This window comes from Chiloscyllium punctatum, chromosome 20, assembly GCF_047496795.1.
Source record: "Chiloscyllium punctatum isolate Juve2018m chromosome 20, sChiPun1.3, whole genome shotgun sequence".
Taxonomy (NCBI): Eukaryota; Metazoa; Chordata; class Chondrichthyes; order Orectolobiformes; family Hemiscylliidae; genus Chiloscyllium; species Chiloscyllium punctatum.
Genome location: NC_092758.1, coordinates 9,519,834 through 9,590,387, shown reverse-complemented (window position 1 = coordinate 9,590,387; position 70,554 = coordinate 9,519,834).

Genomic DNA, 70,554 nt, shown 5'->3' with positions numbered 1-70,554 from the left:
AGCAGTGAGCTGTGGTGAAGAGTGATGAAGACTGGAGAGTTTAGCTTGGTGTTTGAGGATGGATGGCGCGCGAGCGGCTGTGATGTGCAGCATTTGTGGTTTTGACTTGGAGGTAAGGACTTAGGAAGGAAGGCAGAAGGGAGAGAGTGAGTTTGAATGTGAAACTCCTCAAAGTGTGAAAAAAAAAACAGGGCGCATATCCAGAAAGAAATGACTCTTGGTGTCAGCAGTGAAATAGCTTTTGCTGGGCGCCACTTGCCGGCGCCGGCTTTAGCTCAGTAGCTACTTCGATTTCACTCTAATCCGTCTGGTCGCGAGTTCGCGTTCAGTTAACTACGGGCGCTGCCCGGCGTTTTATTCCTTCGGTAACTTGGCTTGTTACCCCACCGGCAAATCTACACACTTTTCGGATCAATTTTATCCTGTCATTTCTCTCTTCGTGCAATCTATAAACATAGATTGCGTATAAGAAGCGCTGCTTTTCAAGTGGAACTGCGCAACAACAGCAAAGAGAGACTGTTCACAACTTGGACGGGTCTTTTGGATGAAAGTTTCAGAAATTTAATACGCTCCAAAAGTAACACTATTTTCATACATGAAACCACCTTGCTACAGTTCACGCCAGAGTTGCCGAGAAGGGGAGCTGCCTCCTCTCTCCCGTCTCAAAGCCGTCACTCTGTCTCACTGGGGTCACTCACCCTTACATTTCACAGACACCGTCGCGATGGGATTATCGGCAGCGCAAAGACGCGCTGGAAATGCCAATTGGCAAAGAATGGGATTTAAAAAAAACGGCATTTTCGCAGAAGCAGGCTTTTCGGCCGACCGTTTTAGTGGCTGCTCTGTGAGCGTTTGGAGTCAGGATCAAACTCCCGCCTTTTCCCCATCATCCTGCGCGCTGCTGCTATTTAAACCTGATGTGGAGGTGCCATAGCGACCTGAAGAAGGAGCAGCACAATTGGGTCAATGGGCTGAGGAGTGGCAGATGGAGTTTAACTTGGATGTATGCGGGGAATTGCATTTTGGTCAAACAAACAAAGGCAAGACTTATACAAAGAAAAGTAGGGCGTTGGGCCCTCTTGTAGGCCAGAGAGACCTTCGGGTTCAGGTGCATACTTTTTCTTGTAATTTGCATCACATCTAGACAAGGAGGTTAAGAAGTTGTTTAGCACGCTTGCTGTCTTTTGGTCAGACTTTGAGTTTAGGAGTTGTAATGTTCTGTTGAGGTCGTGCGGGATTTGAAGGTATTGAACTCATTATAGATCCGAGCAGGTTGTAAAGTGCCGAGTTTGAAGACGAGGTATTGCTCTCCAGTTTGCACTGCCATTCACTGGGACTTGCCCAGGACAGACAAATGGGCATGTGAGCAGGACACTGTGTTAAAATGACCGGCTTCGGGTAGGTCAGGGTCAAGCTTGCAGACAGAATGGAGGCGTTCTGCAAAGCGGTCACCCAGTCTGCGTTTGGATACTCCAGTGCCGATGAGGCCACATTGCGTGCAGCCCAGCTGATACACAAGAATGGAGGAGGTAGTGGCGAAACAGTGCTTCAGCTGGAAAGAGTGTTTAGGCCCTTGGAAGGTGAGCAGGCAGGAGGTAAAGGGGCCGGTGTTGCATCTTCTGCAGTTATGTGGGAAATTGAGGTGGGAAGGGGAGTGGTGTTGGTGTCAAGAAGTGTAGTAGGCTGTCCTGGAGGGAAGGATCCCTGTGAAATGCGGACGGGAGGGTGTGTGGGGGGAAGGGGGAGATGTGTTTGGTGGTGGCATTGTGCTGGAGTTGAATGTGGAGGCTGGTGCGAGGAAAAGTGAGAAGTATGGGGACTCTGGTGTTTTGAGTGGGTGTTGCATTGTGTGTGAGTCTCTGTTCCCCACTCCAATTGGAGAGTGTGTTGTTTGCAGTGTGGCAGTTAGACACACCAGAGTTGTGGCAGTTCCAGATTGCGATGAATTCTTGTGAAGTATGAAGAGCCCTTCTCCCCCCAGAGTCCTCGCTGGTCGAGCCCACTATTGCATAAATGCTGGCTTGTCCACAGCAGTGAGCTGTGGTGAAGAGTGATGAAGACTGGAGAGTTTAGCTTGGTGTTTGAGGATGGATGGCGCGCGAGCGGCTGTGATGTGCAGCATTTGTGGTTTTGACTTGGAGGTAAGGACTTAGGAAGGAAGGCAGAAGGGAGAGAGTGAGTTTGAATGTGAAACTCCTCAAAGTGTGAAAAAAAAAACAGGGCGCATATCCAGAAAGAAATGACTCTTGGTGTCAGCAGTGAAATAGCTTTTGCTGGGCGCCACTTGCCGGCGCCGGCTTTAGCTCAGTAGCTACTTCGATTTCACTCTAATCCGTCTGGTCGCGAGTTCGCGTTCAGTTAACTACGGGCGCTGCCCGGCGTTTTATTCCTTCGGTAACTTGGCTTGTTACCCCACCGGCAAATCTACACACTTTTCGGATCAATTTTATCCTGTCATTTCTCTCTTCGTGCAATCTATAAACATAGATTGCGTATAAGAAGCGCTGCTTTTCAAGTGGAACTGCGCAACAACAGCAAAGAGAGACTGTTCACAACTTGGACGGGTCTTTTGGATGAAAGTTTCAGAAATTTAATACGCTCCAAAAGTAACACTATTTTCATACATGAAACCACCTTGCTACAGTTCACGCCAGAGTTGCCGAGAAGGGGAGCTGCCTCCTCTCTCCCGTCTCAAAGCCGTCACTCTGTCTCACTGGGGTCACTCACCCTTACATTTCACAGACACCGTCGCGATGGGATTATCGGCAGCGCAAAGACGCGCTGGAAATGCCAATTGGCAAAGAATGGGATTTAAAAAAAACGGCATTTTCGCAGAAGCAGGCTTTTCGGCCGACCGTTTTAGTGGCTGCTCTGTGAGCGTTTGGAGTCAGGATCAAACTCCCGCCTTTTCCCCATCATCCTGCGCGCTGCTGCTATTTAAACCTGATGTGGAGGTGCCATAGCGACCTGAAGAAGGAGCAGCACAATTGGGTCAATGGGCTGAGGAGTGGCAGATGGAGTTTAACTTGGATGTATGCGGGGAATTGCATTTTGGTCAAACAAACAAAGGCAAGACTTATACAAAGAAAAGTAGGGCGTTGGGCCCTCTTGTAGGCCAGAGAGACCTTCGGGTTCAGGTGCATACTTTTTCTTGTAATTTGCATCACATCTAGACAAGGAGGTTAAGAAGTTGTTTAGCACGCTTGCTGTCTTTTGGTCAGACTTTGAGTTTAGGAGTTGTAATGTTCTGTTGAGGTCGTGCGGGATTTGAAGGTATTGAACTCATTATAGATCCGAGCAGGTTGTAAAGTGCCGAGTTTGAAGACGAGGTATTGCTCTCCAGTTTGCACTGCCATTCACTGGGACTTGCCCAGGACAGACAAATGGGCATGTGAGCAGGACACTGTGTTAAAATGACCGGCTTCGGGTAGGTCAGGGTCAAGCTTGCAGACAGAATGGAGGCGTTCTGCAAAGCGGTCACCCAGTCTGCGTTTGGATACTCCAGTGCCGATGAGGCCACATTGCGTGCAGCCCAGCTGATACACAAGAATGGAGGAGGTAGTGGCGAAACAGTGCTTCAGCTGGAAAGAGTGTTTAGGCCCTTGGAAGGTGAGCAGGCAGGAGGTAAAGGGGCCGGTGTTGCATCTTCTGCAGTTATGTGGGAAATTGAGGTGGGAAGGGGAGTGGTGTTGGTGTCAAGAAGTGTAGTAGGCTGTCCTGGAGGGAAGGATCCCTGTGAAATGCGGACGGGAGGGTGTGTGGGGGGAAGGGGGAGATGTGTTTGGTGGTGGCATTGTGCTGGAGTTGAATGTGGAGGCTGGTGCGAGGAAAAGTGAGAAGTATGGGGACTCTGGTGTTTTGAGTGGGTGTTGCATTGTGTGTGAGTCTCTGTTCCCCACTCCAATTGGAGAGTGTGTTGTTTGCAGTGTGGCAGTTAGACACACCAGAGTTGTGGCAGTTCCAGATTGCGATGAATTCTTGTGAAGTATGAAGAGCCCTTCTCCCCCCAGAGTCCTCGCTGGTCGAGCCCACTATTGCATAAATGCTGGCTTGTCCACAGCAGTGAGCTGTGGTGAAGAGTGATGAAGACTGGAGAGTTTAGCTTGGTGTTTGAGGATGGATGGCGCGCGAGCGGCTGTGATGTGCAGCATTTGTGGTTTTGACTTGGAGGTAAGGACTTAGGAAGGAAGGCAGAAGGGAGAGAGTGAGTTTGAATGTGAAACTCCTCAAAGTGTGAAAAAAAAAACAGGGCGCATATCCAGAAAGAAATGACTCTTGGTGTCAGCAGTGAAATAGCTTTTGCTGGGCGCCACTTGCCGGCGCCGGCTTTAGCTCAGTAGCTACTTCGATTTCACTCTAATCCGTCTGGTCGCGAGTTCGCGTTCAGTTAACTACGGGCGCTGCCCGGCGTTTTATTCCTTCGGTAACTTGGCTTGTTACCCCACCGGCAAATCTACACACTTTTCGGATCAATTTTATCCTGTCATTTCTCTCTTCGTGCAATCTATAAACATAGATTGCGTATAAGAAGCGCTGCTTTTCAAGTGGAACTGCGCAACAACAGCAAAGAGAGACTGTTCACAACTTGGACGGGTCTTTTGGATGAAAGTTTCAGAAATTTAATACGCTCCAAAAGTAACACTATTTTCATACATGAAACCACCTTGCTACAGTTCACGCCAGAGTTGCCGAGAAGGGGAGCTGCCTCCTCTCTCCCGTCTCAAAGCCGTCACTCTGTCTCACTGGGGTCACTCACCCTTACATTTCACAGACACCGTCGCGATGGGATTATCGGCAGCGCAAAGACGCGCTGGAAATGCCAATTGGCAAAGAATGGGATTTAAAAAAAACGGCATTTTCGCAGAAGCAGGCTTTTCGGCCGACCGTTTTAGTGGCTGCTCTGTGAGCGTTTGGAGTCAGGATCAAACTCCCGCCTTTTCCCCATCATCCTGCGCGCTGCTGCTATTTAAACCTGATGTGGAGGTGCCATAGCGACCTGAAGAAGGAGCAGCACAATTGGGTCAATGGGCTGAGGAGTGGCAGATGGAGTTTAACTTGGATGTATGCGGGGAATTGCATTTTGGTCAAACAAACAAAGGCAAGACTTATACAAAGAAAAGTAGGGCGTTGGGCCCTCTTGTAGGCCAGAGAGACCTTCGGGTTCAGGTGCATACTTTTTCTTGTAATTTGCATCACATCTAGACAAGGAGGTTAAGAAGTTGTTTAGCACGCTTGCTGTCTTTTGGTCAGACTTTGAGTTTAGGAGTTGTAATGTTCTGTTGAGGTCGTGCGGGATTTGAAGGTATTGAACTCATTATAGATCCGAGCAGGTTGTAAAGTACCGAGTTTGAAGACGAGGTATTGCTCTCCAGTTTGCACTGCCATTCACTGGGACTTGCCCAGGACAGACAAATGGGCATGTGAGCAGGACACTGTGTTAAAATGACCGGCTTCGGGTAGGTCAGGGTCAAGCTTGCAGACAGAATGGAGGCGTTCTGCAAAGCGGTCACCCAGTCTGCGTTTGGATACTCCAGTGCCGATGAGGCCACATTGCGTGCAGCCCAGCTGATACACAAGAGTGGAGGAGGTAGTGGCGAAACAGTGCTTCAGCTGGAAAGAGTGTTTAGGCCCTTGGAAGGTGAGCAGGCAGGAGGTAAAGGGGCCGGTGTTGCATCTTCTGCAGTTATGTGGGAAATTGAGGTGGGAAGGGGAGTGGTGTTGGTGTCAAGAAGTGTAGTAGGCTGTCCTGGAGGGAAGGATCCCTGTGAAATGCGGACGGGGGGGGGTGTGGGGGGAAGGGGGAGATGTGTTTGGTGGTGGCATTGTGCTGGAGTTGAATGTGGAGGCTGGTGCGAGGAAAAGTGAGAAGTATGGGGACTCTGGTGTTTTGAGTGGGTGTTGCATTGTGTGTGAGTCTCTGTTCCCCACTCCAATGGGAGAGTGTGTTGTTTGCAGTGTGGCAGTTAGACACACCAGAGTTGTGGCAGTTCCAGATTGCGATGAATTCTTGTGAAGTATGAAGAGCCCTTCTCCCCCCAGAGTCCTCGCTGGTCGAGCCCACTATTGCATAAATGCTGGCTTGTCCACAGCAGTGAGCTGTGGTGAAGAGTGATGAAGACTGGAGAGTTTAGCTTGGTGTTTGAGGATGGATGGCGCGCGAGCGGCGGTGATGTGCAGCATTTGTGGTTTTGACTTGGAGGTAAGGACTTAGGAAGGAAGGCAGAAGGGAGAGAGTGAGTTTGAATGTGAAACTCCTCAAAGTGTGAAAAAAAAAACAGGGCGCATATCCAGAAAGAAATGACTCTTGGTGTCAGCAGTGAAATAGCTTTTGCTGGGCGCCACTTGCCGGCGCCGGCTTTAGCTCAGTAGCTACTTCGATTTCACTCAAATCCGTCTGGCCGCGAGTTCGCGTTCAGTTAACTACGGGCGCTGCCCGGCGTTTTATTCCTTCGGTAACTTGGCTTGTTACCCCACCGGCAAATCTACACACTTTTCGGATCAATTTTATCCTGTCATTTCTCTCTTCGTGCAATCTATAAACATAGATTGCGTATAAGAAGCGCTGCTTTTCAAGTGGAACTGCGCAACAACAGCAAAGAGAGACTGTTCACAACTTGGACGGGTCTTTTGGATGAAAGTTTCAGAAATTTAATACGCTCCAAAAGTAACACTATTTTCATACATGAAACCACCTTGCTACAGTTCACGCCAGAGTTGCCGAGAAGGGGAGCTGCCTCCTCTCTCCCGTCTCAAAGCCGTCACTCTGTCTCACTGGGGTCACTCACCCTTACATTTCACAGACACCGTCGCGATGGGATTATCGGCAGCGCAAAGACGCGCTGGAAATGCCAATTGGCAAAGAATGGGATTTAAAAAAAACGGCATTTTCGCAGAAGCAGGCTTTTCGGCCGACCGTTTTAGTGGCTGCTCTGTGAGCGTTTGGAGTCAGGATCAAACTCCCGCCTTTTCCCCATCATCCTGCGCGCTGCTGCTATTTAAACCTGATGTGGAGGTGCCATAGCGACCTGAAGAAGGAGCAGCACAATTGGGTCAATGGGCTGAGGAGTGGCAGATGGAGTTTAACTTGGATGTATGCGGGGAATTGCATTTTGGTCAAACAAACAAAGGCAAGACTTATACAAAGAAAAGTAGGGCGTTGGGCCCTCTTGTAGGCCAGAGAGACCTTCGGGTTCAGGTGCATACTTTTTCTTGTAATTTGCATCACATCTAGACAAGGAGGTTAAGAAGTTGTTTAGCACGCTTGCTGTCTTTTGGTCAGACTTTGAGTTTAGGAGTTGTAATGTTCTGTTGAGGTCGTGCGGGATTTGAAGGTATTGAACTCATTATAGATCCGAGCAGGTTGTAAAGTGCCGAGTTTGAAGACGAGGTATTGCTCTCCAGTTTGCACTGCCATTCACTGGGACTTGCCCAGGACAGACAAATGGGCATGTGAGCAGGACACTGTGTTAAAATGACCGGCTTCGGGTAGGTCAGGGTCAAGCTTGCAGACAGAATGGAGGCGTTCTGCAAAGCGGTCACCCAGTCTGCGTTTGGATACTCCAGTGCCGATGAGGCCACATTGCGTGCAGCCCAGCTGATACACAAGAGTGGAGGAGGTAGTGGCGAAACAGTGCTTCAGCTGGAAAGAGTGTTTAGGCCCTTGGAAGGTGAGCAGGCAGGAGGTAAAGGGGCCGGTGTTGCATCTTCTGCAGTTATGTGGGAAATTGAGGTGGGAAGGGGAGTGGTGTTGGTGTCAAGAAGTGTAGTAGGCTGTCCTGGAGGGAAGGATCCCTGTGAAATGCGGACGGGGGGGGGGTGTGGGGGGAAGGGGGAGATGTGTTTGGTGGTGGCATTGTGCTGGAGTTGAATGTGGAGGCTGGTGCGAGGAAAAGTGAGAAGTATGGGGACTCTGGTGTTTTGAGTGGGTGTTGCATTGTGTGTGAGTCTCTGTTCCCCACTCCAATGGGAGAGTGTGTTGTTTGCAGTGTGGCAGTTAGACACACCAGAGTTGTGGCAGTTCCAGATTGCGATGAATTTTTGTGAAGTATGAAGAGCCCTTCTCCCCCCAGAGTCCTCGCTGGTCGAGCCCACTATTGCATAAATGCTGGCTTGTCCACAGCAGTGAGCTGTGGTGAAGAGTGATGAAGACTGGAGAGTTTAGCTTGGTGTTTGAGGATGGATGGCGCGCGAGCGGCTGTGATGTGCAGCATTTGTGGTTTTGACTTGGAGGTAAGGACTTAGGAAGGAAGGCAGAAGGGAGAGAGTGAGTTTGAATGTGAAACTCCTCAAAGTGTGAAAAAAAAACAGGGCGCATATCCAGAAAGAAATGACTCTTGGTGTCAGCAGTGAAATAGCTTTTGCTGGGCGCCACTTGCCGGCGCCGGCTTTAGCTCAGTAGCTACTTCGATTTCACTCAAATCCGTCTGGCCGCGAGTTCGCGTTCAGTTAACTACGGGCGCTGCCCGGCGTTTTATTCCTTCGGTAACTTGGCTTGTTACCCCACCGGCAAATCTACACACTTTTCGGATCAATTTTATCCTGTCATTTCTCTCTTCGTGCAATCTATAAACATAGATTGCGTATAAGAAGCGCTGCTTTTCAAGTGGAACTGCGCAACAACAGCAAAGAGAGACTGTTCACAACTTGGACGGGTCTTTTGGATGAAAGTTTCAGAAATTTAATACGCTCCAAAAGTAACACTATTTTCATACATGAAACCACCTTGCTACAGTTCACGCCAGAGTTGCCGAGAAGGGGAGCTGCCTCCTCTCTCCCGTCTCAAAGCCGTCACTCTGTCTCACTGGGGTCACTCACCCTTACATTTCACAGACACAGTCGCGATGGGATTATCGGCAGCGCAAAGACGCGCTGGAAATGCCAATTGGCAAAGAATGGGATTAAAAAAAAACGGCATTTTCGCAGAAGCAGGCTTTTCGGCCGACCGTTTTAGTGGCTGCTCTGTGAGCGTTTGGAGTCAGGATCAAACTCCCGCCTTTTCCCCATCATCCTGCGCGCTGCTGCTATTTAAACCTGATGTGGAGGTGCCATAGCGACCTGAAGAAGGAGCAGCACAATTGGGTCAATGGGCTGAGGAGTGGCAGATGGAGTTTAACTTGGATGTATGCGGGGAATTGCATTTTGGTCAAACAAACAAAGGCAAGACTTATACAAAGAAAAGTAGGGCGTTGGGGCCTCTTGTAGGCCAGAGAGACCTTCGGGTTCAGGTGCATACTTTTTCTTGTAATTTGCATCACATCTAGACAAGGAGGTTAAGAAGTTGTTTAGCACGCTTGCTGTCTTTTGGTCAGACTTTGAGTTTAGGAGTTGTAATGTTCTGTTGAGGTCGTGCGGGATTTGAAGGTATTGAACTCATTATAGATCCGAGCAGGTTGTAAAGTGCCGAGTTTGAAGACGAGGTATTGCTCTCCAGTTTGCACTGCCATTCACTGGGACTTGCCCAGGACAGACAAATGGGCATGTGAGCAGGACACTGTGTTAAAATGACCGGCTTCGGGTAGGTCAGGGTCAAGCTTGCAGACAGAATGGAGGCGTTCTGCAAAGCGGTCACCCAGTCTGCGTTTGGATACTCCAGTGCCGATGAGGCCACATTGCGTGCAGCCCAGCTGATACACAAGAGTGGAGGAGGTAGTGGCGAAACAGTGCTTCAGCTGGAAAGAGTGTTTAGGCCCTTGGAAGGTGAGCAGGCAGGAGGTAAAGGGGCCGGTGTTGCATCTTCTGCAGTTATGTGGGAAATTGAGGTGGGAAGGGGAGTGGTGTTGGTGTCAAGAAGTGTAGTAGGCTGTCCTGGAGGGAAGGATCCCTGTGAAATGCGGACGGGGGGGGGGGTGTGGGGGGAAGGGGGAGATGTGTTTGGTGGTGGCATTGTGCTGGAGTTGAATGTGGAGGCTGGTGCGAGGAAAAGTGAGAAGTATGGGGACTCTGGTGTTTTGAGTGGGTGTTGCATTGTGTGTGAGTCTCTGTTCCCCACTCCAATGGGAGAGTGTGTTGTTTGCAGTGTGGCAGTTAGACACACCAGAGTTGTGGCAGTTCCAGATTGCGATGAATTCTTGTGAAGTATGAAGAGCCCTTCTCCCCCCAGAGTCCTCGCTGGTCGAGCCCACTATTGCATAAATGCTGGCTTGTCCACAGCAGTGAGCTGTGGTGAAGAGTGATGAAGACTGGAGAGTTTAGCTTGGTGTTTGAGGATGGATGGCGCGCGAGCGGCGGTGATGTGCAGCATTTGTGGTTTTGACTTGGAGGTAAGGACTTAGGAAGGAAGGCAGAAGGGAGAGAGTGAGTTTGAATGTGAAACTCCTCAAAGTGTGAAAAAAAAACAGGGCGCATATCCAGAAAGAAATGACTCTTGGTGTCAGCAGTGAAATAGCTGTTGCTGGGCGCCACTTGCCGGCGCCGGCTTTAGCTCAGTAGCTACTTCGATTTCACTCAAATCCGTCTGGCCGCGAGTTCGCGTTCAGTTAACTACGGGCGCTGCCCGGCGTTTTATTCCTTCGGTAACTTGGCTTGTTACCCCACCGGCAAATCTACACACTTTTCGGATCAATTTTATCCTGTCATTTCTCTCTTCGTGCAATCTATAAACATAGATTGCGTATAAGAAGCGCTGCTTTTCAAGTGGAACTGCGCAACAACAGCAAAGAGAGACTGTTCACAACTTGGACGGGTCTTTTGGATGAAAGTTTCAGAAATTTAATACGCTCCAAAAGTAACACTATTTTCATACATGAAACCACCTTGCTACAGTTCACGCCAGAGTTGCCGAGAAGGGGAGCTGCCTCCTCTCTCCCGTCTCAAAGCCGTCACTCTGTCTCACTGGGGTCACTCACCCTTACATTTCACAGACACCGTCGCGATGGGATTATCGGCAGCGCAAAGACGCGCTGGAAATGCCAATTGGCAAAGAATGGGATTTAAAAAAAACGGCATTTTCGCAGAAGCAGGCTTTTCGGCCGACCGTTTTAGTGGCTGCTCTGTGAGCGTTTGGAGTCAGGATCAAACTCCCGCCTTTTCCCCATCATCCTGCGCGCTGCTGCTATTTAAACCTGATGTGGAGGTGCCATAGCGACCTGAAGAAGGAGCAGCACAATTGGGTCAATGGGCTGAGGAGTGGCAGATGGAGTTTAACTTGGATGTATGCGGGGAATTGCATTTTGGTCAAACAAACAAAGGCAAGACTTATACAAAGAAAAGTAGGGCGTTGGGCCCTCTTGTAGGCCAGAGAGACCTTCGGGTTCAGGTGCATACTTTTTCTTGTAATTTGCATCACATCTAGACAAGGAGGTTAAGAAGTTGTTTAGCACGCTTGCTGTCTTTTGGTCAGATTTTGAGTTTAGGAGTTGTAATGTTCTGTTGAGGTCGTGCGGGATTTGAAGGTATTGAACTCATTATAGATCCGAGCAGGTTGTAAAGTGCCGAGTTTGAAGACGAGGTATTGCTCTCCAGTTTGCACTGCCATTCACTGGGACTTGCCCAGGACAGACAAATGGGCATGTGAGCAGGACACTGTGTTAAAATGACCGGCTTCGGGTAGGTCAGGGTCAAGCTTGCAGACAGAATGGAGGCGTTCTGCAAAGCGGTCACCCAGTCTGCGTTTGGATACTCCAGTGCCGATGAGGCCACATTGCGTGCAGCCCAGCTGATACACAAGAGTGGAGGAGGTAGTGGCGAAACAGTGCTTCAGCTGGAAAGAGTGTTTAGGCCCTTGGAAGGTGAGCAGGCAGGAGGTAAAGGGGCCGGTGTTGCATCTTCTGCAGTTATGTGGGAAATTGAGGTGGGAAGGGGAGTGGTGTTGGTGTCAAGAAGTGTAGTAGGCTGTCCTGGAGGGAAGGATCCCTGTGAAATGCGGACGGGGGGGGGGGTGTGGGGGGAAGGGGGAGATGTGTTTGGTGGTGGCATTGTGCTGGAGTTGAATGTGGAGGCTGGTGCGAGGAAAAGTGAGAAGTATGGGGACTCTGGTGTTTTGAGTGGGTGTTGCATTGTGTGTGAGTCTCTGTTCCCCACTCCAATGGGAGAGTGTGTTGTTTGCAGTGTGGCAGTTAGACACACCAGAGTTGTGGCAGTTCCAGATTGCGATGAATTCTTGTGAAGTATGAAGAGCCCTTCTCCCCCCAGAGTCCTCGCTGGTCGAGCCCACTATTGCATAAATGCTGGCTTGTCCACAGCAGTGAGCTGTGGTGAAGAGTGATGAAGACTGGAGAGTTTAGCTTGGTGTTTGAGGATGGATGGCGCGCGAGCGGCTGTGATGTGCAGCATTTGTGGTTTTGACTTGGAGGTAAGGACTTAGGAAGGAAGGCAGAAGGGAGAGAGTGAGTTTGAATGTGAAACTCCTCAAAGTGTGAAAAAAAAACAGGGCGCATATCCAGAAAGAAATGACTCTTGGTTTCAGCAGTGAAATAGCTTTTGCTGGGCGCCACTGGCCGGCGCCGGCTTTAGCTCAGTAGCTACTTCGATTTCACTCAAATCCGTCTGGCCGCGAGTTCGCGTTCAGTTAACTACGGGCGCTGCCCGGCGTTTTATTCCTTCGGTAACTTGGCTTGTTACCCCACCGGCAAATCTACACACTTTTCGGATCAATTTTATCCTGTCATTTCTCTCTTCGTGCAATCTATAAACATAGATTGCGTATAAGAAGCGCTGCTTTTCAAGTGGAACTGCGCAACAACAGCAAAGAGAGACTGTTCACAACTTGGACGGGTCTTTTGGATGAAAGTTTCAGAAATTTAATACGCTCCAAAAGTAACACTATTTTCATACATGAAACCACCTTGCTACAGTTCACGCCAGAGTTGCCGAGAAGGGGAGCTGCCTCCTCTCTCCCGTCTCAAAGCCGTCACTCTGTCTCACTGGGGTCACTCACCCTTACATTTCACAGATACCGTCGCGATGGGATTATCGGCAGCGCAAAGACGCGCTGGAAATGCCAATTGGCAAAGAATGGGATTTAAAAAAAACGGCATTTTCGCAGAAGCAGGCTTTTCGGCCGACCGTTTTAGTGGCTGCTCTGTGAGCGTTTGGAGTCAGGATCAAACTCCCGCCTTTTCCCCATCATCCTGCGCGCTGCTGCTATTTAAACCTGATGTGGAGGTGCCATAGCGACCTGAAGAAGGAGCAGCACAATTGGGTCAATGGGCTGAGGAGTGGCAGATGGAGTTTAACTTGGATGTATGCGGGGAATTGCATTTTGGTCAAACAAACAAAGGCAAGACTTATACAAAGAAAAGTAGGGCGTTGGGCCCTCTTGTAGGCCAGAGAGACCTTCGGGTTCAGGTGCATACTTTTTCTTGTAATTTGCATCACATCTAGACAAGGAGGTTAAGAAGTTGTTTAGCACGCTTGCTGTCTTTTGGTCAGACTTTGAGTTTAGGAGTTGTAATGTTCTGTTGAGGTCGTGCGGGATTTGAAGGTATTGAACTCATTATAGATCCGAGCAGGTTGTAAAGTGCCGAGTTTGAAGACGAGGTATTGCTCTCCAGTTTGCACTGCCATTCACTGGGACTTGCCCAGGGCAGACAAATGGGCATGTGAGCAGGACACTGTGTTAAAATGACCGGCTTCGGGTAGGTCAGGGTCAAGCTTGCAGACAGAATGGAGGCGTTCTGCAAAGCGGTCACCCAGTCTGCGTTTGGATACTCCAGTGCCGATGAGGCCACATTGCGTGCAGCCCAGCTGATACACAAGAGTGGAGGAGGTAGTGGCGAAACAGTGCTTCAGCTGGAAAGAGTGTTTAGGCCCTTGGAAGGTGAGCAGGCAGGAGGTAAAGGGGCCGGTGTTGCATCTTCTGCAGTTATGTGGGAAATTGAGGTGGGAAGGGGAGTGGTGTTGGTGTCAAGAAGTGTAGTAGGCTGTCCTGGAGGGAAGGATCCCTGTGAAATGCGGACGGGGGGGGGGGGTGTGGGGGGAAGGGGGAGATGTGTTTGGTGGTGGCATTGTGCTGGAGTTGAATGTGGAGGCTGGTGCGAGGAAAAGTGAGAAGTATGGGGACTCTGGTGTTTTGAGTGGGTGTTGCATTGTGTGTGAGTCTCTGTTCCCCACTCCAATGGGAGAGTGTGTTGTTTGCAGTGTGGCAGTTAGACACACCAGAGTTGTGGCAGTTCCAGATTGCGATGAATTCTTGTGAAGTATGAAGAGCCCTTCTCCCCCCAGAGTCCTCGCTGGTCGAGCCCACTATTGCATAAATGCTGGCTTGTCCACAGCAGTGAGCTGTGGTGAAGAGTGATGAAGACTGGAGAGTTTAGCTTGGTGTTTGAGGATGGATGGCGCGCGAGCGGCTGTGATGTGCAGCATTTGTGGTTTTGACTTGGAGGTAAGGACTTAGGAAGGAAGGCAGAAGGGAGAGAGTGAGTTTGAATGTGAAACTCCTCAAAGTGTGAAAAAAAAAACAGGGCGCATATCCAGAAAGAAATGACTCTTGGTGTCAGCAGTGAAATAGCTTTTGCTGGGCGCCACTTGCCGGCGCCGGCTTTAGCTCAGTAGCTACTTCGATTTCACTCAAATCCGTCTGGCCGCGAGTTCGCGTCCAGTTAACTACGGGCGCTGCCCGGCGTTTTATTCCTTCGGTAACTTGGCTTGTTACCCCACCGGCAAATCTACACACTTTTCGGATCAATTTTATCCTGTCATTTCTCTCTTCGTGCAATCTATAAACATAGATTGCGTATAAGAAGCGCTGCTTTTCAAGTGGAACTGCGCAACAACAGCAAAGAGAGACTGTTCACAACTTGGACGGGTCTTTTGGATGAAAGTTTCAGAAATTTAATACGCTCCAAAAGTAACACTATTTTCATACATGAAACCACCTTGCTACAGTTCACGCCAGAGTTGCCGAGAAGGGGAGCTGCCTCCTCTCTCCCGTCTCAAAGCCGTCACTCTGTCTCACTGGGGTCACTCACCCTTACATTTCACAGACACCGTCGCGATGGGATTATCGGCAGCGCAAAGACGCGCTGGAAATGCCAATTGGCAAAGAATGGGATTTAAAAAAAACGGCATTTTCGCAGAAGCAGGCTTTTCGGCCGACCGTTTTAGTGGCTGTTCTGTGAGCGTTTGGAGTCAGGATCAAACTCCCGCCTTTTCCCCATCATCCTGCGCGCTGCTGCTATTTAAACCTGATGTGGAGGTGCCATAGCGACCTGAAGAAGGAGCAGCACAATTGGGTCAATGGGCTGAGGAGTGGCAGATGGAGTTTAACTTGGATGTATGCGGGGAATTGCATTTTGGTCAAACAAACAAAGGCAAGACTTATACAAAGAAAAGTAGGGCGTTGGGCCCTCTTGTAGGCCAGAGAGACCTTCGGGTTCAGGTGCATACTTTTTCTTGTAATTTGCATCACATCTAGACAAGGAGGTTAAGAAGTTGTTTAGCACGCTTGCTGTCTTTTGGTCAGACTTTGAGTTTAGGAGTTGTAATGTTCTGTTGAGGTCGTGCGGGATTTGAAGGTATTGAACTCATTATAGATCCGAGCAGGTTGTAAAGTACCGAGTTTGAAGACGAGGTATTGCTCTCCAGTTTGCACTGCCATTCACTGGGACTTGCCCAGGACAGACAAATGGGCATGTGAGCAGGACACTGTGTTAAAATGACCGGCTTCGGGTAGGTCAGGGTCAAGCTTGCAGACAGAATGGAGGCGTTCTGCAAAGCGGTCACCCAGTCTGCGTTTGGATACTCCAGTGCCGATGAGGCCACATTGCGTGCAGCCCAGCTGATACACAAGAGTGGAGGAGGTAGTGGCGAAACAGTGCTTCAGCTGGAAAGAGTGTTTAGGCCCTTGGAAGGTGAGCAGGCAGGAGGTAAAGGGGCCGGTGTTGCATCTTCTGCAGTTATGTGGGAAATTGAGGTGGGAAGGGGAGTGGTGTTGGTGTCAAGAAGTGTAGTAGGCTGTCCTGGAGGGAAGGATCCCTGTGAAATGCGGACGGGGGGGGGGGTGTGGGGGGAAGGGGGAGATGTGTTTGGTGGTGGCATTGTGCTGGAGTTGAATGTGGAGGCTGGTGCGAGGAAAAGTGAGAAGTATGGGGACTCTGGTGTTTTGAGTGGGTGTTGCATTGTGTGTGAGTCTCTGTTCCCCACTCCAATGGGAGAGTGTGTTGTTTGCAGTGTGGCAGTTAGACACACCAGAGTTGTGGCAGTTCCAGATTGCGATGAATTCTTGTGAAGTATGAAGAGCCCTTCTCCCCCCAGAGTCCTCGCTGGTCGAGCCCACTATTGCATAAATGCTGGCTTGTCCACAGCAGTGAGCTGTGGTGAAGAGTGATGAAGACTGGAGAGTTTAGCTTGGTGTTTGAGGATGGATGGCGCGCGAGCGGCTGTGATGTGCAGCATTTGTGGTTTTGACTTGGAGGTAAGGACTTAGGAAGGAAGGCAGAAGGGAGAGAGTGAGTTTGAATGTGAAACTCCTCAAAGTGTGAAAAAAAAAACAGGGCGCATATCCAGAAAGAAATGACTCTTGGTGTCAGCAGTGAAATAGCTTTTGCTGGGCGCCACTTGCCGGCGCCGGCTTTAGCTCAGTAGCTACTTCGATTTCACTCAAATCCGTCTGGCCGCGAGTTCGCGTTCAGTTAACTACGGGCGCTGCCCGGCGTTTTATTCCTTCGGTAACTTGGCTTGTTACCCCACCGGCAAATCTACACACTTTTCGGATCAATTTTATCCTGTCATTTCTCTCTTCGTGCAATCTATAAACATAGATTGCGTATAAGAAGCGCTGCTTTTCAAGTGGAACTGCGCAACAACAGCAAAGAGAGACTGTTCACAACTTGGACGGGTCTTTTGGATGAAAGTTTCAGAAATTTAATACGCTCCAAAAGTAACACTATTTTCATACATGAAACCACCTTGCTACAGTTCACGCCAGAGTTGCCGAGAAGGGGAGCTGCCTCCTCTCTCCCGTCTCAAAGCCGTCACTCTGTCTCACTGGGGTCACTCACCCTTACATTTCACAGACACCGTCGCGATGGGATTATCGGCAGCGCAAAGACGCGCTGGAAATGCCAATTGGCAAAGAATGGGATTTAAAAAAAACGGCATTTTCGCAGAAGCAGGCTTTTCGGCCGACCGTTTTAGTGGCTGCTCTGTGAGCGTTTGGAGTCAGGATCAAACTCCCGCCTTTTCCCCATCATCCTGCGCGCTGCTGCTATTTAAACCTGATGTGGAGGTGCCATAGCGACCTGAAGAAGGAGCAGCACAATTGGGTCAATGGGCTGAGGAGTGGCAGATGGAGTTTAACTTGGATGTATGCGGGGAATTGCATTTTGGTCAAACAAACAAAGGCAAGACTTATACAAAGAAAAGTAGGGCGTTGGGCCCTCTTGTAGGCCAGAGAGACCTTCGGGTTCAGGTGCATACTTTTTCTTGTAATTTGCATCACATCTAGACAAGGAGGTTAAGAAGTTGTTTAGCACGCTTGCTGTCTTTTGGTCAGACTTTGAGTTTAGGAGTTGTAATGTTCTGTTGAGGTCGTGCGGGATTTGAAGGTATTGAACTCATTATAGATCCGAGCAGGTTGTAAAGTGCCGAGTTTGAAGACGAGGTATTGCTCTCCAGTTTGCACTGCCATTCACTGGGACTTGCCCAGGACAGACAAATGGGCATGTGAGCAGGACACTGTGTTAAAATGACCGGCTTCGGGTAGGTCAGGGTCAAGCTTGCAGACAGAATGGAGGCGTTCTGCAAAGCGGTCACCCAGTCTGCGTTTGGATACTCCAGTGCCGATGAGGCCACATTGCGTGCAGCCCAGCTGATACACAAGAGTGGAGGAGGTAGTGGCGAAACAGTGCTTCAGCTGGAAAGAGTGTTTAGGCCCTTGGAAGGTGAGCAGGCAGGAGGTAAAGGGGCCGGTGTTGCATCTTCTGCAGTTATGTGGGAAATTGAGGTGGGAAGGGGAGTGGTGTTGGTGTCAAGAAGTGTAGTAGGCTGTCCTGGAGGGAAGGATCCCTGTGAAATGCGGACGGGGGGGGGGGGTGTGGGGGGAAGGGGGAGATGTGTTTGGTGGTGGCATTGTGCTGGAGTTGAATGTGGAGGCTGGTGCGAGGAAAAGTGAGAAGTATGGGGACTCTGGTGTTTTGAGTGGGTGTTGCATTGTGTGTGAGTCTCTGTTCCCCACTCCAATGGGAGAGTGTGTTGTTTGCAGTGTGGCAGTTAGACACACCAGAGTTGTGGCAGTTCCAGATTGCGATGAATTTTTGTGAAGTATGAAGAGCCCTTCTCCCCCCAGAGTCCTCGCTGGTCGAGCCCACTATTGCATAAATGCTGGCTTGTCCACAGCAGTGAGCTGTGGTGAAGAGTGATGAAGACTGGAGAGTTTAGCTTGGTGTTTGAGGATGGATGGCGCGCGAGCGGCTGTGATGTGCAGCATTTGTGGTTTTGACTTGGAGGTAAGGACTTAGGAAGGAAGGCAGAAGGGAGAGAGTGAGTTTGAATGTGAAACTCCTCAAAGTGTGAAAAAAAAACAGGGCGCATATCCAGAAAGAAATGACTCTTGGTGTCAGCAGTGAAATAGCTTTTGCTGGGCGCCACTTGCCGGCGCCGGCTTTAGCTCAGTAGCTACTTCGATTTCACTCAAATCCGTCTGGCCGCGAGTTCGCGTTCAGTTAACTACGGGCGCTGCCCGGCGTTTTATTCCTTCGGTAACTTGGCTTGTTACCCCACCGGCAAATCTACACACTTTTCGGATCAATTTTATCCTGTCATTTCTCTCTTCGTGCAATCTATAAACATAGATTGCGTATAAGAAGCGCTGCTTTTCAAGTGGAACTGCGCAACAACAGCAAAGAGAGACTGTTCACAACTTGGACGGGTCTTTTGGATGAAAGTTTCAGAAATTTAATACGCTCCAAAAGTAACACTATTTTCATACATGAAACCACCTTGCTACAGTTCACGCCAGAGTTGCCGAGAAGGGGAGCTGCCTCCTCTCTCCCGTCTCAAAGCCGTCACTCTGTCTCACTGGGGTCACTCACCCTTACATTTCACAGACACAGTCGCGATGGGATTATCGGCAGCGCAAAGACGCGCTGGAAATGCCAATTGGCAAAGAATGGGATTAAAAAAAAACGGCATTTTCGCAGAAGCAGGCTTTTCGGCCGACCGTTTTAGTGGCTGCTCTGTGAGCGTTTGGAGTCAGGATCAAACTCCCGCCTTTTCCCCATCATCCTGCGCGCTGCTGCTATTTAAACCTGATGTGGAGGTGCCATAGCGACCTGAAGAAGGAGCAGCACAATTGGGTCAATGGGCTGAGGAGTGGCAGATGGAGTTTAACTTGGATGTATGCGGGGAATTGCATTTTGGTCAAACAAACAAAGGCAAGACTTATACAAAGAAAAGTAGGGCGTTGGGGCCTCTTGTAGGCCAGAGAGACCTTCGGGTTCAGGTGCATACTTTTTCTTGTAATTTGCATCACATCTAGACAAGGAGGTTAAGAAGTTGTTTAGCACGCTTGCTGTCTTTTGGTCAGACTTTGAGTTTAGGAGTTGTAATGTTCTGTTGAGGTCGTGCGGGATTTGAAGGTATTGAACTCATTATAGATCCGAGCAGGTTGTAAAGTGCCGAGTTTGAAGACGAGGTATTGCTCTCCAGTTTGCACTGCCATTCACTGGGACTTGCCCAGGACAGACAAATGGGCATGTGAGCAGGACACTGTGTTAAAATGACCGGCTTCGGGTAGGTCAGGGTCAAGCTTGCAGACAGAATGGAGGCGTTCTGCAAAGCGGTCACCCAGTCTGCGTTTGGATACTCCAGTGCCGATGAGGCCACATTGCGTGCAGCCCAGCTGATACACAAGAGTGGAGGAGGTAGTGGCGAAACAGTGCTTCAGCTGGAAAGAGTGTTTAGGCCCTTGGAAGGTGAGCAGGCAGGAGGTAAAGGGGCCGGTGTTGCATCTTCTGCAGTTATGTGGGAAATTGAGGTGGGAAGGGGAGTGGTGTTGGTGTCAAGAAGTGTAGTAGGCTGTCCTGGAGGGAAGGATCCCTGTGAAATGCGGACGGGGGGGGGGGTGTGGGGGGAAGGGGGAGATGTGTTTGGTGGTGGCATTGTGCTGGAGTTGAATGTGGAGGCTGGTGCGAGGAAAAGTGAGAAGTATGGGGACTCTGGTGTTTTGAGTGGGTGTTGCATTGTGTGTGAGTCTCTGTTCCCCACTCCAATGGGAGAGTGTGTTGTTTGCAGTGTGGCAGTTAGACACACCAGAGTTGTGGCAGTTCCAGATTGCGATGAATTCTTGTGAAGTATGAAGAGCCCTTCTCCCCCCAGAGTCCTCGCTGGTCGAGCCCACTATTGCATAAATGCTGGCTTGTCCACAGCAGTGAGCTGTGGTGAAGAGTGATGAAGACTGGAGAGTTTAGCTTGGTGTTTGAGGATGGATGGCGCGCGAGCGGCGGTGATGTGCAGCATTTGTGGTTTTGACTTGGAGGTAAGGACTTAGGAAGGAAGGCAGAAGGGAGAGAGTGAGTTTGAATGTGAAACTCCTCAAAGTGTGAAAAAAAAACAGGGCGCATATCCAGAAAGAAATGACTCTTGGTGTCAGCAGTGAAATAGCTGTTGCTGGGCGCCACTTGCCGGCGCCGGCTTTAGCTCAGTAGCTACTTCGATTTCACTCAAATCCGTCTGGCCGCGAGTTCGCGTTCAGTTAACTACGGGCGCTGCCCGGCGTTTTATTCCTTCGGTAACTTGGCTTGTTACCCCACCGGCAAATCTACACACTTTTCGGATCAATTTTATCCTGTCATTTCTCTCTTCGTGCAATCTATAAACATAGATTGCGTATAAGAAGCGCTGCTTTTCAAGTGGAACTGCGCAACAACAGCAAAGAGAGACTGTTCACAACTTGGACGGGTCTTTTGGATGAAAGTTTCAGAAATTTAATACGCTCCAAAAGTAACACTATTTTCATACATGAAACCACCTTGCTACAGTTCACGCCAGAGTTGCCGAGAAGGGGAGCTGCCTCCTCTCTCCCGTCTCAAAGCCGTCACTCTGTCTCACTGGGGTCACTCACCCTTACATTTCACAGACACCGTCGCGATGGGATTATCGGCAGCGCAAAGACGCGCTGGAAATGCCAATTGGCAAAGAATGGGATTTAAAAAAAACGGCATTTTCGCAGAAGCAGGCTTTTCGGCCGACCGTTTTAGTGGCTGCTCTGTGAGCGTTTGGAGTCAGGATCAAACTCCCGCCTTTTCCCCATCATCCTGCGCGCTGCTGCTATTTAAACCTGATGTGGAGGTGCCATAGCGACCTGAAGAAGGAGCAGCACAATTGGGTCAATGGGCTGAGGAGTGGCAGATGGAGTTTAACTTGGATGTATGCGGGGAATTGCATTTTGGTCAAACAAACAAAGGCAAGACTTATACAAAGAAAAGTAGGGCGTTGGGCCCTCTTGTAGGCCAGAGAGACCTTCGGGTTCAGGTGCATACTTTTTCTTGTAATTTGCATCACATCTAGACAAGGAGGTTAAGAAGTTGTTTAGCACGCTTGCTGTCTTTTGGTCAGATTTTGAGTTTAGGAGTTGTAATGTTCTGTTGAGGTCGTGCGGGATTTGAAGGTATTGAACTCATTATAGATCCGAGCAGGTTGTAAAGTGCCGAGTTTGAAGACGAGGTATTGCTCTCCAGTTTGCACTGCCATTCACTGGGACTTGCCCAGGACAGACAAATGGGCATGTGAGCAGGACACTGTGTTAAAATGACCGGCTTCGGGTAGGTCAGGGTCAAGCTTGCAGACAGAATGGAGGCGTTCTGCAAAGCGGTCACCCAGTCTGCGTTTGGATACTCCAGTGCCGATGAGGCCACATTGCGTGCAGCCCAGCTGATACACAAGAGTGGAGGAGGTAGTGGCGAAACAGTGCTTCAGCTGGAAAGAGTGTTTAGGCCCTTGGAAGGTGAGCAGGCAGGAGGTAAAGGGGCCGGTGTTGCATCTTCTGCAGTTATGTGGGAAATTGAGGTGGGAAGGGGAGTGGTGTTGGTGTCAAGAAGTGTAGTAGGCTGTCCTGGAGGGAAGGATCCCTGTGAAATGCGGACGGGGGGGGGGTGTGGGGGGAAGGGGGAGATGTGTTTGGTGGTGGCATTGTGCTGGAGTTGAATGTGGAGGCTGGTGCGAGGAAAAGTGAGAAGTATGGGGACTCTGGTGTTTTGAGTGGGTGTTGCATTGTGTGTGAGTCTCTGTTCCCCACTCCAATGGGAGAGTGTGTTGTTTGCAGTGTGGCAGTTAGACACACCAGAGTTGTGGCAGTTCCAGATTGCGATGAATTCTTGTGAAGTATGAAGAGCCCTTCTCCCCCCAGAGTCCTCGCTGGTCGAGCCCACTATTGCATAAATGCTGGCTTGTCCACAGCAGTGAGCTGTGGTGAAGAGTGATGAAGACTGGAGAGTTTAGCTTGGTGTTTGAGGATGGATGGCGCGCGAGCGGCTGTGATGTGCAGCATTTGTGGTTTTGACTTGGAGGTAAGGACTTAGGAAGGAAGGCAGAAGGGAGAGAGTGAGTTTGAATGTGAAACTCCTCAAAGTGTGAAAAAAAAAACAGGGCGCATATCCAGAAAGAAATGACTCTTGGTGTCAGCAGTGAAATAGCTTTTGCTGGGCGCCACTGGCCGGCGCCGGCTTTAGCTCAGTAGCTACTTCGATTTCACTCAAATCCGTCTGGCCGCGAGTTCGCGTTCAGTTAACTACGGGCGCTGCCCGGCGTTTTATTCCTTCGGTAACTTGGCTTGTTACCCCACCGGCAAATCTACACACTTTTCGGATCAATTTTATCCTGTCATTTCTCTCTTCGTGCAATCTATAAACATAGATTGCGTATAAGAAGCGCTGCTTTTCAAGTGGAACTGCGCAACAACAGCAAAGAGAGACTGTTCACAACTTGGACGGGTCTTTTGGATGAAAGTTTCAGAAATTTAATACGCTCCAAAAGTAACACTATTTTCATACATGAAACCACCTTGCTACAGTTCACGCCAGAGTTGCCGAGAAGGGGAGCTGCCTCCTCTCTCCCGTCTCAAAGCCGTCACTCTGTCTCACTGGGGTCACTCACCCTTACATTTCACAGATACCGTCGCGATGGGATTATCGGCAGCGCAAAGACGCGCTGGAAATGCCAATTGGCAAAGAATGGGATTTAAAAAAAACGGCATTTTCGCAGAAGCAGGCTTTTCGGCCGACCGTTTTAGTGGCTGCTCTGTGAGCGTTTGGAGTCAGGATCAAACTCCCGCCTTTTCCCCATCATCCTGCGCGCTGCTGCTATTTAAACCTGATGTGGAGGTGCCATAGCGACCTGAAGAAGGAGCAGCACAATTGGGTCAATGGGCTGAGGAGTGGCAGATGGAGTTTAACTTGGATGTATGCGGGGAATTGCATTTTGGTCAAACAAACAAAGGCAAGACTTATACAAAGAAAAGTAGGGCGTTGGGCCCTCTTGTAGGCCAGAGAGACCTTCGGGTTCAGGTGCATACTTTTTCTTGTAATTTGCATCACATCTAGACAAGGAGGTTAAGAAGTTGTTTAGCACGCTTGCTGTCTTTTGGTCAGACTTTGAGTTTAGGAGTTGTAATGTTCTGTTGAGGTCGTGCGGGATTTGAAGGTATTGAACTCATTATAGATCCGAGCAGGTTGTAAAGTGCCGAGTTTGAAGACGAGGTATTGCTCTCCAGTTTGCACTGCCATTCACTGGGACTTGCCCAGGGCAGACAAATGGGCATGTGAGCAGGACACTGTGTTAAAATGACCGGCTTCGGGTAGGTCAGGGTCAAGCTTGCAGACAGAATGGAGGCGTTCTGCAAAGCGGTCACCCAGTCTGCGTTTGGATACTCCAGTGCCGATGAGGCCACATTGCGTGCAGCCCAGCTGATACACAAGAGTGGAGGAGGTAGTGGCGAAACAGTGCTTCAGCTGGAAAGAGTGTTTAGGCCCTTGGAAGGTGAGCAGGCAGGAGGTAAAGGGGCCGGTGTTGCATCTTCTGCAGTTATGTGGGAAATTGAGGTGGGAAGGGGAGTGGTGTTGGTGTCAAGAAGTGTAGTAGGCTGTCCTGGAGGGAAGGATCCCTGTGAAATGCGGACGGGGGGGGGGGGGGTGTGGGGGGAAGGGGGAGATGTGTTTGGTGGTGGCATTGTGCTGGAGTTGAATGTGGAGGCTGGTGCGAGGAAAAGTGAGAAGTATGGGGACTCTGGTGTTTTGAGTGGGTGTTGCATTGTGTGTGAGTCTCTGTTCCCCACTCCAATGGGAGAGTGTGTTGTTTGCAGTGTGGCAGTTAGACACACCAGAGTTGTGGCAGTTCCAGATTGCGATGAATTCTTGTGAAGTATGAAGAGCCCTTCTCCCCCCAGAGTCCTCGCTGGTCGAGCCCACTATTGCATAAATGCTGGCTTGTCCACAGCAGTGAGCTGTGGTGAAGAGTGATGAAGACTGGAGAGTTTAGCTTGGTGTTTGAGGATGGATGGCGCGCGAGCGGCTGTGATGTGCAGCATTTGTGGTTTTGACTTGGAGGTAAGGACTTAGGAAGGAAGGCAGAAGGGAGAGAGTGAGTTTGAATGTGAAACTCCTCAAAGTGTGAAAAAAAAAACAGGGCGCATATCCAGAAAGAAATGACTCTTGGTGTCAGCAGTGAAATAGCTTTTGCTGGGCGCCACTTGCCGGCGCCGGCTTTAGCTCAGTAGCTACTTCGATTTCACTCAAATCCGTCTGGCCGCGAGTTCGCGTTCAGTTAACTACGGGCGCTGCCCGGCGTTTTATTCCTTCGGTAACTTGGCTTGTTACCCCACCGGCAAATCTACACACTTTTCGGATCAATTTTATCCTGTCATTTCTCTCTTCGTGCAATCTATAAACATAGATTGCGTATAAGAAGCGCTGCTTTTCAAGTGGAACTGCGCAACAACAGCAAAGAGAGACTGTTCACAACTTGGACGGGTCTTTTGGATGAAAGTTTCAGAAATTTAATACGCTCCAAAAGTAACACTATTTTCATACATGAAACCACCTTGCTACAGTTCACGCCAGAGTTGCCGAGAAGGGGAGCTGCCTCCTCTCTCCCGTCTCAAAGCCGTCACTCTGTCTCACTGGGGTCACTCACCCTTACATTTCACAGACACCGTCGCGATGGGATTATCGGCAGCGCAAAGACGCGCTGGAAATGCCAATTGGCAAAGAATGGGATTTAAAAAAAACGGCATTTTCGCAGAAGCAGGCTTTTCGGCCGACCGTTTTAGTGGCTGCTCTGTGAGCGTTTGGAGTCAGGATCAAACTCCCGCCTTTTCCCCATCATCCTGCGCGCTGCTGCTATTTAAACCTGATGTGGAGGTGCCATAGCGACCTGAAGAAGGAGCAGCACAATTGGGTCAATGGGCTGAGGAGTGGCAGATGGAGTTTAACTTGGATGTATGCGGGGAATTGCATTTTGGTCAAACAAACAAAGGCAAGACTTATACAAAGAAAAGTAGGGCGTTGGGGCCTCTTGTAGGCCAGAGAGACCTTCGGGTTCAGGTGCATACTTTTTCTTGTAATTTGCATCACATCTAGACAAGGAGGTTAAGAAGTTGTTTAGCACGCTTGCTGTCTTTTGGTCAGACTTTGAGTTTAGGAGTTGTAATGTTCTGTTGAGGTCGTGCGGGATTTGAAGGTATTGAACTCATTATAGATCCGAGCAGGTTGTAAAGTGCCGAGTTTGAAGACGAGGTATTGCTCTCCAGTTTGCACTGCCATTCACTGGGACTTGCCCAGGACAGACAAATGGGCATGTGAGCAGGACACTGTGTTAAAATGACCGGCTTCGGGTAGGTCAGGGTCAAGCTTGCAGACAGAATGGAGGCGTTCTGCAAAGCGGTCACCCAGTCTGCGTTTGGATACTCCAGTGCCGATGAGGCCACATTGCGTGCAGCCCAGCTGATACACAAGAATGGAGGAGGTAGTGGCGAAACAGTGCTTCAGCTGGAAAGAGTGTTTAGGCCCTTGGAAGGTGAGCAGGCAGGAGGTAAAGGGGCCGGTGTTGCATCTTCTGCAGTTATGTGGGAAATTGAGGTGGGAAGGGGAGTGGTGTTGGTGTCAAGAAGTGTAGTAGGCTGTCCTGGAGGGAAGGATCCCTGTGAAATGCGGACGGGAGGGTGTGTGGGGGGAAGGGGGAGATGTGTTTGGTGGTGGCATTGTGCTGGAGTTGAATGTGGAGGCTGGTGCGAGGAAAAGTGAGAAGTATGGGGACTCTGGTGTTTTGAGTGGGTGTTGCATTGTGTGTGAGTCTCTGTTCCCCACTCCAATTGGAGAGTGTGTTGTTTGCAGTGTGGCAGTTAGACACACCAGAGTTGTGGCAGTTCCAGATTGCGATGAATTCTTGTGAAGTATGAAGAGCCCTTCTCCCCCCAGAGTCCTCGCTGGTCGAGCCCACTATTGCATAAATGCTGGCTTGTCCACAGCAGTGAGCTGTGGTGAAGAGTGATGAAGACTGGAGAGTTTAGCTTGGTGTTTGAGGATGGATGGCGCGCGAGCGGCTGTGATGTGCAGCATTTGTGGTTTTGACTTGGAGGTAAGGACTTAGGAAGGAAGGCAGAAGGGAGAGAGTGAGTTTGAATGTGAAACTCCTCAAAGTGTGAAAAAAAAAACAGGGCGCATATCCAGAAAGAAATGACTCTTGGTGTCAGCAGTGAAATAGCTTTTGCTGGGCGCCACTTGCCGGCGCCGGCTTTAGCTCAGTAGCTACTTCGATTTCACTCTAATCCGTCTGGTCGCGAGTTCGCGTTCAGTTAACTACGGGCGCTGCCCGGCGTTTTATTCCTTCGGTAACTTGGCTTGTTACCCCACCGGCAAATCTACACACTTTTCGGATCAATTTTATCCTGTCATTTCTCTCTTCGTGCAATCTATAAACATAGATTGCGTATAAGAAGCGCTGCTTTTCAAGTGGAACTGCGCAACAACAGCAAAGAGAGACTGTTCACAACTTGGACGGGTCTTTTGGATGAAAGTTTCAGAAATTTAATACGCTCCAAAAGTAACACTATTTTCATACATGAAACCACCTTGCTACAGTTCACGCCAGAGTTGCCGAGAAGGGGAGCTGCCTCCTCTCTCCCGTCTCAAAGCCGTCACTCTGTCTCACTGGGGTCACTCACCCTTACATTTCACAGACACCGTCGCGATGGGATTATCGGCAGCGCAAAGACGCGCTGGAAATGCCAATTGGCAAAGAATGGGATTTAAAAAAAACGGCATTTTCGCAGAAGCAGGCTTTTCGGCCGACCGTTTTAGTGGCTGCTCTGTGAGCGTTTGGAGTCAGGATCAAACTCCCGCCTTTTCCCCATCATCCTGCGCGCTGCTGCTATTTAAACCTGATGTGGAGGTGCCATAGCGACCTGAAGAAGGAGCAGCACAATTGGGTCAATGGGCTGAGGAGTGGCAGATGGAGTTTAACTTGGATGTATGCGGGGAATTGCATTTTGGTCAAACAAACAAAGGCAAGACTTATACAAAGAAAAGTAGGGCGTTGGGCCCTCTTGTAGGCCAGAGAGACCTTCGGGTTCAGGTGCATACTTTTTCTTGTAATTTGCATCACATCCAGACAAGGAGGTTAAGAAGTTGTTTAGCACGCTTGCTGTCTTTTGGTCAGACTTTGAGTTTAGGAGTTGTAATGTTCTGTTGAGGTCGTGCGGGATTTGAAGGTATTGAACTCATTATAGATCCGAGCAGGTTGTAAAGTGCCGAGTTTGAAGACGAGGTATTGCTCTCCAGTTTGCACTGCCATTCACTGGGACTTGCCCAGGACAGACAAATGGGCATGTGAGCAGGACACTGTGTTAAAATGACCGGCTTCGGGTAGGTCAGGGTCAAGCTTGCAGACAGAATGGAGGCGTTCTGCAAAGCGGTCACCCAGTCTGCGTTTGGATACTCCAGTGCCGATGAGGCCACATTGCGTGCAGCCCAGCTGATACACAAGAATGGAGGAGGTAGTGGCGAAACAGTGCTTCAGCTGGAAAGAGTGTTTAGGCCCTTGGAAGGTGAGCAGGCAGGAGGTAAAGGGGCCGGTGTTGCATCTTCTGCAGTTATGTGGGAAATTGAGGTGGGAAGGGGAGTGGTGTTGGTGTCAAGAAGTGTAGTAGGCTGTCCTGGAGGGAAGGATCCCTGTGAAATGCGGACGGGAGGGTGTGTGGGGGGAAGGGGGAGATGTGTTTGGTGGTGGCATTGTGCTGGAGTTGAATGTGGAGGCTGGTGCGAGGAAAAGTGAGAAGTATGGGGACTCTGGTGTTTTGAGTGGGTGTTGCATTGTGTGTGAGTCTCTGTTCCCCACTCCAATTGGAGAGTGTGTTGTTTGCAGTGTGGCAGTTAGACACACCAGAGTTGTGGCAGTTCCAGATTGCGATGAATTCTTGTGAAGTATGAAGAGCCCTTCTCCCCCCAGAGTCCTCGCTGGTCGAGCCCACTATTGCATAAATGCTGGCTTGTCCACAGCAGTGAGCTGTGGTGAAGAGTGATGAAGACTGGAGAGTTTAGCTTGGTGTTTGAGGATGGATGGCGCGCGAGCGGCTGTGATGTGCAGCATTTGTGGTTTTGACTTGGAGGTAAGGACTTAGGAAGGAAGGCAGAAGGGAGAGAGTGAGTTTGAATGTGAAACTCCTCAAAGTGTGAAAAAAAAAACAGGGCGCATATCCAGAAAGAAATGACTCTTGGTGTCAGCAGTGAAATAGCTTTTGCTGGGCGCCACTTGCCGGCGCCGGCTTTAGCTCAGTAGCTACTTCGATTTCACTCAAATCCGTCTGGCCGCGAGTTCGCGTTCAGTTAACTACGGGCGCTGCCCGGCGTTTTATTCCTTCGGTAACTTGGCTTGTTACCCCACCGGCAAATCTACACACTTTTCGGATCAATTTTATCCTGTCATTTCTCTCTTCGTGCAATCTATAAACATAGATTGCGTATAAGAAGCGCTGCTTTTCAAGTGGAACTGCGCAACAACAGCAAAGAGAGACTGTTCACAACTTGGACGGGTCTTTTGGATGAAAGTTTCAGAAATTTAATACGCTCCAAAAGTAACACTATTTTCATACATGAAACCACCTTGCTACAGTTCACGCCAGAGTTGCCGAGAAGGGGAGCTGCCTCCTCTCTCCCGTCTCAAAGCCGTCACTCTGTCTCACTGGGGTCACTCACCCTTACATTTCACAGACACCGTCGCGATGGGATTATCGGCAGCGCAAAGACGCGCTGGAAATGCCAATTGGCAAAGAATGGGATTTAAAAAAAACGGCATTTTCGCAGAAGCAGGCTTTTCGGCCGACCGTTTTAGTGGCTGCTCTGTGAGCGTTTTGAGTCAGGATCAAACTCCCGCCTTTTCCCCATCATCCTGCGCGCTGCTGCTATTTAAACCTGATGTGGAGGTGCCATAGCGACCTGAAGAAGGAGCAGCACAATTGGGTCAATGGGCTGAGGAGTGGCAGATGGAGTTTAACTTGGATGTATGCGGGGAATTGCATTTTGGTCAAACAAACAAAGGCAAGACTTATACAAAGAAAAGTAGGGCGTTGGGCCCTCTTGTAGGCCAGAGAGACCTTCGGGTTCAGGTGCATACTTTTTCTTGTAATTTGCATCACATCTAGACAAGGAGGTTAAGAAGTTGTTTAGCACGCTTGCTGTCTTTTGGTCAGACTTTGAGTTTAGGAGTTGTAATGTTCTGTTGAGGTCGTGCGGGATTTGAAGGTATTGAACTCATTATAGATCCGAGCAGGTTGTAAAGTGCCGAGTTTGAAGACGAGGTATTGCTCTCCAGTTTGCACTGCCATTCACTGGGACTTGCCCAGGACAGACAAATGGGCATGTGAGCAGGACACTGTGTTAAAATGACCGGCTTCGGGTAGGTCAGGGTCAAGCTTGCAGACAGAATGGAGGCGTTCTGCAAAGCGGTCACCCAGTCTGCGTTTGGATACTCCAGTGCCGATGAGGCCACATTGCGTGCAGCCCAGCTGATACACAAGAGTGGAGGAGGTAGTGGCGAAACAGTGCTTCAGCTGGAAAGAGTGTTTAGGCCCTTGGAAGGTGAGCAGGCAGGAGGTAAAGGGGCCGGTGTTGCATCTTCTGCAGTTATGTGGGAAATTGAGGTGGGAAGGGGAGTGGTGTTGGTGTCAAGAAGTGTAGTAGGCTGTCCTGGAGGGAAGGATCCCTGTGAAATGCGGACGGGAGGGTGTGTGGGGGGAAGGGGGAGATGTGTTTGGTGGTGGCATTGTGCTGGAGTTGAATGTGGAGGCTGGTGCGAGGAAAAGTGAGAAGTATGGGGACTCTGGTGTTTTGAGTGGGTGTTGCATTGTGTGTGAGTCTCTGTTCCCCACTCCAATTGGAGAGTGTGTTGTTTGCAGTGTGGCAGTTAGACACACCAGAGTTGTGGCAGTTCCAGATTGCGATGAATTCTTGTGAAGTATGAAGAGCCCTTCTCCCCCCAGAGTCCTCGCTGGTCGAGCCCACTATTGCATAAATGCTGGCTTGTCCACAGCAGTGAGCTGTGGTGAAGAGTGATGAAGACTGGAGAGTTTAGCTTGGTGTTTGAGGATGGATGGCGCGCGAGCGGCTGTGATGTGCAGCATTTGTGGTTTTGACTTGGAGGTAAGGACTTAGGAAGGAAGGCAGAAGGGAGAGAGTGAGTTTGAATGTGAAACTCCTCAAAGTGTGAAAAAAAAAACAGGGCGCATATCCAGAAAGAAATGACTCTTGGTGTCAGCAGTGAAATAGCTTTTGCTGGGCGCCACTTGCCGGCGCCGGCTTTAGCTCAGTAGCTACTTCGATTTCACTCTAATCCGTCTGGTCGCGAGTTCGCGTTCAGTTAACTACGGGCGCTGCCCGGCGTTTTATTCCTTCGGTAACTTGGCTTGTTACCCCACCGGCAAATCTACACACTTTTCGGATCAATTTTATCCTGTCATTTCTCTCTTCGTGCAATCTATAAACATAGATTGCGTATAAGAAGCGCTGCTTTTCAAGTGGAACTGCGCAACAACAGCAAAGAGAGACTGTTCACAACTTGGACGGGTCTTTTGGATGAAAGTTTCAGAAATTTAATACGCTCCAAAAGTAACACTATTTTCATACATGAAACCACCTTGCTACAGTTCACGCCAGAGTTGCCGAGAAGGGGAGCTGCCTCCTCTCTCCCGTCTCAAAGCCGTCACTCTGTCTCACTGGGGTCACTCACCCTTACATTTCACAGACACCGTCGCGATGGGATTATCGGCAGCGCAAAGACGCGCTGGAAATGCCAATTGGCAAAGAATGGGATTTAAAAAAAACGGCATTTTCGCAGAAGCAGGCTTTTCGGCCGACCGTTTTAGTGGCTGCTCTGTGAGCGTTTGGAGTCAGGATCAAACTCCCGCCTTTTCCCCATCATCCTGCGCGCTGCTGCTATTTAAACCTGATGTGGAGGTGCCATAGCGACCTGAAGAAGGAGCAGCACAATTGGGTCAATGGGCTGAGGAGTGGCAGATGGAGTTTAACTTGGATGTATGCGGGGAATTGCATTTTGGTCAAACAAACAAAGGCAAGACTTATACAAAGAAAAGTAGGGCGTTGGGCCCTCTTGTAGGCCAGAGAGACCTTCGGGTTCAGGTGCATACTTTTTCTTGTAATTTGCATCACATCTAGACAAGGAGGTTAAGAAGTTGTTTAGCACGCTTGCTGTCTTTTGGTCAGACTTTGAGTTTAGGAGTTGTAATGTTCTGTTGAGGTCGTGCGGGATTTGAAGGTATTGAACTCATTATAGATCCGAGCAGGTTGTAAAGTACCGAGTTTGAAGACGAGGTATTGCTCTCCAGTTTGCACTGCCATTCACTGGGACTTGCCCAGGACAGACAAATGGGCATGTGAGCAGGACACTGTGTTAAAATGACCGGCTTCGGGTAGGTCAGGGTCAAGCTTGCAGACAGAATGGAGGCGTTCTGCAAAGCGGTCACCCAGTCTGCGTTTGGATACTCCAGTGCCGATGAGGCCACATTGCGTGCAGCCCAGCTGATACACAAGAGTGGAGGAGGTAGTGGCGAAACAGTGCTTCAGCTGGAAAGAGTGTTTAGGCCCTTGGAAGGTGAGCAGGCAGGAGGTAAAGGGGCCGGTGTTGCATCTTCTGCAGTTATGTGGGAAATTGAGGTGGGAAGGGGAGTGGTGTTGGTGTCAAGAAGTGTAGTAGGCTGTCCTGGAGGGAAGGATCCCTGTGAAATGCGGACGGGGGGGGGTGTGGGGGGAAGGGGGAGATGTGTTTGGTGGTGGCATTGTGCTGGAGTTGAATGTGGAGGCTGGTGCGAGGAAAAGTGAGAAGTATGGGGACTCTGGTGTTTTGAGTGGGTGTTGCATTGTGTGTGAGTCTCTGTTCCCCACTCCAATGGGAGAGTGTGTTGTTTGCAGTGTGGCAGTTAGACACACCAGAGTTGTGGCAGTTCCAGATTGCGATGAATTCTTGTGAAGTATGAAGAGCCCTTCTCCCCCCAGAGTCCTCGCTGGTCGAGCCCACTATTGCATAAATGCTGGCTTGTCCACAGCAGTGAGCTGTGGTGAAGAGTGATGAAGACTGGAGAGTTTAGCTTGGTGTTTGAGGATGGATGGCGCGCGAGCGGCGGTGATGTGCAGCATTTGTGGTTTTGACTTGGAGGTAAGGACTTAGGAAGGAAGGCAGAAGGGAGAGAGTGAGTTTGAATGTGAAACTCCTCAAAGTGTGAAAAAAAAAACAGGGCGCATATCCAGAAAGAAATGACTCTTGGTGTCAGCAGTGAAATAGCTTTTGCTGGGCGCCACTTGCCGGCGCCGGCTTTAGCTCAGTAGCTACTTCGATTTCACTCAAATCTGTCTGGCCGCGAGTTCGCGTTCAGTTAACTACGGGCGCTGCCCGGCGTTTTATTCCTTCGGTAACTTGGCTTGTTACCCCACCGGCAAATCTACACACTTTTCGGATCAATTTTATCCTGTCATTTCTCTCTTCGTGCAATCTATAAACATAGATTGCGTATAAGAAGCGCTGCTTTTCAAGTGGAACTGCGCAACAACAGCAAAGAGAGACTGTTCACAACTTGGACGGGTCTTTTGGATGAAAGTTTCAGAAATTTAATACGCTCCAAAAGTAACACTATTTTCATACATGAAACCACCTTGCTACAGTTCACGCCAGAGTTGCCGAGAAGGGGAGCTGCCTCCTCTCTCCCGTCTCAAAGCCGTCACTCTGTCTCACTGGGGTCACTCACCCTTACATTTCACAGACACCGTCGCGATGGGATTATCGGCAGCGCAAAGACGCGCTGGAAATGCCAATTGGCAAAGAATGGGATTTAAAAAAAACGGCATTTTCGCAGAAGCAGGCTTTTCGGCCGACCGTTTTAGTGGCTGCTCTGTGAGCGTTTGGAGTCAGGATCAAACTCCCGCCTTTTCCCCATCATCCTGCGCGCTGCTGCTATTTAAACCTGATGTGGAGGTGCCATAGCGACCTGAAGAAGGAGCAGCACAATTGGGTCAATGGGCTGAGGAGTGGCAGATGGAGTTTAACTTGGATGTATGCGGGGAATTGCATTTTGGTCAAACAAACAAAGGCAAGACTTATACAAAGAAAAGTAGGGCGTTGGGCCCTCTTGTAGGCCAGAGAGACCTTCGGGTTCAGGTGCATACTTTTTCTTGTAATTTGCATCACATCTAGACAAGGAGGTTAAGAAGTTGTTTAGCACGCTTGCTGTCTTTTGGTCAGACTTTGAGTTTAGGAGTTGTAATGTTCTGTTGAGGTCGTGCGGGATTTGAAGGTATTGAACTCATTATAGATCCGAGCAGGCTGTAAAGTGCCGAGTTTGAAGACGAGGTATTGCTCTCCAGTTTGCACTGCCATTCACTGGGACTTGCCCAGGACAGACAAATGGGCATGTGAGCAGGACACTGTGTTAAAATGACCGGCTTCGGGTAGGTCAGGGTCAAGCTTGCAGACAGAATGGAGGCGTTCTGCAAAGCGGTCACCCAGTCTGCGTTTGGATACTCCAGTGCCGATGAGGCCACATTGCGTGCAGCCCAGCTGATACACAAGAGTGGAGGAGGTAGTGGCGAAACAGTGCTTCAGCTGGAAAGAGTGTTTAGGCCCTTGGAAGGTGAGCAGGCAGGAGGTAAAGGGGCCGGTGTTGCATCTTCTGCAGTTATGTGGGAAATTGAGGTGGGAAGGGGAGTGGTGTTGGTGTCAAGAAGTGTAGTAGGCTGTCCTGGAGGGAAGGATCCCTGTGAAATGCGGACGGGGGGGGGGTGTGGGGGGAAGGGGGAGATGTGTTTGGTGGTGGCATTGTGCTGGAGTTGAATGTGGAGGCTGGTGCGAGGAAAAGTGAGAAGTATGGGGACTCTGGTGTTTTGAGTGGGTGTTGCATTGTGTGTGAGTCTCTGTTCCCCACTCCAATGGGAGAGTGTGTTGTTTGCAGTGTGGCAGTTAGACACACCAGAGTTGTGGCAGTTCCAGATTGCGATGAATTTTTGTGAAGTATGAAGAGCCCTTCTCCCCCCAGAGTCCTCGCTGGTCGAGCCCACTATTGCATAAATGCTGGCTTGTCCACAGCAGTGAGCTGTGGTGAAGAGTGATGAAGACTGGAGAGTTTAGCTTGGTGTTTGAGGATGGATGGCGCGCGAGCGGCTGTGATGTGCAGCATTTGTGGTTTTGACTTGGAGGTAAGGACTTAGGAAGGAAGGCAGAAGGGAGAGAGTGAGTTTGAATGTGAAACTCCTCAAAGTGTGAAAAAAAAACAGGGCGCATATCCAGAAAGAAATGACTCTTGGTGTCAGCAGTGAAATAGCTTTTGCTGGGCGCCACTTGCCGGCGCCGGCTTTAGCTCAGTAGCTACTTCGATTTCACTCAAATCCGTCTGGCCGCGAGTTCGCGTTCAGTTAACTACGGGCGCTGCCCGGCGTTTTATTCCTTCGGTAACTTGGCTTGTTACCCCACCGGCAAATCTACACACTTTTCGGATCAATTTTATCCTGTCATTTCTCTCTTCGTGCAATCTATAAACATAGATTGCGTATAAGAAGCGCTGCTTTTCAAGTGGAACTGCGCAACAACAGCAAAGAGAGACTGTTCACAACTTGGACGGGTCTTTTGGATGAAAGTTTCAGAAATTTAATACGCTCCAAAAGTAACACTATTTTCATACATGAAACCACCTTGCTACAGTTCACGCCAGAGTTGCCGAGAAGGGGAGCTGCCTCCTCTCTCCCGTCTCAAAGCCGTCACTCTGTCTCACTGGGGTCACTCACCCTTACATTTCACAGACACAGTCGCGATGGGATTATCGGCAGCGCAAAGACGCGCTGGAAATGCCAATTGGCAAAGAATGGGATTAAAAAAAAACGGCATTTTCGCAGAAGCAGGCTTTTCGGCCGACCGTTTTAGTGGCTGCTCTGTGAGCGTTTGGAGTCAGGATCAAACTCCCGCCTTTTCCCCATCATCCTGCGCGCTGCTGCTATTTAAACCTGATGTGGAGGTGCCATAGCGACCTGAAGAAGGAGCAGCACAATTGGGTCAATGGGCTGAGGAGTGGCAGATGGAGTTTAACTTGGATGTATGCGGGGAATTGCATTTTGGTCAAACAAACAAAGGCAAGACTTATACAAAGAAAAGTAGGGCGTTGGGGCCTCTTGTAGGCCAGAGAGACCTTCGGGTTCAGGTGCATACTTTTTCTTGTAATTTGCATCACATCTAGACAAGGAGGTTAAGAAGTTGTTTAGCACGCTTGCTGTCTTTTGGTCAGACTTTGAGTTTAGGAGTTGTAATGTTCTGTTGAGGTCGTGCGGGATTTGAAGGTATTGAACTCATTATAGATCCGAGCAGGTTGTAAAGTGCCGAGTTTGAAGACGAGGTATTGCTCTCCAGTTTGCACTGCCATTCACTGGGACTTGCCCAGGACAGACAAATGGGCATGTGAGCAGGACACTGTGTTAAAATGACCGGCTTCGGGTAGGTCAGGGTCAAGCTTGCAGACAGAATGGAGGCGTTCTGCAAAGCGGTCACCCAGTCTGCGTTTGGATACTCCAGTGCCGATGAGGCCACATTGCGTGCAGCCCAGCTGATACACAAGAGTGGAGGAGGTAGTGGCGAAACAGTGCTTCAGCTGGAAAGAGTGTTTAGGCCCTTGGAAGGTGAGCAGGCAGGAGGTAAAGGGGCCGGTGTTGCATCTTCTGCAGTTATGTGGGAAATTGAGGTGGGAAGGGGAGTGGTGTTGGTGTCAAGAAGTGTAGTAGGCTGTCCTGGAGGGAAGGATCCCTGTGAAATGCGGACGGGGGGGGGGTGTGGGGGGAAGGGGGAGATGTGTTTGGTGGTGGCATTGTGCTGGAGTTGAATGTGGAGGCTGGTGCGAGGAAAAGTGAGAAGTATGGGGACTCTGGTGTTTTGAGTGGGTGTTGCATTGTGTGTGAGTCTCTGTTCCCCACTCCAATGGGAGAGTGTGTTGTTTGCAGTGTGGCAGTTAGACACACCAGAGTTGTGGCAGTTCCAGATTGCGATGAATTCTTGTGAAGTATGAAGAGCCCTTCTCCCCCCAGAGTCCTCGCTGGTCGAGCCCACTATTGCATAAATGCTGGCTTGTCCACAGCAGTGAGCTGTGGTGAAGAGTGATGAAGACTGGAGAGTTTAGCTTGGTGTTTGAGGATGGATGGCGCGCGAGCGGCGGTGATGTGCAGCATTTGTGGTTTTGACTTGGAGGTAAGGACTTAGGAAGGAAGGCAGAAGGGAGAGAGTGAGTTTGAATGTGAAACTCCTCAAAGTGTGAAAAAAAAACAGGGCGCATATCCAGAAAGAAATGACTCTTGGTGTCAGCAGTGAAATAGCTGTTGCTGGGCGCCACTTGCCGGCGCCGGCTTTAGCTCAGTAGCTACTTCGATTTCACTCAAATCCGTCTGGCCGCGAGTTCGCGTTCAGTTAACTACGGGCGCTGCCCGGCGTTTTATTCCTTCGGTAACTTGGCTTGTTACCCCACCGGCAAATCTACACACTTTTCGGATCAATTTTATCCTGTCATTTCTCTCTTCGTGCAATCTATAAACATAGATTGCGTATAAGAAGCGCTGCTTTTCAAGTGGAACTGCGCAACAACAGCAAAGAGAGACTGTTCACAACTTGGACGGGTCTTTTGGATGAAAGTTTCAGAAATTTAATACGCTCCAAAAGTAACACTATTTTCATACATGAAACCACCTTGCTACAGTTCACGCCAGAGTTGCCGAGAAGGGGAGCTGCCTCCTCTCTCCCGTCTCAAAGCCGTCACTCTGTCTCACTGGGGTCACTCACCCTTACATTTCACAGACACCGTCGCGATGGGATTATCGGCAGCGCAAAGACGCGCTGGAAATGCCAATTGGCAAAGAATGGGATTTAAAAAAAACGGCATTTTCGCAGAAGCAGGCTTTTCGGCCGACCGTTTTAGTGGCTGCTCTGTGAGCGTTTGGAGTCAGGATCAAACTCCCGCCTTTTCCCCATCATCCTGCGCGCTGCTGCTATTTAAACCTGATGTGGAGGTGCCATAGCGACCTGAAGAAGGAGCAGCACAATTGGGTCAATGGGCTGAGGAGTGGCAGATGGAGTTTAACTTGGATGTATGCGGGGAATTGCATTTTGGTCAAACAAACAAAGGCAAGACTTATACAAAGAAAAGTAGGGCGTTGGGCCCTCTTGTAGGCCAGAGAGACCTTCGGGTTCAGGTGCATACTTTTTCTTGTAATTTGCATCACATCTAGACAAGGAGGTTAAGAAGTTGTTTAGCACGCTTGCTGTCTTTTGGTCAGATTTTGAGTTTAGGAGTTGTAATGTTCTGTTGAGGTCGTGCGGGATTTGAAGGTATTGAACTCATTATAGATCCGAGCAGGTTGTAAAGTGCCGAGTTTGAAGACGAGGTATTGCTCTCCAGTTTGCACTGCCATTCACTGGGACTTGCCCAGGACAGACAAATGGGCATGTGAGCAGGACACTGTGTTAAAATGACCGGCTTCGGGTAGGTCAGGGTCAAGCTTGCAGACAGAATGGAGGCGTTCTGCAAAGCGGTCACCCAGTCTGCGTTTGGATACTCCAGTGCCGATGAGGCCACATTGCGTGCAGCCCAGCTGATACACAAGAGTGGAGGAGGTAGTGGCGAAACAGTGCTTCAGCTGGAAAGAGTGTTTAGGCCCTTGGAAGGTGAGCAGGCAGGAGGTAAAGGGGCCGGTGTTGCATCTTCTGCAGTTATGTGGGAAATTGAGGTGGGAAGGGGAGTGGTGTTGGTGTCAAGAAGTGTAGTAGGCTGTCCTGGAGGGAAGGATCCCTGTGAAATGCGGACGGGGGGGGGGGGTGTGGGGGGAAGGGGGAGATGTGTTTGGTGGTGGCATTGTGCTGGAGTTGAATGTGGAGGCTGGTGCGAGGAAAAGTGAGAAGTATGGGGACTCTGGTGTTTTGAGTGGGTGTTGCATTGTGTGTGAGTCTCTGTTCCCCACTCCAATGGGAGAGTGTGTTGTTTGCAGTGTGGCAGTTAGACACACCAGAGTTGTGGCAGTTCCAGATTGCGATGAATTCTTGTGAAGTATGAAGAGCCCTTCTCCCCCCAGAGTCCTCGCTGGTCGAGCCCACTATTGCATAAATGCTGGCTTGTCCACAGCAGTGAGCTGTGGTGAAGAGTGATGAAGACTGGAGAGTTTAGCTTGGTGTTTGAGGATGGATGGCGCGCGAGCGGCTGTGATGTGCAGCATTTGTGGTTTTGACTTGGAGGTAAGGACTTAGGAAGGAAGGCAGAAGGGAGAGAGTGAGTTTGAATGTGAAACTCCTCAAAGTGTGAAAAAAAAACAGGGCGCATATCCAGAAAGAAATGACTCTTGGTTTCAGCAGTGAAATAGCTTTTGCTGGGCGCCACTGGCCGGCGCCGGCTTTAGCTCAGTAGCTACTTCGATTTCACTCAAATCCGTCTGGCCGCGAGTTCGCGTTCAGTTAACTACGGGCGCTGCCCGGCGTTTTATTCCTTCGGTAACTTGGCTTGTTACCCCACCGGCAAATCTACACACTTTTCGGATCAATTTTATCCTGTCATTTCTCTCTTCGTGCAATCTATAAACATAGATTGCGTATAAGAAGCGCTGCTTTTCAAGTGGAACTGCGCAACAACAGCAAAGAGAGACTGTTCACAACTTGGACGGGTCTTTTGGATGAAAGTTTCAGAAATTTAATACGCTCCAAAAGTAACACTATTTTCATACATGAAACCACCTTGCTACAGTTCACGCCAGAGTTGCCGAGAAGGGGAGCTGCCTCCTCTCTCCCGTCTCAAAGCCGTCACTCTGTCTCACTGGGGTCACTCACCCTTACATTTCACAGATACCGTCGCGATGGGATTATCGGCAGCGCAAAGACGCGCTGGAAATGCCAATTGGCAAAGAATGGGATTTAAAAAAAACGGCATTTTCGCAGAAGCAGGCTTTTCGGCCGACCGTTTTAGTGGCTGCTCTGTGAGCGTTTGGAGTCAGGATCAAACTCCCGCCTTTTCCCCATCATCCTGCGCGCTGCTGCTATTTAAACCTGATGTGGAGGTGCCATAGCGACCTGAAGAAGGAGCAGCACAATTGGGTCAATGGGCTGAGGAGTGGCAGATGGAGTTTAACTTGGATGTATGCGGGGAATTGCATTTTGGTCAAACAAACAAAGGCAAGACTTATACAAAGAAAAGTAGGGCGTTGGGCCCTCTTGTAGGCCAGAGAGACCTTCGGGTTCAGGTGCATACTTTTTCTTGTAATTTGCATCACATCTAGACAAGGAGGTTAAGAAGTTGTTTAGCACGCTTGCTGTCTTTTGGTCAGACTTTGAGTTTAGGAGTTGTAATGTTCTGTTGAGGTCGTGCGGGATTTGAAGGTATTGAACTCATTATAGATCCGAGCAGGTTGTAAAGTGCCGAGTTTGAAGACGAGGTATTGCTCTCCAGTTTGCACTGCCATTCACTGGGACTTGCCCAGGGCAGACAAATGGGCATGTGAGCAGGACACTGTGTTAAAATGACCGGCTTCGGGTAGGTCAGGGTCAAGCTTGCAGACAGAATGGAGGCGTTCTGCAAAGCGGTCACCCAGTCTGCGTTTGGATACTCCAGTGCCGATGAGGCCACATTGCGTGCAGCCCAGCTGATACACAAGAGTGGAGGAGGTAGTGGCGAAACAGTGCTTCAGCTGGAAAGAGTGTTTAGGCCCTTGGAAGGTGAGCAGGCAGGAGGTAAAGGGGCCGGTGTTGCATCTTCTGCAGTTATGTGGGAAATTGAGGTGGGAAGGGGAGTGGTGTTGGTGTCAAGAAGTGTAGTAGGCTGTCCTGGAGGGAAGGATCCCTGTGAAATGCGGACGGGGGGGGGGGGGTGTGGGGGGAAGGGGGAGATGTGTTTGGTGGTGGCATTGTGCTGGAGTTGAATGTGGAGGCTGGTGCGAGGAAAAGTGAGAAGTATGGGGACTCTGGTGTTTTGAGTGGGTGTTGCATTGTGTGTGAGTCTCTGTTCCCCACTCCAATGGGAGAGTGTGTTGTTTGCAGTGTGGCAGTTAGACACACCAGAGTTGTGGCAGTTCCAGATTGCGATGAATTCTTGTGAAGTATGAAGAGCCCTTCTCCCCCCAGAGTCCTCGCTGGTCGAGCCCACTATTGCATAAATGCTGGCTTGTCCACAGCAGTGAGCTGTGGTGAAGAGTGATGAAGACTGGAGAGTTTAGCTTGGTGTTTGAGGATGGATGGCGCGCGAGCGGCTGTGATGTGCAGCATTTGTGGTTTTGACTTGGAGGTAAGGACTTAGGAAGGAAGGCAGAAGGGAGAGAGTGAGTTTGAATGTGAAACTCCTCAAAGTGTGAAAAAAAAAACAGGGCGCATATCCAGAAAGAAATGACTCTTGGTGTCAGCAGTGAAATAGCTTTTGCTGGGCGCCACTTGCCGGCGCCGGCTTTAGCTCAGTAGCTACTTCGATTTCACTCAAATCCGTCTGGCCGCGAGTTCGCGTCCAGTTAACTACGGGCGCTGCCCGGCGTTTTATTCCTTCGGTAACTTGGCTTGTTACCCCACCGGCAAATCTACACACTTTTCGGATCAATTTTATCCTGTCATTTCTCTCTTCGTGCAATCTATAAACATAGATTGCGTATAAGAAGCGCTGCTTTTCAAGTGGAACTGCGCAACAACAGCAAAGAGAGACTGTTCACAACTTGGACGGGTCTTTTGGATGAAAGTTTCAGAAATTTAATACGCTCCAAAAGTAACACTATTTTCATACATGAAACCACCTTGCTACAGTTCACGCCAGAGTTGCCGAGAAGGGGAGCTGCCTCCTCTCTCCCGTCTCAAAGCCGTCACTCTGTCTCACTGGGGTCACTCACCCTTACATTTCACAGACACCGTCGCGATGGGATTATCGGCAGCGCAAAGACGCGCTGGAAATGCCAATTGGCAAAGAATGGGATTTAAAAAAAACGGCATTTTCGCAGAAGCAGGCTTTTCGGCCGACCGTTTTAGTGGCTGTTCTGTGAGCGTTTGGAGTCAGGATCAAACTCCCGCCTTTTCCCCATCATCCTGCGCGCTGCTGCTATTTAAACCTGATGTGGAGGTGCCATAGCGACCTGAAGAAGGAGCAGCACAATTGGGTCAATGGGCTGAGGAGTGGCAGATGGAGTTTAACTTGGATGTATGCGGGGAATTGCATTTTGGTCAAACAAACAAAGGCAAGACTTATACAAAGAAAAGTAGGGCGTTGGGCCCTCTTGTAGGCCAGAGAGACCTTCGGGTTCAGGTGCATACTTTTTCTTGTAATTTGCATCACATCTAGACAAGGAGGTTAAGAAGTTGTTTAGCACGCTTGCTGTCTTTTGGTCAGACTTTGAGTTTAGGAGTTGTAATGTTCTGTTGAGGTCGTGCGGGATTTGAAGGTATTGAACTCATTATAGATCCGAGCAGGTTGTAAAGTACCGAGTTTGAAGACGAGGTATTGCTCTCCAGTTTGCACTGCCATTCACTGGGACTTGCCCAGGACAGACAAATGGGCATGTGAGCAGGACACTGTGTTAAAATGACCGGCTTCGGGTAGGTCAGGGTCAAGCTTGCAGACAGAATGGAGGCGTTCTGCAAAGCGGTCACCCAGTCTGCGTTTGGATACTCCAGTGCCGATGAGGCCACATTGCGTGCAGCCCAGCTGATACACAAGAGTGGAGGAGGTAGTGGCGAAACAGTGCTTCAGCTGGAAAGAGTGTTTAGGCCCTTGGAAGGTGAGCAGGCAGGAGGTAAAGGGGCCGGTGTTGCATCTTCTGCAGTTATGTGGGAAATTGAGGTGGGAAGGGGAGTGGTGTTGGTGTCAAGAAGTGTAGTAGGCTGTCCTGGAGGGAAGGATCCCTGTGAAATGCGGACGGGGGGGGGGGTGTGGGGGGAAGGGGGAGATGTGTTTGGTGGTGGCATTGTGCTGGAGTTGAATGTGGAGGCTGGTGCGAGGAAAAGTGAGAAGTATGGGGACTCTGGTGTTTTGAGTGGGTGTTGCATTGTGTGTGAGTCTCTGTTCCCCACTCCAATGGGAGAGTGTGTTGTTTGCAGTGTGGCAGTTAGACACACCAGAGTTGTGGCAGTTCCAGATTGCGATGAATTCTTGTGAAGTATGAAGAGCCCTTCTCCCCCCAGAGTCCTCGCTGGTCGAGCCCACTATTGCATAAATGCTGGCTTGTCCACAGCAGTGAGCTGTGGTGAAGAGTGATGAAGACTGGAGAGTTTAGCTTGGTGTTTGAGGATGGATGGCGCGCGAGCGGCTGTGATGTGCAGCATTTGTGGTTTTGACTTGGAGGTAAGGACTTAGGAAGGAAGGCAGAAGGGAGAGAGTGAGTTTGAATGTGAAACTCCTCAAAGTGTGAAAAAAAAAACAGGGCGCATATCCAGAAAGAAATGACTCTTGGTGTCAGCAGTGAAATAGCTTTTGCTGGGCGCCACTTGCCGGCGCCGGCTTTAGCTCAGTAGCTACTTCGATTTCACTCAAATCCGTCTGGCCGCGAGTTCGCGTTCAGTTAACTACGGGCGCTGCCCGGCGTTTTATTCCTTCGGTAACTTGGCTTGTTACCCCACCGGCAAATCTACACACTTTTCGGATCAATTTTATCCTGTCATTTCTCTCTTCGTGCAATCTATAAACATAGATTGCGTATAAGAAGCGCTGCTTTTCAAGTGGAACTGCGCAACAACAGCAAAGAGAGACTGTTCACAACTTGGACGGGTCTTTTGGATGAAAGTTTCAGAAATTTAATACGCTCCAAAAGTAACACTATTTTCATACATGAAACCACCTTGCTACAGTTCACGCCAGAGTTGCCGAGAAGGGGAGCTGCCTCCTCTCTCCCGTCTCAAAGCCGTCACTCTGTCTCACTGGGGTCACTCACCCTTACATTTCACAGACACCGTCGCGATGGGATTATCGGCAGCGCAAAGACGCGCTGGAAATGCCAATTGGCAAAGAATGGGATTTAAAAAAAACGGCATTTTCGCAGAAGCAGGCTTTTCGGCCGACCGTTTTAGTGGCTGCTCTGTGAGCGTTTGGAGTCAGGATCAAACTCCCGCCTTTTCCCCATCATCCTGCGCGCTGCTGCTATTTAAACCTGATGTGGAGGTGCCATAGCGACCTGAAGAAGGAGCAGCACAATTGGGTCAATGGGCTGAGGAGTGGCAGATGGAGTTTAACTTGGATGTATGCGGGGAATTGCATTTTGGTCAAACAAACAAAGGCAAGACTTATACAAAGAAAAGTAGGGCGTTGGGCCCTCTTGTAGGCCAGAGAGACCTTCGGGTTCAGGTGCATACTTTTTCTTGTAATTTGCATCACATCTAGACAAGGAGGTTAAGAAGTTGTTTAGCACGCTTGCTGTCTTTTGGTCAGACTTTGAGTTTAGGAGTTGTAATGTTCTGTTGAGGTCGTGCGGGATTTGAAGGTATTGAACTCATTATAGATCCGAGCAGGTTGTAAAGTGCCGAGTTTGAAGACGAGGTATTGCTCTCCAGTTTGCACTGCCATTCACTGGGACTTGCCCAGGACAGACAAATGGGCATGTGAGCAGGACACTGTGTTAAAATGACCGGCTTCGGGTAGGTCAGGGTCAAGCTTGCAGACAGAATGGAGGCGTTCTGCAAAGCGGTCACCCAGTCTGCGTTTGGATACTCCAGTGCCGATGAGGCCACATTGCGTGCAGCCCAGCTGATACACAAGAGTGGAGGAGGTAGTGGCGAAACAGTGCTTCAGCTGGAAAGAGTGTTTAGGCCCTTGGAAGGTGAGCAGGCAGGAGGTAAAGGGGCCGGTGTTGCATCTTCTGCAGTTATGTGGGAAATTGAGGTGGGAAGGGGAGTGGTGTTGGTGTCAAGAAGTGTAGTAGGCTGTCCTGGAGGGAAGGATCCCTGTGAAATGCGGACGGGGGGGGGGGTGTGGGGGGAAGGGGGAGATGTGTTTGGTGGTGGCATTGTGCTGGAGTTGAATGTGGAGGCTGGTGCGAGGAAAAGTGAGAAGTATGGGGACTCTGGTGTTTTGAGTGGGTGTTGCATTGTGTGTGAGTCTCTGTTCCCCACTCCAATGGGAGAGTGTGTTGTTTGCAGTGTGGCAGTTAGACACACCAGAGTTGTGGCAGTTCCAGATTGCGATGAATTCTTGTGAAGTATGAAGAGCCCTTCTCCCCCCAGAGTCCTCGCTGGTCGAGCCCACTATTGCATAAATGCTGGCTTGTCCACAGCAGTGAGCTGTGGTGAAGAGTGATGAAGACTGGAGAGTTTAGCTTGGTGTTTGAGGATGGATGGCGCGCGAGCGGCTGTGATGTGCAGCATTTGTGGTTTTGACTTGGAGGTAAGGACTTAGGAAGGAAGGCAGAAGGGAGAGAGTGAGTTTGAATGTGAAACTCCTCAAAGTGTGAAAAAAAAAACAGGGCGCATATCCAGAAAGAAATGACTCTTGGTGTCAGCAGTGAAATAGCTTTTGCTGGGCGCCACTTGCCGGCGCCGGCTTTAGCTCAGTAGCTACTTCGATTTCACTCAAATCCGTCTGGCCGCGAGTTCGCGTTCAGTTAACTACGGGCGCTGCCCGGCGTTTTATTCCTTCGGTAACTTGGCTTGTTACCCCACCGGCAAATCTACACACTTTTCGGATCAATTTTATCCTGTCATTTCTCTCTTCGTGCAATCTATAAACATAGATTGCGTATAAGAAGCGCTGCTTTTCAAGTGGAACTGCGCAACAACAGCAAAGAGAGACTGTTCACAACTTGGACGGGTCTTTTGGATGAAAGTTTCAGAAATTTAATACGCTCCAAAAGTAACACTATTTTCATACATGAAACCACCTTGCTACAGTTCACGCCAGAGTTGCCGAGAAGGGGAGCTGCCTCCTCTCTCCCGTCTCAAAGCCGTCACTCTGTCTCACTGGGGTCACTCACCCTTACATTTCACAGACACCGTCGCGATGGGATTATCGGCAGCGCAAAGACGCGCTGGAAATGCCAATTGGCAAAGAATGGGATTTAAAAAAAACGGCATTTTCGCAGAAGCAGGCTTTTCGGCCGACCGTTTTAGTGGCTGCTCTGTGAGCGTTTGGAGTCAGGATCAAACTCCCGCCTTTTCCCCATCATCCTGCGCGCTGCTGCTATTTAAACCTGATGTGGAGGTGCCATAGCGACCTGAAGAAGGAGCAGCACAATTGGGTCAATGGGCTGAGGAGTGGCAGATGGAGTTTAACTTGGATGTATGCGGGGAATTGCATTTTGGTCAAACAAACAAAGGCAAGACTTATACAAAGAAAAGTAGGGCGTTGGGCCCTCTTGTAGGCCAGAGAGACCTTCGGGTTCAGGTGCATACTTTTTCTTGTAATTTGCATCACATCTAGACAAGGAGGTTAAGAAGTTGTTTAGCACGCTTGCTGTCTTTTGGTCAGACTTTGAGTTTAGGAGTTGTAATGTTCTGTTGAGGTCGTGCGGGATTTGAAGGTATTGAACTCATTATAGATCCGAGCAGGTTGTAAAGTGCCGAGTTTGAAGACGAGGTATTGCTCTCCAGTTTGCACTGCCATTCACTGGGACTTGCCCAGGACAGACAAATGGGCATGTGAGCAGGACACTGTGTTAAAATGACCGGCTTCGGGTAGGTCAGGGTCAAGCTTGCAGACAGAATGGAGGCGTTCTGCAAAGCGGTCACCCAGTCTGCGTTTGGATACTCCAGTGCCGATGAGGCCACATTGCGTGCAGCCCAGCTGATACACAAGAGTGGAGGAGGTAGTGGCGAAACAGTGCTTCAGCTGGAAAGAGTGTTTAGGCCCTTGGAAGGTGAGCAGGCAGGAGGTAAAGGGGCCGGTGTTGCATCTTCTGCAGTTATGTGGGAAATTGAGGTGGGAAGGGGAGTGGTGTTGGTGTCAAGAAGTGTAGTAGGCTGTCCTGGAGGGAAGGATCCCTGTGAAATGCGGACGGGGGGCGGGGTGTGGGGGGAAGGGGGAGATGTGTTTGGTGGTGGCATTGTGCTGGAGTTGAATGTGGAGGCTGGTGCGAGGAAAAGTGAGAAGTATGGGGACTCTGGTGTTTTGAGTGGGTGTTGCATTGTGTGTGAGTCTCTGTTCCCCACTCCAATGGGAGAGTGTGTTGTTTGCAGTGTGGCAGTTAGACACACCAGAGTTGTGGCAGTTCCAGATTGCGATGAATTTTTGTGAAGTATGAAGAGCCCTTCTCCCCCCAGAGTCCTCGCTGGTCGAGCCCACTATTGCATAAATGCTGGCTTGTCCACAGCAGTGAGCTGTGGTGAAGAGTGATGAAGACTGGAGAGTTTAGCTTGGTGTTTGAGGATGGATGGCGCGCGAGCGGCTGTGATGTGCAGCATTTGTGGTTTTGACTTGGAGGTAAGGACTTAGGAAGGAAGGCAGAAGGGAGAGAGTGAGTTTGAATGTGAAACTCCTCAAAGTGTGAAAAAAAAACAGGGCGCATATCCAGAAAGAAATGACTCTTGGTGTCAGCAGTGAAATAGCTTTTGCTGGGCGCCACTTGCCGGCGCCGGCTTTAGCTCAGTAGCTACTTCGATTTCACTCAAATCCGTCTGGCCGCGAGTTCGCGTTCAGTTAACTACGGGCGCTGCCCGGCGTTTTATTCCTTCGGTAACTTGGCTTGTTACCCCACCGGCAAATCTACACACTTTTCGGATCAATTTTATCCTGTCATTTCTCTCTTCGTGCAATCTATAAACATAGATTGCGTATAAGAAGCGCTGCTTTTCAAGTGGAACTGCGCAACAACAGCAAAGAGAGACTGTTCACAACTTGGACGGGTCTTTTGGATGAAAGTTTCAGAAATTTAATACGCTCCAAAAGTAACACTATTTTCATACATGAAACCACCTTGCTACAGTTCACGCCAGAGTTGCCGAGAAGGGGAGCTGCCTCCTCTCTCCCGTCTCAAAGCCGTCACTCTGTCTCACTGGGGTCACTCACCCTTACATTTCACAGACACAGTCGCGATGGGATTATCGGCAGCGCAAAGACGCGCTGGAAATGCCAATTGGCAAAGAATGGGATTAAAAAAAAACGGCATTTTCGCAGAAGCAGGCTTTTCGGCCGACCGTTTTAGTGGCTGCTCTGTGAGCGTTTGGAGTCAGGATCAAACTCCCGCCTTTTCCCCATCATCCTGCGCGCTGCTGCTATTTAAACCTGATGTGGAGGTGCCATAGCGACCTGAAGAAGGAGCAGCACAATTGGGTCAATGGGCTGAGGAGTGGCAGATGGAGTTTAACTTGGATGTATGCGGGGAATTGCATTTTGGTCAAACAAACAAAGGCAAGACTTATACAAAGAAAAGTAGGGCGTTGGGGCCTCTTGTAGGCCAGAGAGACCTTCGGGTTCAGGTGCATACTTTTTCTTGTAATTTGCATCACATCTAGACAAGGAGGTTAAGAAGTTGTTTAGCACGCTTGCTGTCTTTTGGTCAGACTTTGAGTTTAGGAGTTGTAATGTTCTGTTGAGGTCGTGCGGGATTTGAAGGTATTGAACTCATTATAGATCCGAGCAGGTTGTAAAGTGCCGAGTTTGAAGACGAGGTATTGCTCTCCAGTTTGCACTGCCATTCACTGGGACTTGCCCAGGACAGACAAATGGGCATGTGAGCAGGACACTGTGTTAAAATGACCGGCTTCGGGTAGGTCAGGGTCAAGCTTGCAGACAGAATGGAGGCGTTCTGCAAAGCGGTCACCCAGTCTGCGTTTGGATACTCCAGTGCCGATGAGGCCACATTGCGTGCAGCCCAGCTGATACACAAGAGTGGAGGAGGTAGTGGCGAAACAGTGCTTCAGCTGGAAAGAGTGTTTAGGCCCTTGGAAGGTGAGCAGGCAGGAGGTAAAGGGGCCGGTGTTGCATCTTCTGCAGTTATGTGGGAAATTGAGGTGGGAAGGGGAGTGGTGTTGGTGTCAAGAAGTGTAGTAGGCTGTCCTGGAGGGAAGGATCCCTGTGAAATGCGGACGGGGGGGGGGGGGTGTGGGGGGAAGGGGGAGATGTGTTTGGTGGTGGCATTGTGCTGGAGTTGAATGTGGAGGCTGGTGCGAGGAAAAGTGAGAAGTATGGGGACTCTGGTGTTTTGAGTGGGTGTTGCATTGTGTGTGAGTCTCTGTTCCCCACTCCAATGGGAGAGTGTGTTGTTTGCAGTGTGGCAGTTAGACACACCAGAGTTGTGGCAGTTCCAGATTGCGATGAATTCTTGTGAAGTATGAAGAGCCCTTCTCCCCCCAGAGTCCTCGCTGGTCGAGCCCACTATTGCATAAATGCTGGCTTGTCCACAGCAGTGAGCTGTGGTGAAGAGTGATGAAGACTGGAGAGTTTAGCTTGGTGTTTGAGGATGGATGGCGCGCGAGCGGCGGTGATGTGCAGCATTTGTGGTTTTGACTTGGAGGTAAGGACTTAGGAAGGAAGGCAGAAGGGAGAGAGTGAGTTTGAATGTGAAACTCCTCAAAGTGTGAAAAAAAAACAGGGCGCATATCCAGAAAGAAATGACTCTTGGTGTCAGCAGTGAAATAGCTGTTGCTGGGCGCCACTTGCCGGCGCCGGCTTTAGCTCAGTAGCTACTTCGATTTCACTCAAATCCGTCTGGCCGCGAGTTCGCGTTCAGTTAACTACGGGCGCTGCCCGGCGTTTTATTCCTTCGGTAACTTGGCTTGTTACCCCACCGGCAAATCTACACACTTTTCGGATCAATTTTATCCTGTCATTTCTCTCTTCGTGCAATCTATAAACATAGATTGCGTATAAGAAGCGCTGCTTTTCAAGTGGAACTGCGCAACAACAGCAAAGAGAGACTGTTCACAACTTGGACGGGTCTTTTGGATGAAAGTTTCAGAAATTTAATACGCTCCAAAAGTAACACTATTTTCATACATGAAACCACCTTGCTACAGTTCACGCCAGAGTTGCCGAGAAGGGGAGCTGCCTCCTCTCTCCCGTCTCAAAGCCGTCACTCTGTCTCACTGGGGTCACTCACCCTTACATTTCACAGACACCGTCGCGATGGGATTATCGGCAGCGCAAAGACGCGCTGGAAATGCCAATTGGCAAAGAATGGGATTTAAAAAAAACGGCATTTTCGCAGAAGCAGGCTTTTCGGCCGACCGTTTTAGTGGCTGCTCTGTGAGCGTTTGGAGTCAGGATCAAACTCCCGCCTTTTCCCCATCATCCTGCGCGCTGCTGCTATTTAAACCTGATGTGGAGGTGCCATAGCGACCTGAAGAAGGAGCAGCACAATTGGGTCAATGGGCTGAGGAGTGGCAGATGGAGTTTAACTTGGATGTATGCGGGGAATTGCATTTTGGTCAAACAAACAAAGGCAAGACTTATACAAAGAAAAGTAGGGCGTTGGGCCCTCTTGTAGGCCAGAGAGACCTTCGGGTTCAGGTGCATACTTTTTCTTGTAATTTGCATCACATCTAGACAAGGAGGTTAAGAAGTTGTTTAGCACGCTTGCTGTCTTTTGGTCAGATTTTGAGTTTAGGAGTTGTAATGTTCTGTTGAGGTCGTGCGGGATTTGAAGGTATTGAACTCATTATAGATCCGAGCAGGTTGTAAAGTGCCGAGTTTGAAGACGAGGTATTGCTCTCCAGTTTGCACTGCCATTCACTGGGACTTGCCCAGGACAGACAAATGGGCATGTGAGCAGGACACTGTGTTAAAATGACCGGCTTCGGGTAGGTCAGGGTCAAGCTTGCAGACAGAATGGAGGCGTTCTGCAAAGCGGTCACCCAGTCTGCGTTTGGATACTCCAGTGCCGATGAGGCCACATTGCGTGCAGCCCAGCTGATACACAAGAGTGGAGGAGGTAGTGGCGAAACAGTGCTTCAGCTGGAAAGAGTGTTTAGGCCCTTGGAAGGTGAGCAGGCAGGAGGTAAAGGGGCCGGTGTTGCATCTTCTGCAGTTATGTGGGAAATTGAGGTGGGAAGGGGAGTGGTGTTGGTGTCAAGAAGTGTAGTAGGCTGTCCTGGAGGGAAGGATCCCTGTGAAATGCGGACGGGGGGGGGGTGTGGGGGGAAGGGGGAGATGTGTTTGGTGGTGGCATTGTGCTGGAGTTGAATGTGGAGGCTGGTGCGAGGAAAAGTGAGAAGTATGGGGACTCTGGTGTTTTGAGTGGGTGTTGCATTGTGTGTGAGTCTCTGTTCCCCACTCCAATGGGAGAGTGTGTTGTTTGCAGTGTGGCAGTTAGACACACCAGAGTTGTGGCAGTTCCAGATTGCGATGAATTCTTGTGAAGTATGAAGAGCCCTTCTCCCCCCAGAGTCCTCGCTGGTCGAGCCCACTATTGCATAAATGCTGGCTTGTCCACAGCAGTGAGCTGTGGTGAAGAGTGATGAAGACTGGAGAGTTTAGCTTGGTGTTTGAGGATGGATGGCGCGCGAGCGGCTGTGATGTGCAGCATTTGTGGTTTTGACTTGGAGGTAAGGACTTAGGAAGGAAGGCAGAAGGGAGAGAGTGAGTTTGAATGTGAAACTCCTCAAAGTGTGAAAAAAAAAACAGGGCGCATATCCAGAAAGAAATGACTGTTGGTGTCAGCAGTGAAATAGCTTTTGCTGGGCGCCACTGGCCGGCGCCGGCTTTAGCTCAGTAGCTACTTCGATTTCACTCAAATCCGTCTGGCCGCGAGTTCGCGTTCAGTTAACTACGGGCGCTGCCCGGCGTTTTATTCCTTCGGTAACTTGGCTTGTTACCCCACCGGCAAATCTACACACTTTTCGGATCAATTTTATCCTGTCATTTCTCTCTTCGTGCAATCTATAAACATAGATTGCGTATAAGAAGCGCTGCTTTTCAAGTGGAACTGCGCAACAACAGCAAAGAGAGACTGTTCACAACTTGGACGGGTCTTTTGGATGAAAGTTTCAGAAATTTAATACGCTCCAAAAGTAACACTATTTTCATACATGAAACCACCTTGCTACAGTTCACGCCAGAGTTGCCGAGAAGGGGAGCTGCCTCCTCTCTCCCGTCTCAAAGCCGTCACTCTGTCTCACTGGGGTCACTCACCCTTACATTTCACAGATACCGTCGCGATGGGATTATCGGCAGCGCAAAGACGCGCTGGAAATGCCAATTGGCAAAGAATGGGATTTAAAAAAAACGGCATTTTCGCAGAAGCAGGCTTTTCGGCCGACCGTTTTAGTGGCTGCTCTGTGAGCGTTTGGAGTCAGGATCAAACTCCCGCCTTTTCCCCATCATCCTGCGCGCTGCTGCTATTTAAACCTGATGTGGAGGTGCCATAGCGACCTGAAGAAGGAGCAGCACAATTGGGTCAATGGGCTGAGGAGTGGCAGATGGAGTTTAACTTGGATGTATGCGGGGAATTGCATTTTGGTCAAACAAACAAAGGCAAGACTTATACAAAGAAAAGTAGGGCGTTGGGCCCTCTTGTAGGCCAGAGAGACCTTCGGGTTCAGGTGCATACTTTTTCTTGTAATTTGCATCACATCTAGACAAGGAGGTTAAGAAGTTGTTTAGCACGCTTGCTGTCTTTTGGTCAGACTTTGAGTTTAGGAGTTGTAATGTTCTGTTGAGGTCGTGCGGGATTTGAAGGTATTGAACTCATTATAGATCCGAGCAGGTTGTAAAGTGCCGAGTTTGAAGACGAGGTATTGCTCTCCAGTTTGCACTGCCATTCACTGGGACTTGCCCAGGGCAGACAAATGGGCATGTGAGCAGGACACTGTGTTAAAATGACCGGCTTCGGGTAGGTCAGGGTCAAGCTTGCAGACAGAATGGAGGCGTTCTGCAAAGCGGTCACCCAGTCTGCGTTTGGATACTCCAGTGCCGATGAGGCCACATTGCGTGCAGCCCAGCTGATACACAAGAGTGGAGGAGGTAGTGGCGAAACAGTGCTTCAGCTGGAAAGAGTGTTTAGGCCCTTGGAAGGTGAGCAGGCAGGAGGTAAAGGGGCCGGTGTTGCATCTTCTGCAGTTATGTGGGAAATTGAGGTGGGAAGGGGAGTGGTGTTGGTGTCAAGAAGTGTAGTAGGCTGTCCTGGAGGGAAGGATCCCTGTGAAATGCGGACGGGGGGGGGGGGTGTGGGGGGAAGGGGGAGATGTGTTTGGTGGTGGCATTGTGCTGGAGTTGAATGTGGAGGCTGGTGCGAGGAAAAGTGAGAAGTATGGGGACTCTGGTGTTTTGAGTGGGTGTTGCATTGTGTGTGAGTCTCTGTTCCCCACTCCAATGGGAGAGTGTGTTGTTTGCAGTGTGGCAGTTAGACACACCAGAGTTGTGGCAGTTCCAGATTGCGATGAATTCTTGTGAAGTATGAAGAGCCCTTCTCCCCCCAGAGTCCTCGCTGGTCGAGCCCACTATTGCATAAATGCTGGCTTGTCCACAGCAGTGAGCTGTGGTGAAGAGTGATGAAGACTGGAGAGTTTAGCTTGGTGTTTGAGGATGGATGGCGCGCGAGCGGCTGTGATGTGCAGCATTTGTGGTTTTGACTTGGAGGTAAGGACTTAGGAAGGAAGGCAGAAGGGAGAGAGTGAGTTTGAATGTGAAACTCCTCAAAGTGTGAAAAAAAAAACAGGGCGCATATCCAGAAAGAAATGACTCTTGGTGTCAGCAGTGAAATAGCTTTTGCTGGGCGCCACTTGCCGGCGCCGGCTTTAGCTCAGTAGCTACTTCGATTTCACTCAAATCCGTCTGGCCGCGAGTTCGCGTTCAGTTAACTACGGGCGCTGCCCGGCGTTTTATTCCTTCGGTAACTTGGCTTGTTACCCCACCGGCAAATCTACACACTTTTCGGATCAATTTTATCCTGTCATTTCTCTCTTCGTGCAATCTATAAACATAGATTGCGTATAAGAAGCGCTGCTTTTCAAGTGGAACTGCGCAACAACAGCAAAGAGAGACTGTTCACAACTTGGACGGGTCTTTTGGATGAAAGTTTCAGAAATTTAATACGCTCCAAAAGTAACACTATTTTCATACATGAAACCACCTTGCTACAGTTCACGCCAGAGTTGCCGAGAAGGGGAGCTGCCTCCTCTCTCCCGTCTCAAAGCCGTCACTCTGTCTCACTGGGGTCACTCACCCTTACATTTCACAGACACCGTCGCGATGGGATTATCGGCAGCGCAAAGACGCGCTGGAAATGCCAATTGGCAAAGAATGGGATTTAAAAAAAACGGCATTTTCGCAGAAGCAGGCTTTTCGGCCGACCGTTTTAGTGGCTGTTCTGTGAGCGTTTGGAGTCAGGATCAAACTCCCGCCTTTTCCCCAACATCCTGCGCGCTGCTGCTATTTAAACCTGATGTGGAGGTGCCATAGCGACCTGAAGAAGGAGCAGCACAATTGGGTCAATGGGCTGAGGAGTGGCAGATGGAGTTTAACTTGGATGTATGCGGGGAATTGCATTTTGGTCAAACAAACAAAGGCAAGACTTATACAAAGAAAAGTAGGGCGTTGGGCCCTCTTGTAGGCCAGAGAGACCTTCGGGTTCAGGTGCATACTTTTTCTTGTAATTTGCATCACATCTAGACAAGGAGGTTAAGAAGTTGTTTAGCACGCTTGCTGTCTTTTGGTCAGACTTTGAGTTTAGGAGTTGTAATGTTCTGTTGAGGTCGTGCGGGATTTGAAGGTATTGAACTCATTATAGATCCGAGCAGGTTGTAAAGTACCGAGTTTGAAGACGAGGTATTGCTCTCCAGTTTGCACTGCCATTCACTGGGACTTGCCCAGGACAGACAAATGGGCATGTGAGCAGGACACTGTGTTAAAATGACCGGCTTCGGGTAGGTCAGGGTCAAGCTTGCAGACAGAATGGAGGCGTTCTGCAAAGCGGTCACCCAGTCTGCGTTTGGATACTCCAGTGCCGATGAGGCCACATTGCGTGCAGCCCAGCTGATACACAAGAGTGGAGGAGGTAGTGGCGAAACAGTGCTTCAGCTGGAAAGAGTGTTTAGGCCCTTGGAAGGTGAGCAGGCAGGAGGTAAAGGGGCCGGTGTTGCATCTTCTGCAGTTATGTGGGAAATTGAGGTGGGAAGGGGAGTGGTGTTGGTGTCAAGAAGTGTAGTAGGCTGTCCTGGAGGGAAGGATCCCTGTGAAATGCGGACGGGGGGGGGGGTGTGGGGGGAAGGGGGAGATGTGTTTGGTGGTGGCATTGTGCTGGAGTTGAATGTGGAGGCTGGTGCGAGGAAAAGTGAGAAGTATGGGGACTCTGGTGTTTTGAGTGGGTGTTGCATTGTGTGTGAGTCTCTGTTCCCCACTCCAATGGGAGAGTGTGTTGTTTGCAGTGTGGCAGTTAGACACACCAGAGTTGTGGCAGTTCCAGATTGCGATGAATTCTTGTGAAGTATGAAGAGCCCTTCTCCCCCCAGAGTCCTCGCTGGTCGAGCCCACTATTGCATAAATGCTGGCTTGTCCACAGCAGTGAGCTGTGGTGAAGAGTGATGAAGACTGGAGAGTTTAGCTTGGTGTTTGAGGATGGATGGCGCGCGAGCGGCTGTGATGTGCAGCATTTGTGGTTTTGACTTGGAGGTAAGGACTTAGGAAGGAAGGCAGAAGGGAGAGAGTGAGTTTGAATGTGAAACTCCTCAAAGTGTGAAAAAAAAAAACAGGGCGCATATCCAGAAAGAAATGACTCTTGGTGTCAGCAGTGAAATAGCTTTTGCTGGGCGCCACTTGCCGGCGCCGGCTTTAGCTCAGTAGCTACTTCGATTTCACTCAAATCCGTCTGGCCGCGAGTTCGCGTTCAGTTAACTACGGGCGCTGCCCGGCGTTTTATTCCTTCGGTAACTTGGCTTGTTACCCCACCGGCAAATCTACACACTTTTCGGATCAATTTTATCCTGTCATTTCTCTCTTCGTGCAATCTATAAACATAGATTGCGTATAAGAAGCGCTGCTTTTCATGGAACTGCGCAACAACAGCAAAGAGAGACTGTTCACAACTTGGACGGGTCTTTTGGATGAAAGTTTCAGAAATTTAATACGCTCCAAAAGTAACACTATTTTCATACATGAAACCACCTTGCTACAGTTCACGCCAGAGTTGCCGAGAAGGGGAGCTGCCTCCTCTCTCCCGTCTCAAAGCCGTCACTCTGTCTCACTGGGGTCACTCACCCTTACATTTCACAGACACCGTCGCGATGGGATTATCGGCAGCGCAAAGACGCGCTGGAAATGCCAATTGGCAAAGAATGGGATTTAAAAAAAACGGCATTTTCGCAGAAGCAGGCTTTTCGGCCGACCGTTTTAGTGGCTGCTCTGTGAGCGTTTGGAGTCAGGATCAAACTCCCGCCTTTTCCCCATCATCCTGCGCGCTGCTGCTATTTAAACCTGATGTGGAGGTGCCATAGCGACCTGAAGAAGGAGCAGCACAATTGGGTCAATGGGCTGAGGAGTGGCAGATGGAGTTTAACTTGGATGTATGCGGGGAATTGCATTTTGGTCAAACAAACAAAGGCAAGACTTATACAAAGAAAAGTAGGGCGTTGGGCCCTCTTGTAGGCCAGAGAGACCTTCGGGTTCAGGTGCATACTTTTTCTTGTAATTTGCATCACATCTAGACAAGGAGGTTAAGAAGTTGTTTAGCACGCTTGCTGTCTTTTGGTCAGACTTTGAGTTTAGGAGTTGTAATGTTCTGTTGAGGTCGTGCGGGATTTGAAGGTATTGAACTCATTATAGATCCGAGCAGGTTGTAAAGTGCCGAGTTTGAAGACGAGGTATTGCTCTCCAGTTTGCACTGCCATTCACTGGGACTTGCCCAGGACAGACAAATGGGCATGTGAGCAGGACACTGTGTTAAAATGACCGGCTTCGGGTAGGTCAGGGTCAAGCTTGCAGACAGAATGGAGGCGTTCTGCAAAGCGGTCACCCAGTCTGCGTTTGGATACTCCAGTGCCGATGGTAGTAGGCTGTCCTGGAGGGAAGGATCCCTGTGAAATGCGGACGGGGGGGGGTGTGTGGGGGGAAGGGGGAGATGTGTTTGGTGGTGGCATTGTGCTGGAGTTGAATGTGGAGGCTGGTGCGAGGAAAAGTGAGAAGTATGGGGACTCTGGTGTTTTGAGTGGGTGTTGCATTGTGTGTGAGTCTCTGTTCCCCACTCCAATGGGAGAGTGTGTTGTTTGCAGTGTGGCAGTTAGACACACCAGAGTTGTGGCAGTTCCAGATTGCGATGAATTCTTGTGAAGTATGAAGAGCCCTTCTCCCCCCAGAGTCCTCGCTGGTCGAGCCCACTATTGCATAAATGCTGGCTTGTCCACAGCAGTGAGCTGTGGTGAAGAGTGATGAAGACTGGAGAGTTTAGCTTGGTGTTTGAGGATGGATGGCGCGCGAGCGGCTGTGATGTGCAGCATTTGTGGTTTTGACTTGGAGGTAAGGACTTAGGAAGGAAGGCAGAAGGGAGAGAGTGAGTTTGAATGTGAAACTCCTCAAAGTGTGAAAAAAAAACAGGGCGCATATCCAGAAAGAAATGACTCTTGGTGTCAGCAGTGAAATAGCTTTTGCTGGGCGCCACTTGCCGGCGCCGGCTTTAGCTCAGTAGCTACTTCGATTTCACTCAAATCCGTCTGGCCGCGAGTTCGCGTTCAGTTAACTACGGGCGCTGCCCGGCGTTTTATTCCTTCGGTAACTTGGCTTGTTACCCCACCGGCAAATCTACACACTTTTCGGATCAATTTTATCCTGTCATTTCTCTCTTCGTGCAATCTATAAACATAGATTGCGTATAAGAAGCGCTGCTTTTCAAGTGGAACTGCGCAACAACAGCAAAGAGAGACTGTTCACAACTTGGACGGGTCTTTTGGATGAAAGTTTCAGAAATTTAATACGCTCCAAAAGTAACACTATTTTCATACATGAAACCACCTTGCTACAGTTCACGCCAGAGTTGCCGAGAAGGGGAGCTGCCTCCTCTCTCCCGTCTCAAAGCCGTCACTCTGTCTCACTGGGGTCACTCACCCTTACATTTCACAGACACCGTCGCGATGGGATTATCGGCAGCGCAAAGACGCGCTGGAAATGCCAATTGGCAAAGAATGGGATTTTAAAAAAACGGCATTTTCGCAGAAGCAGGCTTTTCGGCCGACCGTTTTAGTGGCTGCTCTGTGAGCGTTTGGAGTCAGGATCAAACTCCCGCCTTTTCCCCATCATCCTGCGCGCTGCTGCTATTTAAACCTGATGTGGAGGTGCCATAGCGACCTGAAGAAGGAGCAGCACAATTGGGTCAATGGGCTGAGGAGTGGCAGATGGAGTTTAACTTGGATGTATGCGGGGAATTGCATTTTGGTCAAACAAACAAAGGCAAGACTTATACAAAGAAAAGTAGGGCGTTGGGCCCTCTTGTAGGCCAGAGAGACCTTCGGGTTCAGGTGCATACTTTTTCTTGTAATTTGCATCACATCTAGACAAGGAGGTTAAGAAGTTGTTTAGCACGCTTGCTGTCTTTTGGTCAGACTTTGAGTTTAGGAGTTGTAATGTTCTGTTGAGGTCGTGCGGGATTTGAAGGTATTGAACTCATTATAGATCCGAGCAGGTTGTAAAGTGCCGAGTTTGAAGACGAGGTATTGCTCTCCAGTTTGCACTGCCATTCACTGGGACTTGCCCAGGACAGACAAATGGGCATGTGAGCAGGACACTGTGTTAAAATGACCGGCTTCGGGTAGGTCAGGGTCAAGCTTGCAGACAGAATGGAGGCGTTCTGCAAAGCGGTCACCCAGTCTGCGTTTGGATACTCCAGTGCCGATGAGGCCACATTGCGTGCAGCCCAGCTGATACACAAGAGTGGAGGAGGTAGTGGCGAAACAGTGCTTCAGCTGGAAAGAGTGTTTAGGCCCTTGGAAGGTGAGCAGGCAGGAGGTAAAGGGGCCGGTGTTGCATCTTCTGCAGTTATGTGGGAAATTGAGGTGGGAAGGGGAGTGGTGTTGGTGTCAAGAAGTGTAGTAGGCTGTCCTGGAGGGAAGGATCCCTGTGAAATGCGGACGGGGGGGGGGTGTGTGGGGGGAAGGGGGAGATGTGTTTGGTGGTGGCATTGTGCTGGAGTTGAATGTGGAGGCTGGTGCGAGGAAAAGTGAGAAGTATGGGGACTCTGGTGTTTTGAGTGGGTGTTGCATTGTGTGTGAGTCTCTGTTCCCCACTCCAATGGGAGAGTGTGTTGTTTGCAGTGTGGCAGTTAGACACACCAGAGTTGTGGCAGTTCCAGATTGCGATGAATTCTTGTGAAGTATGAAGAGCCCTTCTCCCCCCAGAGTCCTCGCTGGTCGAGCCCACTATTGCATAAATGCTGGCTTGTCCACAGCAGTGAGCTGTGGTGAAGAGTGATGAAGACTGGAGAGTTTAGCTTGGTGTTTGAGGATGGATGGCGCGCGAGCGGCTGTGATGTGCAGCATTTGTGGTTTTGACTTGGAGGTAAGGACTTAGGAAGGAAGGCAGAAGGGAGAGAGTGAGTTTGAATGTGAAACTCCTCAAAGTGTGAAAAAGAAAACAGGGCGCATATCCAGAAAGAAATGACTCTTGGTGTCAGCAGTGAAATAGCTTTTGCTGGGCGCCACTTGCCGGCGCCGGCTTTAGCTCAGTAGCTACTTCGATTTCACTCAAATCCGTCTGGCCGCGAGTTCGCGTTCAGTTAACTACGGGCGCTGCCCGGCGTTTTATTCCTTCGGTAACTTGGCTTGTTACCCCACCGGCAAATCTACACACTTTTCGGATCAATTTTATCCTGTCATTTCTCTCTTCGTGCAATCTATAAACATAGATTGCGTATAAGAAGCGCTGCTTTTCAAGTGGAACTGCGCAACAACAGCAAAGAGAGACTGTTCACAACTTGGACGGGTCTTTTGGATGAAAGTTTCAGAAATTTAATACGCTCCAAAAGTAACACTATTTTCATACATGAAACCACCTTGCTACAGTTCACGCCAGAGTTGCCGAGAAGGGGAGCTGCCTCCTCTCTCCCGTCTCAAAGCCGTCACTCTGTCTCACTGGGGTCACTCACCCTTACATTTCACAGACACCGTCGCGATGGGATTATCGGCAGCGCAAAGACGCGCTGGAAATGCCAATTGGCAAAGAATGGGATTTAAAAAAAACGGCATTTTCGCAGAAGCAGGCTTTTCGGCCGACCGTTTTAGTGGCTGCTCTGTGAGCGTTTGGAGTCAGGATCAAACTCCCGCCTTTTCCCCATCATCCTGCGCGCTGCTGCTATTTAAACCTGATGTGGAGGTGCCATAGCGACCTGAAGAAGGAGCAGCACAATTGGGTCAATGGGCTGAGGAGTGGCAGATGGAGTTTAACTTGGATGTATGCGGGGAATTGCATTTTGGTCAAACAAACAAAGGCAAGACTTATACAAAGAAAAGTAGGGCGTTGGGGCCTCTTGTAGGCCAGAGAGACCTTCGGGTTCAGGTGCATACTTTTTCTTGTAATTTGCATCACATCTAGACAAGGAGGTTAAGAAGTTGTTTAGCACGCTTGCTGTCTTTTGGTCAGACTTTGAGTTTAGGAGTTGTAATGTTCTGTTGAGGTCGTGCGGGATTTGAAGGTATTGAACTCATTATAGATCCGAGCAGGTTGTAAAGTGCCGAGTTTGAAGACGAGGTATTGCTCTCCAGTTTGCACTGCCATTCACTGGGACTTGCCCAGGACAGACAAATGGGCATGTGAGCAGGACACTGTGTTAAAATGACCGGCTTCGGGTAGGTCAGGGTCAAGCTTGCAGACAGAATGGAGGCGTTCTGCAAAGCGGTCACCCAGTCTGCGTTTGGATACTCCAGTGCCGATGGTAGTAGGCTGTCCTGGAGGGAAGGATCCCTGTGAAATGCGGACGGGGGGGGGGTGTGTGGGGGGAAGGGGGAGATGTGTTTGGTGGTGGCATTGTGCTGGAGTTGAATGTGGAGGCTGGTGCGAGGAAAAGTGAGAAGTATGGGGACTCTGGTGTTTTGAGTGGGTGTTGCATTGTGTGTGAGTCTCTGTTCCCCACTCCAATGGGAGAGTGTGTTGTTTGCAGTGTGGCAGTTAGACACACCAGAGTTGTGGCAGTTCCAGATTGCGATGAATTCTTGTGAAGTATGAAGAGCCCTTCTCCCCCCAGAGTCCTCGCTGGTCGAGCCCACTATTGCATAAATGCTGGCTTGTCCACAGCAGTGAGCTGTGGTGAAGAGTGATGAAGACTGGAGAGTTTAGCTTGGTGTTTGAGGATGGATGGCGCGCGAGCGGCTGTGATGTGCAGCATTTGTGGTTTTGACTTGGAGGTAAGGACTTAGGAAGGAAGGCAGAAGGGAGAGAGTGAGTTTGAATGTGAAACTCCTCAAAGTGTGAAAAAAAAACAGGGCGCATATCCAGAAAGAAATGACTCTTGGTGTCAGCAGTGAAATAGCTTTTGCTGGGCGCCACTTGCCGGCGCCGGCTTTAGCTCACTAGCTACTTCGATTTCACTCAAATCCGTCTGGCCGCGAGTTCGCGTTCAGTTAACTACGGGCGCTGCCCGGCGTTTTATTCCTTCGGTAACTTGGCTTGTTACCCCACCGGCAAATCTACACACTTTTCGGATCAATTTTATCCTGTCATTTCTCTCTTCGTGCAATCTATAAACATAGATTGCGTATAAGAAGCGCTGCTTTTCAAGTGGAACTGCGCAACAACAGCAAAGAGAGACTGTTCACAACTTGGACGGGTCTTTTGGATGAAAGTTTCAGAAATTTAATACGCTCCAAAAGTAACACTATTTTCATACATGAAACCACCTTGCTACAGTTCACGCCAGAGTTGCCGAGAAGGGGAGCTGCCTCCTCTCTCCCGTCTCAAAGCCGTCACTCTGTCTCACTGGGGTCACTCACCCTTACATTTCACAGACACCGTCGCGATGGGATTATCGGCAGCGCAAAGACGCGCTGGAAATGCCAATTGGCAAAGAATGGGATTTAAAAAAAACGGCATTTTCGCAGAAGCAGGCTTTTCGGCCGACCGTTTTAGTGGCTGCTCTGTGAGCGTTTGGAGTCAGGATCAAACTCCCGCCTTTTCCCCATCATCCTGCGCGCTGCTGCTATTTAAACCTGATGTGGAGGTGCCATAGCGACCTGAAGAAGGAGCAGCACAATTGGGTCAATGGGCTGAGGAGTGGCAGATGGAGTTTAACTTGGATGTATGCGGGGAATTGCATTTTGGTCAAACAAACAAAGGCAAGACTTATACAAAGAAAAGTAGGGCGTTGGGCCCTCTTGTAGGCCAGAGAGACCTTCGGGTTCAGGTGCATACTTTTTCTTGTAATTTGCATCACATCTAGACAAGGAGGTTAAGAAGTTGTTTAGCACGCTTGCTGTCTTTTGGTCAGACTTTGAGTTTAGGAGTTGTAATGTTCTGTTGAGGTCGTGCGGGATTTGAAGGTATTGAACTCATTATAGATCCGAGCAGGTTGTAAAGTGCCGAGTTTGAAGACGAGGTATTGCTCTCCAGTTTGCACTGCCATTCACTGGGACTTGCCCAGGACAGACAAATGGGCATGTGAGCAGGACACTGTGTTAAAATGACCGGCTTCGGGTAGGTCAGGGTCAAGCTTGCAGACAGAATGGAGGCGTTCTGCAAAGCGGTCACCCAGTCTGCGTTTGGATACTCCAGTGCCGATGAGGCCACATTGCGTGCAGCCCAGCTGATACACAAGAGTGGAGGAGGTAGTGGCGAAACAGTGCTTCAGCTGGAAAGAGTGTTTAGGCCCTTGGAAGGTGAGCAGGCAGGAGGTAAAGGGGCCGGTGTTGCATCTTCTGCAGTTATGTGGGAAATTGAGGTGGGAAGGGGAGTGGTGTTGGTGTCAAGAAGTGTAGTAGGCTGTCCTGGAGGGAAGGATCCCTGTGAAATGCGGACGGGGGGGGGGTGTGGGGGGAAGGGGGAGATGTGTTTGGTGGTGGCATTGTGCTGGAGTTGAATGTGGAGGCTGGTGCGAGGAAAAGTGAGAAGTATGGGGACTCTGGTGTTTTGAGTGGGTGTTGCATTGTGTGTGAGTCTCTGTTCCCCACTCCAATGGGAGAGTGTGTTGTTTGCAGTGTGGCAGTTAGACACACCAGAGTTGTGGCAGTTCCAGATTGCGATGAATTCTTGTGAAGTATGAAGAGCCCTTCTCCCCCCAGAGTCCTCGCTGGTCGAGCCCACTATTGCATAAATGCTGGCTTGTCCACAGCAGTGAGCTGTGGTGAAGAGTGATGAAGACTGGAGAGTTTAGCTTGGTGTTTGAGGATGGATGGCGCGCGAGCGGCTGTGATGTGCAGCATTTGTGGTTTTGACTTGGAGGTAAGGACTTAGGAAGGAAGGCAGAAGGGAGAGAGTGAGTTTGAATGTGAAACTCCTCAAAGTGTGAAAAAAAAAACAGGGCGCATATCCAGAAAGAAATGACTCTTGGTGTCAGCAGTGAAATAGCTTTTGCTGGGCGCCACTTGCCGGCGCCGGCTTTAGCTCACTAGCTACTTCGATTTCACTCAAATCCGTCTGGCCGCGAGTTCGCGTCAGTTAACTACGGGCGCTGCCCGGCGTTTTATTCCTTCGGTAACTTGGCTTGTTACCCCACCGGCAAATCTACACACTTTTCGGATCAATTTTATCCTGTCATTTCTCTCTTCGTGCAATCTATAAACATAGATTGCGTATAAGAAGCGCTGCTTTTCAAGTGGAACTGCGCAACAACAGCAAAGAGAGACTGTTCACAACTTGGACGGGTCTTTTGGATGAAAGTTTCAGAAATTTAATACGCTCCAAAAGTAACACTATTTTCATACATGAAACCACCTTGCTACAGTTCACGCCAGAGTTGCCGAGAAGGGGAGCTGCCTCCTCTCTCCCGTCTCAAAGCCGTCACTCTGTCTCACTGGGGTCACTCACCCTTACATTTCACAGACACCGTCGCGATGGGATTATCGGCAGCGCAAAGACGCGCTGGAAATGCCAATTGGCAAAGAATGGGATTTAAAAAAAACGGCATTTTCGCAGAAGCAGGCTTTTCGGCCGACCGTTTTAGTGGCTGCTCTGTGAGCGTTTGGAGTCAGGATCAAACTCCCGCCTTTTCCCCATCATCCTGCGCGCTGCTGCTATTTAAACCTGATGTGGAGGTGCCATAGCGACCTGAAGAAGGAGCAGCACAATTGGGTCAATGGGCTGAGGAGTGGCAGATGGAGTTTAACTTGGATGTATGCGGGGAATTGCATTTTGGTCAAACAAACAAAGGCAAGACTTATACAAAGAAAAGTAGGGCGTTGGGCCCTCTTGTAGGCCAGAGAGACCTTCGGGTTCAGGTGCATACTTTTTCTTGTAATTTGCATCACATCTAGACAAGGAGGTTAAGAAGTTGTTTAGCACGCTTGCTGTCTTTTGGTCAGACTTTGAGTTTAGGAGTTGTAATGTTCTGTTGAGGTCGTGCGGGATTTGAAGGTATTGAACTCATTATAGATCCGAGCAGGTTGTAAAGTGCCGAGTTTGAAGACGAGGTATTGCTCTCCAGTTTGCACTGCCATTCACTGGGACTTGCCCAGGACAGACAAATGGGCATGTGAGCAGGACACTGTGTTAAAATGACCGGCTTCGGGTAGGTCAGGGTCAAGCTTGCAGACAGAATGGAGGCGTTCTGCAAAGCGGTCACCCAGTCTGCGTTTGGATACTCCAGTGCCGATGAGGCCACATTGCGTGCAGCCCAGCTGATACACAAGAGTGGAGGAGGTAGTGGCGAAACAGTGCTTCAGCTGGAAAGAGTGTTTAGGCCCTTGGAAGGTGAGCAGGCAGGAGGTAAAGGGGCCGGTGTTGCATCTTCTGCAGTTATGTGGGAAATTGAGGTGGGAAGGGGAGTGGTGTTGGTGTCAAGAAGTGTAGTAGGCTGTCCTGGAGGGAAGGATCCCTGTGAAATGCGGACGGGGGGGGGGGGGGGTGTGGGGGGAAGGGGGAGATGTGTTTGGTGGTGGCATTGTGCTGGAGTTGAATGTGGAGGCTGGTGCGAGGAAAAGTGAGAAGTATGGGGACTCTGGTGTTTTGAGTGGGTGTTGCATTGTGTGTGAGTCTCTGTTCCCCACTCCAATGGGAGAGTGTGTTGTTTGCAGTGTGGCAGTTAGACACACCAGAGTTGTGGCAGTTCCAGATTGCGATGAATTCTTGTGAAGTATGAAGAGCCCTTCTCCCCCCAGAGTCCTCGCTGGTCGAGCCCACTATTGCATAAATGCTGGCTTGTCCACAGCAGTGAGCTGTGGTGAAGAGTGATGAAGACTGGAGAGTTTAGCTTGGTGTTTGAGGATGGATGGCGCGCGAGCGGCTGTGATGTGCAGCATTTGTGGTTTTGACTTGGAGGTAAGGACTTAGGAAGGAAGGCAGAAGGGAGAGAGTGAGTTTGAATGTGAAACTCCTCAAAGTGTGAAAAAAAAACAGGGCGCATATCCAGAAAGAAATGACTCTTGGTGTCAGCAGTGAAATAGCTTTTGCTGGGCGCCACTTGCCGGCGCCGGCTTTAGCTCAGTAGCTACTTCGATTTCACTCAAATCCGTCTGGCCGCGAGTTCGCGTTCAGTTAACTACGGGCGCTGCCCGGCGTTTTATTCCTTCGGTAACTTGGCTTGTTACCCCACCGGCAAATCTACACACTTTTCGGATCAATTTTATCCTGTCATTTCTCTCTTCGTGCAATCTATAAACATAGATTGCGTATAAGAAGCGCTGCTTTTCAAGTGGAACTGCGCAACAACAGCAAAGAGAGACTGTTCACAACTTGGACGGGTCTTTTGGATGAAAGTTTCAGAAATTTAATACGCTCCAAAAGTAACACTATTTTCATACATGAAACCACCTTGCTACAGTTCACGCCAGAGTTGCCGAGAAGGGGAGCTGCCTCCTCTCTCCCGTCTCAAAGCCGTCACTCTGTCTCACTGGGGTCACTCACCCTTACATTTCACAGACACCGTCGCGATGGGATTATCGGCAGCGCAAAGACGCGCTGGAAATGCCAATTGGCAAAGAATGGGATTTAAAAAAAACGGCATTTTCGCAGAAGCAGGCTTTTCGGCCGACCGTTTTAGTGGCTGCTCTGTGAGCGTTTGGAGTCAGGATCAAACTCCCGCCTTTTCCCCATCATCCTGCGCGCTGCTGCTATTTAAACCTGATGTGGAGGTGCCATAGCGACCTGAAGAAGGAGCAGCACAATTGGGTCAATGGGCTGAGGAGTGGCAGATGGAGTTTAACTTGGATGTATGCGGGGAATTGCATTTTGGTCAAACAAACAAAGGCAAGACTTATACAAAGAAAAGTAGGGCGTTGGGCCCTCTTGTAGGCCAGAGAGACCTTCGGGTTCAGGTGCATACTTTTTCTTGTAATTTGCATCACATCTAGACAAGGAGGTTAAGAAGTTGTTTAGCACGCTTGCTGTCTTTTGGTCAGACTTTGAGTTTAGGAGTTGTAATGTTCTGTTGAGGTCGTGCGGGATTTGAAGGTATTGAACTCATTATAGATCCGAGCAGGTTGTAAAGTACCGAGTTTGAAGACGAGGTATTGCTCTCCAGTTTGCACTGCCATTCACTGGGACTTGCCCAGGACAGACAAATGGGCATGTGAGCAGGACACTGTGTTAAAATGACCGGCTTCGGGTAGGTCAGGGTCAAGCTTGCAGACAGAATGGAGGCGTTCTGCAAAGCGGTCACCCAGTCTGCGTTTGGATACTCCAGTGCCGATGAGGCCACATTGCGTGCAGCCCAGCTGATACACAAGAGTGGAGGAGGTAGTGGCGAAACAGTGCTTCAGCTGGAAAGAGTGTTTAGGCCCTTGGAAGGTGAGCAGGCAGGAGGTAAAGGGGCCGGTGTTGCATCTTCTGCAGTTATGTGGGAAATTGAGGTGGGAAGGGGAGTGGTGTTGGTGTCAAGAAGTGTAGTAGGCTGTCCTGGAGGGAAGGATCCCTGTGAAATGCGGACGGGGGGGGGGTGTGGGGGGAAGGGGGAGATGTGTTTGGTGGTGGCATTGTGCTGGAGTTGAATGTGGAGGCTGGTGCGAGGAAAAGTGAGAAGTATGGGGACTCTGGTGTTTTGAGTGGGTGTTGCATTGTGTGTGAGTCTCTGTTCCCCACTCCAATGGGAGAGTGTGTTGTTTGCAGTGTGGCAGTTAGACACACCAGAGTTGTGGCAGTTCCAGATTGCGATGAATTCTTGTGAAGTATGAAGAGCCCTTCTCCCCCCAGAGTCCTCGCTGGTCGAGCCCACTATTGCATAAATGCTGGCTTGTCCACAGCAGTGAGCTGTGGTGAAGAGTGATGAAGACTGGAGAGTTTAGCTTGGTGTTTGAGGATGGATGGCGCGCGAGCGGCTGTGATGTGCAGCATTTGTGGTTTTGACTTGGAGGTAAGGACTTAGGAAGGAAGGCAGAAGGGAGAGAGTGAGTTTGAATGTGAAACTCCTCAAAGTGTGAAAAAAAAAAACAGGGCGCATATCCAGAAAGAAATGACTCTTGGTGTCAGCAGTGAAATAGCTTTTGCTGGGCGCCACTTGCCGGCGCCGGCTTTAGCTCAGTAGCTACTTCGATTTCACTCAAATCCGTCTGGCCGCGAGTTCGCGTTCAGTTAACTACGGGCGCTGCCCGGCGTTTTATTCCTTCGGTAACTTGGCTTGTTACCCCACCGGCAAATCTACACACTTTTCGGATCAATTTTATCCTGTCATTTCTCTCTTCGTGCAATCTATAAACATAGATTGCGTATAAGAAGCGCTGCTTTTCAAGTGGAACTGCGCAACAACAGCAAAGAGAGACTGTTCACAACTTGGACGGGTCTTTTGGATGAAAGTTTCAGAAATTTAATACGCTCCAAAAGTAACACTATTTTCATACATGAAACCACCTTGCTACAGTTCACGCCAGAGTTGCCGAGAAGGGGAGCTGCCTCCTCTCTCCCGTCTCAAAGCCGTCACTCTGTCTCACTGGGGTCACTCACCCTTACATTTCACAGACACCGTCGCGATGGGATTATCGGCAGCGCAAAGACGCGCTGGAAATGCCAATTGGCAAAGAATGGGATTTAAAAAAAACGGCATTTTCGCAGAAGCAGGCTTTTCGGCCGACCGTTTTAGTGGCTGCTCTGTGAGCGTTTGGAGTCAGGATCAAACTCCCGCCTTTTCCCCATCATCCTGCGCGCTGCTGCTATTTAAACCTGATGTGGAGGTGCCATAGCGACCTGAAGAAGGAGCAGCACAATTGGGTCAATGGGCTGAGGAGTGGCAGATGGAGTTTAACTTGGATGTATGCGGGGAATTGCATTTTGGTCAAACAAACAAAGGCAAGACTTATACAAAGAAAAGTAGGGCGTTGGGCCCTCTTGTAGGCCAGAGAGACCTTCGGGTTCAGGTGCATACTTTTTCTTGTAATTTGCATCACATCTAGACAAGGAGGTTAAGAAGTTGTTTAGCACGCTTGCTGTCTTTTGGTCAGACTTTGAGTTTAGGAGTTGTAATGTTCTGTTGAGGTCGTGCGGGATTTGAAGGTATTGAACTCATTATAGATCCGAGCAGGTTGTAAAGTGCCGAGTTTGAAGACGAGGTATTGCTCTCCAGTTTGCACTGCCATTCACTGGGACTTGCCCAGGACAGACAAATGGGCATGTGAGCAGGACACTGTGTTAAAATGACCGGCTTCGGGTAGGTCAGGGTCAAGCTTGCAGACAGAATGGAGGCGTTCTGCAAAGCGGTCACCCAGTCTGCGTTTGGATACTCCAATGCCGATGAGGCCACATTGCGTGCAGCCCAGCTGATACACAAGAGTGGAGGAGGTAGTGGCGAAACAGTGCTTCAGCTGGAAAGAGTGTTTAGGCCCTTGGAAGGTGAGCAGGCAGGAGGTAAAGGGGCCGGTGTTGCATCTTCTGCAGTTATGTGGGAAATTGAGGTGGGAAGGGGAGTGGTGTTGGTGTCAAGAAGTGTAGTAGGCTGTCCTGGAGGGAAGGATCCCTGTGAAATGCGGACGGGGGGGGGGTGTGTGGGGGGAAGGGGGAGATGTGTTTGGTGGTGGCATTGTGCTGGAGTTGAATGTGGAGGCTGGTGCGAGGAAAAGTGAGAAGTATGGGGACTCTGGTGTTTTGAGTGGGTGTTGCATTGTGTGTGAGTCTCTGTTCCCCACTCCAATGGGAGAGTGTGTTGTTTGCAGTGTGGCAGTTAGACACACCAGAGTTGTGGCAGTTCCAGATTGCGATGAATTCTTGTGAAGTATGAAGAGCCCTTCTCCCCCCAGAGTCCTCGCTGGTCGAGCCCACTATTGCATAAATGCTGGCTTGTCCACAGCAGTGAGCTGTGGTGAAGAGTGATGAAGACTGGAGAGTTTAGCTTGGTGTTTGAGGATGGATGGCGCGCGAGCGGCTGTGATGTGCAGCATTTGTGGTTTTGACTTGGAGGTAAGGACTTAGGAAGGAAGGCAGAAGGGAGAGAGTGAGTTTGAATGTGAAACTCCTCAAAGTGTGAAAAAAAAAAACAGGGCGCATATCCAGAAAGAAATGACTCTTGGTGTCAGCAGTGAAATAGCTTTTGCTGGGCGCCACTTGCCGGCGCCGGCTTTAGCTCAGTAGCTACTTCGATTTCACTCAAATCCGTCTGGCCGCGAGTTCGCGTTCAGTTAACTACGGGCGCTGCCCGGCGTTTTATTCCTTCGGTAACTTGGCTTGTTACCCCACCGGCAAATCTACACACTTTTCGGATCAATTTTATCCTGTCATTTCTCTCTTCGTGCAATCTATAAACATAGATTGCGTATAAGAAGCGCTGCTTTTCAAGTGGAACTGCGCAACAACAGCAAAGAGAGACTGTTCACAACTTGGACGGGTCTTTTGGATGAAAGTTTCAGAAATTTAATACGCTCCAAAAGTAACACTATTTTCATACATGAAACCACCTTGCTACAGTTCACGCCAGAGTTGCCGAGAAGGGGAGCTGCCTCCTCTCTCCCGTCTCAAAGCCGTCACTCTGTCTCACTGGGGTCACTCACCCTTACATTTCACAGACACCGTCGCGATGGGATTATCGGCAGCGCAAAGACGCGCTGGAAATGCCAATTGGCAAAGAATGGGATTTAAAAAAAACGGCATTTTCGCAGAAGCAGGCTTTTCGGCCGACCGTTTTAGTGGCTGCTCTGTGAGCGTTTGGAGTCAGGATCAAACTCCCGCCTTTTCCCCATCATCCTGCGCGCTGCTGCTATTTAAACCTGATGTGGAGGTGCCATAGCGACCTGAAGAAGGAGCAGCACAATTGGGTCAATGGGCTGAGGAGTGGCAGATGGAGTTTAACTTGGATGTATGCGGGGAATTGCATTTTGGTCAAACAAACAAAGGCAAGACTTATACAAAGAAAAGTAGGGCGTTGGGCCCTCTTGTAGGCCAGAGAGACCTTCGGGTTCAGGTGCATACTTTTTCTTGTAATTTGCATCACATCTAGACAAGGAGGTTAAGCAGTTGTTTAGCACGCTTGCTGTCTTTTGGTCAGACTTTGAGTTTAGGAGTTGTAATGTTCTGTTGAGGTCGTGCGGGATTTGAAGGTATTGAACTCATTATAGATCCGAGCAGGTTGTAAAGTACCGAGTTTGAAGACGAGGTATTGCTCTCCAGTTTGCACTGCCATTCACTGGGACTTGCCCAGGACAGACAAATGGGCATGTGAGCAGGACACTGTGTTAAAATGACCGGCTTCGGGTAGGTCAGGGTCAAGCTTGCAGACAGAATGGAGGCGTTCTGCAAAGCGGTCACCCAGTCTGCGTTTGGATACTCCAGTGCCGATGAGGCCACATTGCGTGCAGCCCAGCTGATACACAAGAGTGGAGGAGGTAGTGGCGAAACAGTGCTTCAGCTGGAAAGAGTGTTTAGGCCCTTGGAAGGTGAGCAGGCAGGAGGTAAAGGGGCCGGTGTTGCATCTTCTGCAGTTATGTGGGAAATTGAGGTGGGAAGGGGAGTGGTGTTGGTGTCAAGAAGTGTAGTAGGCTGTCCTGGAGGGAAGGATCCCTGTGAAATGCGGACGGGGGGGGGGGTGTGGGGGGAAGGGGGAGATGTGTTTGGTGGTGGCATTGTGCTGAAGTTGAATGTGGAGGCTGGTGCGAGGAAAAGTGAGAAGTATGGGGACTCTGGTGTTTTGAGTGGGTGTTGCATTGTGTGTGAGTCTCTGTTCCCCACTCCAATGGGAGAGTGTGTTGTTTGCA